The sequence below is a fragment of the Podarcis vaucheri genome (genome assembly GCF_965113315.1).
Source record: "Podarcis vaucheri genome assembly, chromosome: 1".
Classification (NCBI taxonomy): domain Eukaryota; kingdom Metazoa; phylum Chordata; class Lepidosauria; order Squamata; family Lacertidae; genus Podarcis; species Podarcis vaucheri.
In genome coordinates this window covers 118346250-118412539 of record NC_138759.1, presented here as the reverse complement: position 1 = coordinate 118412539, position 66290 = coordinate 118346250, and the positions used below count along the sequence as shown (strand labels likewise).

General features: G+C 43.4%; 2 protein-coding genes across 2 annotated transcripts in view; both read left to right on the top strand.

Annotated features, from left to right (window-relative positions):
- HOXD1 (homeobox D1) overlaps positions 1–1439 on the top strand; it is a 4782-nt gene extending 3343 nt beyond the window's left edge. Inside the window, exon 2 of the mRNA XM_082236317.1 lies at positions 1–1439. This exon is cut by the window's left edge and continues 1552 nt beyond it. The gene's annotated coding sequence lies outside the window, so the exon portion shown is untranslated.
- An 18601-nt stretch (positions 1440–20040) lies between these two features.
- MTX2 (metaxin 2) lies at positions 20041–59913 on the top strand. The gene is made up of 10 exons (XM_082209349.1): positions 20041–20259; positions 36115–36162; positions 37241–37287; positions 48172–48244; positions 51289–51365; positions 54413–54505; positions 54900–54938; positions 55290–55415; positions 57603–57679; positions 59394–59913. Exons 1-10 carry the CDS (start codon positions 20220–20222, stop codon positions 59602–59604), a joined length of 831 nt encoding a protein of 276 aa, XP_082065475.1. The 5' UTR covers positions 20041–20219; the 3' UTR covers positions 59605–59913.
- The last annotated feature ends 6377 nt before the right edge of the window (positions 59914–66290 follow it).

The following is a 66290-nucleotide window of genomic DNA, read 5'->3' as shown; positions in this document are numbered from 1 at the left end:
AAAAGAAGTGGAAAAGAAAGTTGTGGAATAACAACCAAAGTTGGCACGGGGAGCTGAGGAGTAAGGATTATAACTTCCAGGTAACTCCTAGACTAGGGTAATCTTAAACTGGTGTCCTGGTAAAGACCTTCTGGTTACGATATTGGCCACTTGATTTAGTACAAAGTCTTCGACATTGCCCCTTAGGAATTCGAAGATAAATCGCAGAGTAATCCTAACCATGTCTACTCAGAAGTAAGTCTTATTGGAGTCAATGGAGGTTACTACCAGGTAACGGGGTTAGGATCTGCAGCCTCTCCCCCCCCCACTTCTCTTTGTGTATGAATATAGGGCGGTGTCAGTTAAATAATGTATCCTGCCTTAATACTTTGGGGGAAGCAAACCCATGACTGATGAACGCGAATAAAACATTGTGTCTCAGGTAAACATGTAAAGTGGGGGTGGGGATCGGATCCTGTTGTAAACCCTTTTAAATGAAGACCATGACTTTAAGAAAAAGTGAAATCTAAGAATAAGGTTTGACTGGGAACCCATTTATATATGTCGTTTAGTTATACCGTTGTTGTTGTTGTTGATGATGATGATGATGATTTCTAAAGGCATCTGTGCATCAACAACTGAATGCTAGTCATTTTTTAAAAGAAGGAGCCATGCCAGACTCTCAGGTTTTCAAGGGGTCCCTGGGTTCCCATTCCAGGGCTTTGGGAGATGGCAATGTTCCTTTGGGGGGGCACTAAGGTCTGCCCCCCAAGGGAACGGATCTTACGACTCATGCCTCGTGTAAGGAAGTCCAAATTATTGGATATTAACGCTGGCTGTCACTAACCTGTTTCCAAACCATTAGAAAAAAAAACTCAAATCCAAGTATCTTGGCACAGGCTTGCAGTCGCAGCGGAAGTAGGTCCAAGCGGATCCGCTTGGCACTTACTTCCGAGTAAACTTGAGCAGACTCGGCCGCATCTGGGGCACCACAGTGGAATCCGTTGCTCCGCTGCTGCTGAAGGCATGGGCGCAGCCGGGGGGGGGCGGGCAGGGGGCTGCCGCCGCCCCTAAATCAATCAAAACCAATACAAATCTGAGGTTCTGCCCCCCAACAAAAATCCTGGGTACGCCCATGGCTGGAGGCCAGTCACACCTGGAAGCTCTTCGATCTTTCACACCCCATTGCCTTAGTTCCTTGGAACCTTTTCTATAGCAAGAAAAACTATAGCAAGAAAAAGCTGGCGCACAACCTTTTCTGGAAAGAGGTCGGATGATCTGACTGCTACTTATAGTCACACGCACAGCGCGATCCTAAGCAAATTATGGAGAAGTTTGTCTTACTGTGTTCGGAGAGGGCACCATCGAGTACGGCTGCAATCCTAAACGTACCCATTTAACTTAATTTTTAATGCTTGACGTTATATTATGTTTTTATACGTGTTGGGAGCCTCACAGAGTGTCTGGAGCGACCCAGCCAGATATTATTATTATTATTATTATTATTATTATTATTATTATTATTATTATTATTATTAAATAATTGCTTCTGAGAAACCTCGTTCAGGTTCGCGTTGCCTCTAGCTTAAGACTTCAGCTTCAAATTTGAAATTACAGACACCGTATACCGTTGCCTTTGTTTTAATTTAGGGAAAATCCTGGAGCACAACCTGATCATTCTGATCGCTGGGAGAGGCAAAGAGCAGACAAAGAGCCCGCGCGATGTCTGCCTAAATGCAGCAAGAAAAAGGGCTTTAATGTGCAGTGGAATATATTGTAAAATATACGGCTGCTTTCATGCCGTCTTAGGCCCTTGAAGGAAGAGGGGTCAAACAGAGTTCATGCGAGAGAAGGGAGGGGGTGGGCTCCCTCTCCTGCCTGTATTTCTGAATGCAAGCCTATGAGAGGAGCACAGGTGGAAAAAGCATTGGAGTATAAGCCCAATCGTGGAGCCTCGGGAGTAAAGGTGCTGGCTTGAGCTCAGATGTCAAGATAAGTGAAGTACTCTCCGCACGGGGATAGGGGCAGCAAACGGGCTAAGCCTGTTGCCCTCTCTATCTTGCCCCACATAAAATCATAGCACTGATAGGGGGCAGCAAGGCTCATCCAACCCCCTACAATGCAAGAATTGCTGGCAGGTGACCATCTACCTCTGTCTTCAAAAAAATAACCACCACTTAAGGAGCATCCACCACCTTCTGAGGTTGTCCGTTCCACCGTCAAAGAGGCCATCCTAAAGTTCTTCCTAATGTTTAGTCAAAATCTCATCCTGCCTTTCTCTCTGTCGTTGCTTCTGGTGTCTCCTGGCCAGTCCACAGTAAGATCTCACTTAGTTGCAAGATGACAGGGGGTTAAGGGGCCGATTTGGCTGCATTACAGAGACTTGGGTGGCCAACTTTTTTTGGGGGGGGGTGGACTTGACCCAGCTTTGCCCAGCTTGATATTCAGTACCCCATCTGTGCAGACTGGAGGGCTGGGAGGTGGGATATTGCAATCAATACATAGAGCTTCCATCTTCTTCATCAGGAAATCTGCCGACTTGGGAGCTGGGTGTGAGGGTCTGCATTTGGTGCTGGGTAAGAAAACAATGGTGCTGTTAGTGTACTCCCCCTCCCACTGCCCCCACAGGAGGTAGTTTACAATGTGGTTTTGGAGGATCCTATTGGGAGACTTCACTGTCCGTGTTGGGATGGCCTTGACTTGTCCAGGGCAGGACTTCATGGCCATGATGACAATGATGGGGTGTCTCTGACTCTCCCAGTAGGAGTGAAATCCGACTGTGCCCTGTACTAGCAGTATAGAGGTGTAATCTGAAAACTATTTTATTTGCTCAGGACTTTGGGATATAGTGGGTATTATTACTGACTCTGCTGCTTCTTGTCTTCGAACTGTGGATGATAATGCTGTTTGGTTTTGTTTTTAAAAAAGTTTTATGATTGTATTTACATTATGGGATATAAAACTGATGAAATAAAATAAAATTGCTACACAAATGAAGTGTCTTGTTCTACTTTAAAGGTTAACTCTTCCCACTCTACAAATATAGGATTTTGTGACATAGGCATAGCCAGGATTTATGTTGAGGGCAGAACCTGAGTTAGTTAAATATTGTACTGCTCAGAGTGGCTAGGGCAGCCCAGTAAGATGTGTGGGGTTTAAATAGTAAAATTATCATTATGGAATGGGATGTCCCTGTTTTCATCGCAGAAATGTTGGAGGGTATGTAACTGAAAGGGGTTCACCGTGTGACAGGCTGTACAGCCAGCACATTCCTCATTTTGTTTCTCTGCAACTGCTTAAAAGCCCAGTTACCACAATGCTACAGCAGACCTATTGAAAATGGTTTGGTAGGTACCTCACAATGGAACAATGACAAAGCAGGAGAGTGCTGAGATGTTTGGATTCACTTCAATACTCCTTGGCCAGGGCCTGCCTAACTGCATAAAGAGCTCAAGCAGTTGCTTAGGGGGGCAATATTGTTAGGAATGCTGATGCAGCACGATGCACTCTGAAGAACTGAGAGGGGTCTTGGGAGTTCATGGAGCTCAGGGTAGAATTCTTAGTATCACCAGGTGAGGCTGGGAAAGACCCCTTTCTGAAACCCCAGAAAGCTGCTTCCACTCAGCGTCAACAACACTGAACTATATGGACCAATGGCCTGACAGCTTCATATGTTCATACATGGCACATCTTTAAAGGTAAAGGGACCCCTGCCCATTAGGTCCAGTCGTGACCGACTCTGGGGTTGTGTGCTCATCTCGCTCTATAGGCCGAGGGAGCCGACGTTTGTCTGCAGACAGCTTCCAGGTCATGGGGACAGCATGATTAAGCCGCCTCTGGCGAACCAGAGCAGCACATGGAAACACCTACTTGCACTTTGAGGTGCTTTCAAACTGCTAGGTTGGCAGGAGCAGGGACCAAACAACGGGAGCTCACCCCGTCGCGGGGATTCGAACCGCCAACCTTCTGATCGGCAAGCCCAAGAGGCTCAGTGGTTTAACCCACAGCGCCACCCGCGCCCCTTATGGGCTGGCAAAATACCCTGGATTAGTCTTGGTTTGCTATTTGCCCAGTGGCTCAATGAATCCCTTGCTTGGTTTTTTCCCATTTGATTCACCTTACTGTTTTTTGCCTTTATGGTTCCCAAGTGGAAGACACATAGGCACAAAGAAGGTTATGAGAACGGGAGAACGGCATGCAGCACTGTAGCTCCCTACAAAATGCCCACCTGATCAGCTGCTCACAGTTGCCTACAGCCACTCTAGACTCTAGGCAATTTCCTATTACCCTGAGGGTATCTTTCTTCACTCTTTGACCTCAAGGCAGGATGGGAGAGCTGGTTCTCCAGAGTGCCCATTGAAGCACTCTGCTTCCAGAAGCTCTGAAGCACTTAACCCCCGCCCCACACTAAGGCTACAGTCATAAGCACACACTTTGGAACAAGTCCCAATGAAATAAGAGGAATTTCTTTATGCTCAGTGTTGTGGCCCACAGAGAAGTGCTTCATTAGTGCTTTGTAAATGTGTTTCAACTGGCTTAGTGTTAGGTTAGCTGGGAAATTTGACATCCCTCAAACAGAAGAGCTGTGTTGGATCAGATTAATGGACCGTGCAGCCCAGTGTCTTGTTTCCAGCAGTGGACAGGCTGTTGTGGAAGTTACAATCAGGTAACAATTGGCTTTCAGCCAGAGAATGGCTAGAAGTCATTGCAGGTTCTAGAGTCCAGGAGTCATTGACAGTTGCTGAGCACTTTGTTAGGTGACTTCCACACAGTAAGAAAATTATTATAATTGGAATCTGTGGAGTTTCTGTTGAATTGATTAATAGCTGAATAGACCTAAGGACAGAATGATGCTCTTCCTGCCTTCCTGGTATCTAGAGATAATGGTTGGGGAGCATTGGGAAATCTCTGTGTTGCTTCCTCTCTGCTTTTCTATAGACCAGTCTCAAGTCTCCAAAACCACTCAGAAATTCATGTATTATAAACATTCTAACAATATTCTTTGAAAATGATTGCTTTAAGCTTCGAAGATCCATTGGGATGCTCTTATCTTGCCACTTTTATGGCTCATATATACATCTTTTGCCAAATGATGATTTGTTTTGATTTTTGTGTGCTGTTCTTCCAAGAAGAAAGTTGAGTTCAAAGCAGGTCACAACAATAATAAAGCACAAGTAAGGTAAATGACAGGTTAGTCAATATATCCATATGAACATATCAAATGAACAAGAACATAGTGAAACAGCGACAGGCAATTTAAATACAAAAAAGGATGATCTCCAACATTAGTCATATTCAGAGTAAACCCAAGTTATTCAAGCTCATTGATTTCACTGGGTTTTACTCTGTGATTAATATCATCATCATCATCAATAATAATAGTAGTAATAATGAAAAAAGGATGCATCATGAAATCAATATTATAATTTCTAATCAAAGAAGCTTAAAAAATAAATAATTAACAGAACTGTAGAAATAATATTAATAATAAGTGGGGAAGCTAATGTGGTACCATTCAGATGCTGCTGGAGTCTAATAACTACAATTATCACCTACTAGCATGGCTATTGGGACACGGGTGGCCCTGTGGGTTAAACCACAGAGCCTAGGGCTTGCTGATTAGAAGGCTGGCGGTTCGAATCCCCGCAACAGGGTGAGCTCCCGTTGCTCAGTCCCTGCTCCTGCCAACCTAGCAGTTCGAAAGCATGTCAAAGTGCAAGTAGATAAATAGGTATCGCTCCGGCGGGAAGGTAAATGGCGTTTCTGTGCGCTGCTCTGGTTCGCCAGAAGCGGCTTAGTCATGCTGGCCACATGACCCGGAAGCTGTATGCCGGCTCCCTTGGCCAATAAAGTGAGATGAGTGCCACAACCCCAGAGTCGGCCACGACTGGACCTAATGGTCAGGGGTCCCTTTACCTTTACCTAGCATGGCTATTCTTTTGCACAAGCACCATTGAATGGAAATAGCGCAAGAACATAGTAGACACGTTATCAGTAGTGGGCTATCATGGGCCAGCTCTCAGACCAAGAGTGGAAACCCATTCATTTCTACACTGAAGGAAGTCCCTCCGTGGGACTCACTTCCAAGTAGATATGCATAGGACTGCAGCCTTCCACTCTCCCTTATGGTGAAATAAAATGGACAAAACTGAGAACTGATAGCCAGTAAAACTTGGCGAGCTCAGACAGTTCTTCCTTGGAGTTCCTGTTCATTTCAATTGTTTTGTGCAGAAGGGCCTATTTCTTGACTGTGACTATTATATACAGTGGTACCTCGGGTTAAGAACTTAATTCATTCTGGAGGTCTGTTCTTAACCTGAAACTGTTCTTAACCTGAGGTACCACTTTGGCTAATGGGGCCTCCTGCTGCCGCTGCGTGATTTCTGTTCTCATCCTGAAGCAAAGTTCTTAACCCAAGGTACTATTTCTGGGTTAGCGGAGTCTGTAACCTGAAGCGTCTGTACCACTGTACCACCTTTACTGAGACTGTTGCACAGACTTCATTTTGTACATCTTCGTAGAGTAAGGTTGCCATTATTCCCATTTTACGTTTCGGAGAAAGAAGGGAAAGCTATAATACAGGAATTTGCCAAAGGCCACCCAGTAAGCAGAGAAGGAAGCCTCAAACTGAGAAAGAGCCTTCTGACACGCTGCTCTCTCTCCCTCGTGCCATATATTTCCCCGAATAAACAGATACACATGTTGACCTTGTAGTGGGGACAGCTCTATATCCATCAAAATGACACAGCCCAAATATTGAGACTTGCCTGTAAATTATGACTGAGCCGCGCAACTTTTCTTACAGCAGCCGGTGAAGGGATAAGGGATGAGAGAGGCTTTCGATGCCAGGCACTCCTTAAGGATAATTTCTTGCTGTGTGATACAGGCAGTTTAATGAGGCCTTATTTCCTGATGAACAACCCAAAGAGTATAAGTGTTAGCTACGGCTCCTTTGCATTATTCTGTCAGTGAGGGGGACCCAGAGGAATGAGATAATGCAACTCATGTGCCAATTCCTGAATAATTAAATAAAAAATGTCTGTAATATATATGGGCATATACACATGAGACAAATAAATGATAGATAAGGGTCTAGCATTCAATTCATACAACATTAAGCCCAGCAGTTGGGTGCCGCATATGTTCTACCGATGCCAAACAATTGGAAGCAGGTTGTAGGTTATGCTGCAAGGAATGAAAGCCTGGCTCAGAATTCTCAATGGAATCGGAACTCACAGAAAAGGCTTCTGCCATCATCTCCGTGAGTTCTTAACACCTCTTGATTCTCATGTTTATAAGTCTATAACGTCTAGTTTTTTGGTCTTACTTCCCCTCCCCAGACGCTCTTTTTTAAAAAAGCTCTTTTATGTTACAGCTTTCTTATATCTTACCAGATCACTCTCCTATGTTATACAGAATCAAGGACACTCTAGATAAGAATAGACTCAAAATGATAATTAGGGATGCCTGAAGATTATAGATAATTTAGTAAAGCAATCTGGCCACTAGATGAAGTGAGAAATGCAGGCCAGGAGCATAGAAACAATAAGCATGCTCCTGCAAAAGTACGTTCCATTTGTATCACTAGATCTTACCTCCAAACATAATGTGTTTTAATAGCAAACTTGAGTGACTGAGTGCCTATTGTTATGGAAATGTAACAGGGCAAATAAGTAATGAGGTTGTGGTTTCTGAATACCAGGGGAACATTTTAGGTATGGAGAAGTGCATATATTTTCACATTAAAAGACAACAAAACATTTAGACCCTCCCCCCCCGAAACAACCCAATGATCTGTGAGCTTCCAGCCTTTAGGAAATATCAGTGGCAATTGAGCTTATAGAGATAAAGAAATAGGCCTTCCCTCCTAGATGTTTTGCCAGCACAAGAGGATTGAATTGTAGTACTAAGTACCTGTTCTAACTGCAACACTTTTCCAGTGATGGGAATATACTGTAAGTTTCCACTTGTATAAACACTGAAGCAGCCTTATATAAAACCACGTTTCACATCTGCACATGCAGAGAACGGCATTTCTTTTTAGTACAGAAGCAGAAGGTCCTTTCTACCACGACACCGGCTAGAGTGGGGACCATCCTCTGAGAGTTGTCATAATTTGCTTCAGCAATAAACCTATGAGCCAAACAATTGGAAGCAAAAAACAGGGAGAGATAGAACAAGCAAATGGATGGGCTGATGGGCAGCAGACAAAGAAAAAAGAAGGTTGAAATATACAGTGGTAGCTCGGGTTACAGATGCTTCAGGTTACAGACGCTTCAGGTTACAGACTCTGCTAACCCAGAAATAGAACCTCGGGTTAAGAACTTTGCTTCAGGATGAGAACAGAAATCGCGTGGTGGCGGGAGGCCCCATTAGCTAAAGTGGTACCTCAAGTTAAGAACAGTTTCGGGTTAAGAACGGACCTCCAGAACGAATTAAGTCCTAACCCGAGGTACCACGGTACTCAGAGGTGAGTGTGAATTTCATGCTCTTTATTCAGCTCATAGTAGCAATGAATGAAACTTTCCCCTAAACGTCTAGCTATATACATTATTTACACAACGGGCCCGGTATGATTGGCTAATTCCAGGCTGCTCCTGTAGGCCAATCAGGTTGCAGATTCACCTCCTCCAGAAGCCTGATTGGCTGCTCCTGCAGGCCAATCAGGTTGCTGATTCACTTCATCCAGGAGCCTGATTTGCTGCTCCTGCAGGCCAGTCAGGTCACTGATTCACTTCCACCTGGAGCTGGATTGGGTGGCTCCTGGGGACCAATCAGACTGCTGCATTATGGATCCTATTGTTCTAGAATTCAGCTCAGTATATAACAAAGGTAGAAGAAGAGAAAGATGAGAACAGAGAGATAGATGGGATGACCAGAACCTTGGGGTCTCCCATGACAGAGGTCTGAGCTTCTCCAGACACACTTGACCTACAAGTTGAGACTTGTTACTTAGTGCTACATTAGAGTACTCTATAATGTAACACTATATAAGTAACAAGATGACAAAGGTATATCTGCATCTACGCAGAGTAGACTCACTGTAAACAATGGATTTAAGTTAGTCATGACTTTAGCGGCTCTACTCTGAGTATCTTAGTAAGATGCAATCATTTACCTTCTCCACTGCCCTAATCAGTTGTTCCCTTCCTTACCTTAGTTTCTGCCTTTGTGAAATAGTTGTGAATAAAGAACTCAGTGACGCAGTGTGTACCTGGTGAGTTGTTGTGTCTGGCAACTCACCAACTAAAGAGATTCTTGCCTGGATGAGTCAAATCTGGATTCACAAGGACCAATCTCCAGCATGAGATTAACTGGAAATTATTTATTGGCCAAACAAATATAGTTTAAAGGTATACTGTGTACATAGTCATAGTCGTATGTTGAGGGTCACTAGGATAGCCGTTTCCAGACTGTTAATATTTTTGGGGTGGGATTCAATCTTATACTAGTAAATTCAGGTAACACAATTAAACCTGATTTGTAGCTTTTGTACAACAATTCCTCTTCCCTCCAGAATCAGACTTTTTGAGATAAGGAAAATGATGGGGAAACCACTGTGAAGTGTGGGATGACACTTGCTTTGACACAACGTTGTCTAACCTCCCTGCAAGTGAAACAAAGCGAATGCTCATTAAAACAACAACATTGTCTAACCTCCCTGCAAACAAATTGAAATGAATGCTCAATAAACAGGTCATCTGGAAGCACCCTAAAATAAATTTCTCTGCAGCAAACTAGACTTTCCAAGATTCTTTAAGCCATGATAGATTGGTGCAGAGTTATTAATGAAAAGGGCAGCCTGCTCTAAAGTCCAGTTAAACTAAAGCACTTGAATTTGTCCCATCTGGACACGTAATTGTTACAAATTTGTCATTTTAGCTGGGAAAATTAAGTGAAACATTCAAGTTCCTCAGCTGATTGGCTCAAATAGTTTCCAGGGCAAGTAATATCTGAACATTGATTGTGACATACATTGATTAAACCAGGAAACTGGATTATACACAGTGTGTGCACCTCAATTCAATGCACACTTATCCCCATTGACTTCAGTGGCGCTTACTAACAAGTAAGTGTGCCGCTATCAGGTGGTAACCCAAAATGGCTCGAAATACGTCAAGTTGCCTAGTGAAGAATATTTCATCATTGCTACTTTCACATATTAACAATTTAACATCCCTGCTGCAAGAAGCAAAGTTACAGGGAACCAGGCAGGGGGCCTTCTTGGTAGTGGCACCCACCCTGTGGAACGCCCTCCCATCAGATGTCAAAGAGATAAACAACTACAGTGGTACCTCGGGATGCGAACGGGATCCGTTCCTGAGCCCCGTTCGCATCCCAAACAGAATGTAAGATATGACAGCATGTCTGAGCATGCACGGGTTGCGTTTTGCCGCTTCCGCGCATGCGCGTGACGTCATTTTGACCATCTGTGCATGCGTGAGCGGTGAAACCCAGAAGTAATGCACTCCGTTACTTCCGGGTCGCCGCGGAGCGCAACCCGAAAGCGGCACAACCTGAAGCGTATTTATCTCGAGGTATGACGGTATCTGACTTTTAGAAGACATCTGAAGGCAGCCCTGTTTAGGGAAGTTTTAAATGTCTGATGTTTTATTGTGTTTTAATATTTCTGTTGGCAGCTGCCCAAAGTGACTGGGGAAACCCAGCTTGATGGGCGGGGTATAAACAAACAAACACATTATTATGATGATGATGATGATGATGATGATGATGGAATAAGGGGTCATTGACCCAACCCATAAAATATTTGAGGGCCCCACCCAAAAAGTTGATAGGCATTGCCATTCAAAAAGTGTGTGTGTACTGTGTCATGTGATAGATTATGCAGAGTGGGGCTAATCCGCCCCCCCCCATATTTATTCAAGTTGTCACCCCTGTTTGTAAGTGAAACCCATCACATTTATTTTTCCGCAAGAACACTTAGCAACGATTCCCCAACTGCCTGAAGCATCTTTGAGCAGTGAACACACAGTGAAATAATAGACAGCTGCTTCACATCATCCCTGTAAAAACACATGGTGACCCTATGGTAGTTTTACTCCTTCTGTAAAAGGGTGAGCTAGGTTTTATTGTGCAACTGCTTTTGAGATTGCAACGACTGAAGATGTGCCAGATAAAAGGTAGGGGGCTTAAAGGCATGTTTGTTTTCATACACACTCAGCTGATCCAGAATAATGACAATTTCTTGCACACATTCAGATATCCTTGGAGGAGGAGGAGGATAGACAAGCAATAAGCAGATTGCCAAACTATTAAATCATTTGTTGTTCCTTTGCATTGTTCCCATGCGGCAGTCAGACTTAAAAGACACATTTGACAGGCCAATGGTGGATAACTCAGTGGGGAGAAGTTCCATAGTGACAGCAAAGGGAATAAACACCCATAAGGCCAGCCAAATGGCCACACATCACAAACAAACACAAACAATTTAATCTTATTCAGAGTGGCTTTTTCTAAAAATATGCATTGCAAACAACTTTGTATATTATTGTGATGTAGCTTCAGATACATGCTGAACAGACGGTTGAAATTTTGGAGAACCGAAATAATCTAAGGGAGATTATGTGAAATCAGCCACCAGCAGCCCTGTAATGCTAAATCTACACATGCCATAGTCAGAATATGGATTGTTGCAACAATGTCTAAATTAACATATTATAGAAGAACAATTTATGATCAGCTAAATGGATTTTTAGAGCAATTGGCTTTATTTGTGATGTATTGGAGCAATACATTTCAGGATAACACAGCACTTTTGCATTACTACAATTATATATATGTAGGATGCTCTTTAATTATATTTATGTATAAATTATTTTTTAATTAAAATATTTTCTTCTTCTTCTAATCACAATCAAAATTCTTCTTCTTTAAAGGTACGACATGACTCCAGATTGCTTCCGTCTCCCAAACTCAAGCTATTATGAGTGAAAGTCAGTATAGCATAAAAGTTAGAGTGTCAGGCTGGGAAGATGGGGCGGGGGGGGGGGGTTAAAGCCCCACTCAGCTATGGTGACCCTGGGCTAATTGCCTTTTCTCAGCCTAGCCTACCACACAGAACGTAAGAAGACATGCTGGGCTCACCCTACCCTTTGGGCTATAATTTATTTTCACTGGTTTTAATATTGTATTTTTAAATAACCACAACGCATCCTGGGACCTCATGGCAAAGGGTGGGCAAGAAATCTAACAAGAACAAGAGCACCTGGGTGGCTCAGTTGGTTAGAGCGTGGTGCTGATAACGCCAAGGTTGCAGGTTCGATCCCCAAGTGGGGCAGCTGCATATTCCTGCATTGCAGGCGGTTGGACTATCAGCGGTTCTCAACCTGTGGGGTCCCCAGATGTTGTTGGACTACAACTCTCATCATCCCTGAGCTCTGGCCTTGCTAGCTAGGGGTGATGGGAGTTATAGTTCAACAACATCGGGGGACCCACAGGTTGAGAAAGGCTGGTCCAGACAATCCTCAGGGTTTCCTTCTAACTCTGTGATCCTATGCACATAATATGCCAGAGAAGGAGGAGATTCAGGTATTAGAGGATTGGCAGGATAATTAAATAATAAATGAAGTATTGCCAGTAACATTTCTGAGCACAATTCAAAGTGTTGGTGCTGACCTTCAAAGCCCTAAACGGCCTCGGTCCAGTATATCTGAAGGAGCGTCTCCACCCCCATCGTTCTACCCAGACACTGAGGTCCAACACCGAGGGCCTTCTGGCGGTTCCCTCACTGCGAGAAGCCAAGTTACAGGGAACCAGGCAGAGGGCCTTCTTGGTAGTGGCGCCCTCCCTGTGGAACGCCCTCCCACCAGATGTCAAAGAGAACAACAACTACCAGACTTTTAGAAGACATCTGAAGGCAGCCCTGTTTAGGGAAGCTTTTAATGCTTGATGTATCACAGTATTTTAATATTCTTTTGGAAGCCGCCCAGAGTGGCTGGGGAAACCCAGCCAGATGGGCGGTGTATAAATAATAATTTATTATTATTATTAAAGGAAATCTACTTACCACCAGCATTTTATTTACAGTATTTGGTTTATACTTCCTCTAAGGAGCTCAAAGTGGCATACAAAGCTCTTCCCTTCCCCATTTTGTCCTCACAAGAACCCTGAGAGGCAGTGGCGTAGCGTGGGTTGTCAGCACCCGGGGCAAGGCAAGTAATTTGCGCCCCCTAACCCGTGGATTTGCGCCCCTAACCCTAACCCCCAGATATTGCGCCCGGTGCGGCCAGCCCCCCCTGCACCCCCCACGCTACGCCACTGCTGAGAGGTAGGTTGGACTAAGAGACAGAAACTGGCCCAAGGCCCCCACCCTGAGCTTTATGACTGAGTCTCCCTGGTCTCGAACCACTGCATCACACTGGAACTTCAATTTAGTTACCCACTCCCATCTCTATTTGAGTGGCTCACCAGAACTTTTTCATATAATGTAATCTTGGCACAGCCCAACCTATACAGTGGTACCTCGGGTTATATACGCTTCAGGTTACATACGCTTCAGGTTACAGACTCTGCTAACCCAGAAATAGTGCTTCAGGTTAAGAACTTTGCTTCAGGGTGAGAACAGAAATCGTGCTCCGGCGGCGCGGCAGCAGCAGCAGGCCCCATTAGCTAAAGTGGTACCTCAGGTTAAGAACAGTTTCAGGTTAAGTACGCACCTCTGGAATGAATTAAGTACTTAACCCAAGGTACCACTGTACAGTTAAATGGCAGTGCGGGAATTGTTAGGAACCATGGTAGATTACTATGGATTTAACAGGTTAACTGTAATTATTGGCACAGCAGTGAATCCTGGGGCTCTGTAGTACTGGATTCAATGCATGTCATGATCAGATTCTGACTGCTGAATGTGCACTGCTTCACATGAAGTGGCATATTTCATTATTGCCAGAAATGCCTGAAAAAGAACTGAAATGAGGTAACGTGTCAGATTAATTTGATATTTCCAGTATAAACTATATCTACCATCTATGAGAAGTTATTGCAACTCCCCAGGGGCTCCCCTCACCATTGATCACAATCCAAGATTTAAATTAGAAGAGATGAGCAGTTGGCTGAAAAGGCAGATGCTGATGATGAAGATCTTGACACAAGATTCCTGTCACATGGACAATGCTAGGCCTTTTATTACGTCTTCTTTTTTGTGTCAGTTGCAGTAGGAAACTGGACACAAGATATTATCAGCTGGGGGGGAAGTCCTTTTTATTCATGCCTGATCTGAAAGGGCGAACATTTAATTTATGTGATTGAATTCTGAGTGCCAGTCTGGGATAGAGCTTGGTGTCAGGCACCCAGGCCTCGGGGCAAGTAGCAAACAGAGAGGCAGAAATCACACAGGCTGAAGTAAGCGCTGTCAATTGTTAGAAGTCAACAATTCTGTTATGGGTGGAAGGGTAAAGCCCAAAGAGGGTCCGGGAATACAGATAAAAACTAGTGCTTTTTGGTAAGTTGAGGAAAGGACAGAGCTCAGCGCAAAATATGTGGTGTGGTGTAGTGGCGAGAGGACTTCAGAGACCAGGGTTCAAATCCCCAAACAGTCATGAAGTTCACTCGGTGACCTTGAGCCAGCCATTGTATTTCAGCCTACAAGAAGCATGCATGACATCTTGAGCTCATTGGAGGAAAGGTAAGATATTAATGTAACAATAATATTCATCTATGTTGTGTGCAGACTTAAAAAGAGGGCAGGGAGGGGGGATCAGCCTTGCACCTTGCTTTTCTAGCCCTGTATACCTGAAGGAGCGTCTCCACCCCCATCGTTCAGCCCAGACACCGAGGTCCAGCTCCGAGGGCCTTCTGGCAGTTACCTCATGGCGAGAAGTGAGGTTATGGGGAACCAGGCAGAGGGCCTTCTCGGTAGTGGCACCCGCCCTGTGGAATGTCCTCCCTCCAGATATCAAAGAGAAAAACAACTATCTGACTTTCAGAAGACATCTGAAGGCAGCCCTGTATAGGGAAATTTTTAATGTTTGATATTTTACTGTGATTTTTTTTAAATTGTTGGAAGTCATGTTTAAATTGTTGGAAGGCAATCCAGTCAGATGGGCGGCAACTTCTTCCCCTTCCCCTTCCCCTTCCCCTTCTCCTAAACTGTAGTCTGATGGTGCACAGGCAAGACTTGTTGGTTCCTCTTTTCCAACAGATTGCCCAAGAGATGACAGCAGAGCTGGAAACTTTGTCAGCCAATAGCACCATGTTGGTTCTCTGCTATTGCCTGACTTAGTCCTGGCAGACCATGGACCCTGTTGAGGGTGGCCCAGATATTATTATTATTATTATTATATTATTATTATTATTATTATTATTATTATTATTATTATTATTATTATTATTATTATTATTACAGTAGTACCTCTGGTTAAGAACTTAATTCGTTCTGGAGTTCCGTTCTTAACGTGAAACGGTTCTTAACCAGAGGTACCACTTTAGCTAAGGGGGCCTCCCGCCGCCACCCAATTTCTGTTCTCATCCTGAAGTAAAGTTCTTAACCCAAGGTACTACTTTCGGGTTAGCGGAGTCTGTAACCTGAAGCGTTTGTAACCCAAAGCGTTTGTAACCCGAGGTACCGCTGTAATTGATTTATACCCCACCCATCTGGCTAGGTTTCCCCAGCCACTCTGGGCGGCTCCCAACAGAATATTAAAAACACAAAAAACCACCAGTCATTAAAAACTTCCCTAAACAGGGCTGTCTTCAGATGTCTTCTAAAAGTCAGATAGTTGTTTATTTCCTTGACATCTGATGGGAGAGCATTTCACAGGGCAGGTGCCACTACCGAGAAGGCCCTCTGCCTGGTTCCCTGTAACTTGGCTTCTCGCAATGAGGGAACTGTCTGAAGGCCCTCAGTGCTGGACCTCAGTGTCCGGGCTTAACGATGGGGGTGGAGACACTCCTTCAGGTATACTGGGTCAAGGCTGTTTAGGGTTGTAAAGGTTAGCACCAACACTTTGAATTGTGCTTGGAAACGTACTGGGAACCAGCGTAGGTCTTTCAGGACCGGTGTTATATGGTCACAGATAGAATTGCCTTCTGTGAAAAGCAGGCCTGTGGTGCAGGGAGAAGCAAGATAATTCCTGCTCCACAGAACTCCATAATTACACATTCAATGCTAAGCAATGTTGCGGCCGCTGCTGCTGCTACTATTACTACCCACATTTTATGTAATGCAATTAAGCAACAATAAATACTGTGTGCACAGAGCTTCCCTGAACATAGATGTGCATGGACCAGCCCCCGCTTTCACAGAAATGCAGAAGTGCCTTAGAGTTCCACTGTGCACCATGACATAAAAGCTTAAACAGAAATGGCATAATTTATACAGCCCACAGATTGCACTTTATTCCACCAAGTGACACCTTTGTCTTTAAAAGCTCAGATATAAATACTGAGTGGAGAACAAACCTTTATTTAATATATAAATAGCTACTCTCCATAAGGTCACATACCACTCTTCATGGTAGATACAACCTGAGGTGAAATCCCTATAAAAATCTCTCATTAAATTGCTTCCTCCCTCTCTCCTTCATTGAGAGCTGCAAGATTAGGCTGGAGATAATGACTAGCTCACTGTGAAAATATAGTGAGAAAGAGCCATGTTGAAATTAGATCTAGACAATGTAGTAATGAAAAGCACTGGCCAATATTGTAACGGATGGGGATATTTATCATAATTCTGTTCATTATGATGGATTGTTGGTTTGAGGATTAGCCACATAACTATCCAACAAATGGAGGCAAAGCATATGTTTGAAGGTGATGACATTTACAACATAAGTCATGACGGATGTAAAACCCGTTAGTAACATAAACAGTGTTGGCTTCTCGAATATTGCTGACAGTTTAATTCTGCTTCTGCTATTAAAATGAAATATGAAGTAAGAGGGATAGAAAGCCTGCGGACATTGGAATTATTGGGGTATACAGCGTCAGCCATGCCGTTAGTCAATGCTGGTCAAAGTCAGATGCATGAGAGGTACTCAGGAATCAAGGTGACCTGATGTATACAGCTAAATCATGCTGAATTGTAGGGCTCCAGTATTGTGGTTGTTCCGTAATGTGGAAGCAACCCATAAAATAATTATGCAGGAGCAGGTTTTCATAAAGATACAGAACAACAAACTGTATATTCTTAAAGTTCAGTCATGCATCAGTGGTCTCATCAGCGCAGGACTTTGGGTCAAAAGTCGCAGGGCCCCATCAGTTTTTTAAGGAACTGAAAATGACATTACCATCTAAAGAGCCTCACCCCATAAGACCACTAGGTCTTTAAGGCTTTCAACGCTCACCACGGAAATATTTTTGGAAAGGGGAATAATTTACCTCAGCCTTGACGATACAGCGTGTTCGTGCCTCCCCGACAGGGGCTACCCAATCTGCCCTTCAGCTGCCCGGAGCCCCAGGCAGAGCAGCAGGAGAAAGACCCCAACCATCAGTCTCCCAGTATCAGGGCCTTTGATCTGGGTAGAAGCTCTCTAAGACCACTAGGTTTCTCAAGGCAAATCTAAAAAAAAGTAGTATAAACACCGACAACTGGGAAACACTGGCCTATGAGCGCTCCAGCTGGAGAACAGCCTTTACCAAAGGTGCCATGGACTTTGAAGATGCTCAAACTCAGGACGCAAGGGAGAAACGTGCTAAGAGGAAGGCATGTTTGGCAAATCCTCACCGTGATCAACTCCCACCTGGAAACCTATGTGGAAGGACGTGTGGATCCAGAATTGGCCTCCACAGCGACTCACTGTTAAGACCATATTCATGGAAGCCGATCTTACTCAGCTACGAGTGATCGCCAAAGAAGAAAGAAGCCTAAAATTACTAAATTTTGTCATGATATGAATTTAATTTGAGTAAAAGCCTTTCCAGCACAAAATCAAGAAAGAATAGGTGTGTATGGCCTCTCACAGCTGAAGTCAATGGCTTTGGATGTCTCACAGTGCAAATGGGAACAGAAAAGTGGCTCACATTTATCTCTGGCCCTCATTGGCAGTGATCAAGTTCTCAATGCAGCAATGATTCAGACATTATAAAGATACGTGGGGGAGCAGAAAATGTGAGCCACTTTTCTGTTCCTGTTTGCACTGACTTCAGCCACTGACTTTAGCTGTGAGAGGGCACACAGACCTATTCTTTTTTTATCTACGTCAGTGAGTGTGTAGGGCATGAGCAGGACGATTATTTATTTTACAAATTTATGAACTGTTATACAGCCCAAGGAGACCAAGATAAAATTGAAAAAGAAACTTCAAAGAACAATTTAAATCATTTCTATAGACTCTAAAAAGAAAACCATTGCTACAGATGTACAATTGATATTTCATAAATGACATGATCACACCTCAGGAAAAGCCTTCTTAGGCAAAAGCATCTTCAGTAGGTGTCTAAACATCATGGCGCTGGGTGTCTAATTTTTGTTCATTCCAGAGGGCTGGAGTGACAACACTAAAAACCCTGTTTCTGCTACAAACTAAATGCACCTATGGAGCATGGGATACTCCTGGGGAGTGAAGTTGCTGAGCTGGGATATATATTGGAACTCATTACCTAAAACAGGGGTGGGCAATTTTTTTCACCCTGAGGGCAGCATTCCCTAGAGAACAGCTTTCCCAGTACAACATGTCCGTGGTGGGTGGGTCCAGACCCAAAAGCAGTGGGGCAATGTGATTCTTACCTTTGTACGGTAGGCTAAATTCTAGTCGCAAAAAACCCAGAGGTTGCTAACTCCCCCGCTCCCCACCCATTTCTCCATCTAGGCAAGCAAGTGGCATTATTACAGTTCCAAGGACAAAATCATGCCAGGCAAAAAGCACTTGAGAAGGGGATGTAGCAGTGCCAGTGAGGACTGCAACCTGGGGAAGGTGGCATGGACTGGGAAGACTCCTGAGAGGTCTTGAGGTCTGCAGTTGGCCTGTGGACTGTAGGTTCCCCACTCCTGACCTCAAGCATCAGCTTTCATATTTTTAAGAAGTAATATAAGGCCATCAAAGTTGTGATTCAATGTGGTGTTATTTCTTCAGTATCCCCTTTATTCTTGTTACAGATAGGTAGCCGTGTTGGTCTGCCATAGTCAAAATAAAAAAATTCCTTCCAGTAGCACCTTAGAGACCTTATCTGAAGAAGTGTGCATGCACACGAAAGCTCATACCAAGAACTAACTTGGTTGGTCTCTAAGGTGCTACTGGAAGGAATTTTTTTATTTTCCCTTTATTCTTGCTTTCCTTAACGGCAGTTACATGCTTCAGATCAATGCTATTTTGTTATGAAGTTTTTATTTCTGGGTTACATTCTTATGGAGTGCTCTGCATGCTGCTTTGAGCAGCATATCCAGGACTAGAATTCAACTCCAGGCTTGCCTTTCCATGCTTAATTTCCAAAAAAGTTTGTGTGAGAGAGAGAAAGAAAGAGAGAGAGAGAGAGAGAGAGAGAGAGAGGAGAGAAACCAGGATGCAAAACTTTGCTTTTCAGCCTGGAAGCTTGCTAATAATCACCGTCCTTCCCGGAGAGGTAGCTGAATTAGTCTATCACAGCAAAAACCAGCATCTCGTGGCATCTTAGCAACCTAAAAAAAAAAAAAAGACGTAAGATTTCATGGTCTTCATAGAATCATAAAATTGTAGAGTTGGAACGGGCTCCAAGGGTCATCCAACCCCCTGTTAATGCAGGTGTATTAATTGTTCTCAGCTGAGCAAATACTTGAATTCAAATTCATGAGCAAACACTTGGAACAGCTGAACAAATACTTGAGCGTACAGGGAAAACAGTGGGGATGTATTATTATTATTATTATTCCTAGGTTTCACTCTCAGCCTTGGGGTTCCAGAAATAATAGCTAATCATCATCATCCCGTGTTTCAGGCAGGTTTTGCGGGCAGAGCGGGCTCCAGCGCGGTGGCACAGAGGGGGCATTGCGCTTTACTGCTGAGGCGCCTGAAGTCTCCCCAGGCAGCCGTGCGCACGCTTGTCTCTCTCCCTCTCTCTTTCTCCAGGGCACCGACGCCGCCAGCCGGGCGAAGGGGTGGAGCAGGCCCCGGATGCACTTCCCTCGCAGGGTTGTCGGCGCAGCCGCAGTGCTCCGGTGGGTGCCCTTAACCTTGCGCGGTTTGCGGCGCGGCCCGAGGATCCGGCGCACGGCGTGTGCGCGCGCGAGAAAGAGAGGAGAAGCAGAAGGCGACGCTCGCGGGGGAGCTGCGCTCGCCCACCCGGCCGCCCGCCTCCCGCGTGGAAGCATGGCTCTGGTGGCGGAAGCTTTCGTTACGCAGATAGCAGGTGAGGAGGCGAAGAAGCGGCCGTAGCGGGGGCCGGAGTGGGGCAGCAGGGGCCGCGGAGCAGCGCCCGGGAAAAATTGATTTTGAGCACGGATAGAGGTGCGTTGCGCGCGCCCTTCCAAAAAGGCTCTTTGACCTGGTGGAGTGGCTGGGCTGTGAAAGGCAAAGTGGACCCCTGTTTTTCTTGGGGTCTTGCTTGCTCCCACCTGGTCGGGCTACTTTGAGGGATATTGCTTGAAAACCTGCCTGCCTCTCTAAAAAAGTAAATAAAGCAACCGTAGGGACTCGATAGGAAATCTAATAGGCCTTAAGAACTGTTTTGAGTTCTCATGGTTTGGTTGTCATAGCATCAGCAGGAGCCTCTGCTTTGGCTACTTTGTGGATGTTCCCTGGAGTGAAGTCATATCTGGAGTCCCAGTTTGTGGCTAGGGTCTCCTGTGACAGTGCTGGATTTACATACAGTATAAGCTAAACAAGCTATAGCTTAGGGCCCCACTCTCTTGGGGGCCCAAAATTCTTTTAAAGGAAAAACAACAACAACTGGATGTACATTTCCAAAATATAATTACAAACAAAATAAACCTACATACAGCAACAGTGTTTTGTGTTGTGTAGGCTCCTATGATGTAAGTAATGGGCCCCATCCGCTAGCTTGCCCCCTAAAATATCACTGGTTTGCTCATTTCTCTATATAGGGTGCCTACATTCTGCATGGACTGGTTGCATTGGCAACATGTGCAAATGACTTTAGATACCTATTAGGTCCATAAATTACCATATAGCATATATTCAACACACAAAAACAGTGACAATTTGTTGTTGACGAAGGACAGCTGGACATAGAAAGGGCCCCATTACCTTCAGTAGCTTAGGGCCTCATCAAACCTAAATCCAGCCCTGCCTGTGGCTTCTGGGACTAGGAGTGCTAAGGCCCAGTTTAGGCTGATTTGCCAGGTGTGGGATAGCCTGGCCACAGTGACCTCACGTCTGGACTACATAGTGTGCTGTATGTGGGACTGCCCTTGAAGACAATCTGGAGGCTGCAGCTAGTGTGGAATGTGACTGCTAGGCTGGTGAGCTCTGGCAGCCCGGTGGGGCCATCTGAAAGCCCTGCAGTTTTTGCCAGTGAGCTATTGGGCCCAATTCAGTACTGGAATAAGGTAAAGGTAAAGGGACCCCTGACCATTAGGTCCAGTCATGGCCGACTCTGGGGTTGCGGTGTTCATTTCGCTTTATTGGCTGAGGGAGCTGGCGTACAGCTTCTGGGTCATGTGGCCAGCATGACTAAGACGCTTCTGGTGAACCAGAGCAGCGCACGGAAACGGCGTTTACCTTCCCACTGGAGCAGTACCTATTTATCTACTTGCATTTTGACGTGCTTTCAAACTGCTAGGTTGGCAGGAGCAGGGACTGAGCAATGGGACCTCACCCTGTTGTGGGGATTCGAACCGCCGACCTTCTTATCGGCAAGCCCTAGGCTCTGTGGTTTAGACCACAGCGCCACCCGCATCCTTGGAATACAATGCCCTAAATGACTTAGGGCCCAAGTACCTAAAATAACGCCTTTCCCATCTTGAACTACGATCGGCAGGTGAGATCTTGCTTGTGCTGTTGCCACTTTTATCAGCCTGTGACAGGGCCTTTTCAGGGGTAGCTTCCTGTTTGTGAAATGCCCTCCCTGGTAAGGTACATCTGCCTCCTTCGTTTCTGGCTTTCAAGAGGAATCTAAAAAACGTTTCTTGTTTACCCATGTGTTTGATGGCTGAAAGGCACTGTTCTTGGCAACCTTGGTTGATAAAGTGTTTTTAAAATGCTTTTAATAATGTTTTTGGTCTTGGTGTGTTTTCTGCCCTGGGCTTCTTTGGGAGGAAGAGTAGAATATATTGTAAGATGAATGAATGAATGAATGAATGAATCCCAAAAGCTGGAACAAATGGCCTGCCTAAAACTTTTTTATTGCACTAGGCCTATACAGGCAATTAAGAAAGCATATTACCACAATGGTTAACTGATGTCTGTTTTTAACTTTTTTATATGCTCTTCATTGTATGTTTTAATTATTTTTTCCTGTAAATCTAACAAAGGGAAATTTTACAAGGCCAAACCTGTCCTCCAAGCTAACTAGCAAATACTGCTCCAGCAGCTGAGGAGTTAGGGTTTATGTCCTGATCTTCTGTAATATGTACCCAGAGCAACTATAAAAAAAGAATATTCAAGAATAAAAAAATTTATATGTGAATTTATGTACATAGCTAGATATTATTGTTTTGATAATGTTACGCTTAAATCCAGTTTTTTTTTGTTTTTTGTTTGTAAAAGAACCTAGCCAGAAATTACACCAAGGATATGTTACCCAGATCTCAGTTAATCATCAAGTATGTCGTGTTCTTGAATCTGGATATAACTCACCCTTTTTTTCATTTGAACTGTCTAAATGTTTCACCAAGTGTTTGTCAGTAGAGACATCATAGTTGACTACAGCATGTTGCTTGTTCACACTATGTGACTGCTGCATCAGCTCACAGCCACCTTTGCCATCAGAAATAATTTCTTGCGGCAGCCTATGACAGGTGTCTCTACCTCTCACCCAAAACCAGGATGTTAATCTCATTTTCTGCTTAGTTGATAAATCCTCGCAAGGCTCCGTCATTCATATTCTGCACAGTGAGGATGTGAAGAGGAGGAAGTCCCATTGAGTTCAGTGGGACTTTACTCCCAGGTGTAAGATTGCAGTTTGCTGTTTGGAAAATAAGGCTTCTTTACTCCTCTGAATTTGTGAAGAACATTATTTTGGGGTGTGTTGATATACTTCCAAAGGATTACAGTTTTTAATGAGGTATCCACACACGACTAGTTCACACATAACATGTGTACATGATTTGTTACCATGTGAATATCTGGCAAAATATATGAGACATTTCCTTTGGAAAGTGCTGAAGGAGCATCTCCACCCCCGTTGTTCAGCCTGGATACTGAGACATGAAGCTACAAGGAACCAGGCAGAGGGCCTTCTCGGTATTGGCACCTGCCCTGTGGAATGTCCTCCCATCAGATGTCAAGGAAATAAACATCTGACTTTTAGAAGACATCTGAAGGCAGCCCTGTTTAGGGAAGTTTTTTATGTTTTATGTTTTATCATGTTTTTAATATTCTGTTGGGGAAACCTAGCCAAATGGGTGGGGTATTAATAATAATAATAATAATAATAATAATAATAATAATAATAATGGATTATCACAACTTTCTTTTTAACCTAGGATTGCTAATTCACAGTTTGTAAGTGTGAGCCAGTTTACTAGTTGTTAACAGGGCTGGCCAACTCATGAGGCAAGGTGAGGGGACTGCCTCAGGCAGCAGGAACTACAAGAGCAGCAGATCCCAATGTATATTTTTATTCCGCCCTTGTTCCTGATCTAGATTGTCACTCACCCCTTCTTTCCTGGTGGGGCTGGTTGTGCAATTTTGTGGTTTGCCTCAGGTGCAAAAATGTCTTGGGCTGGCTCTGGTTGTTAATACATTCATAATCGGCCAATAGTTCCCTGGATTAATAAGACTCATTAAATACTAGCAACCATGTTCCTGGCTTTGCTCAATAATTTTAAGAATCCAAAAGTTCAGGGCAGTTTTGAAGGTTCAGTCCACCATCTTAATTCAAAATGGCATCCAACTGTATCCAAACATAGAAGTTCTCCTGTTCCTTGAGGTTGGGTCTCCAACTGTATACCATATAGCTGATTCCCTGTGAAATCCATGGATAAATAGTTTGGTTAGTTTTGTAATTTGCAATGTAGTGCAGTGATGTGAAGGGAACTTAATTGGGCCACTCAGGCCTCAGTGGTTGGCCAACCTGGCTGCTTTGGGTGGTGTTAGATATGAAATCAGTCCACTGGAAAACTATTGCCACAATGCTCAGGAAATTTCCTTACCTTAGAATATATGAATGTTTCTGTTGAAATGTTTGTAAATTCTTTTCTAGTAAGGTACTCAGCGCAATGCGAGGCAGTTGCTTTGCTTAGAAGCTGATAAATGTTTTGGATACTTTGGAAATACTGTACCAGCAAAATAATAATCCTTTTGCTGTTGATTCCTACTGTTAGAAGATTAAAATGGATCCCACCAAATCTTCCGGAAGACCATCTCCTGGATTGTTACATAAATCTGCAAAATCCTGTTGCACTGCAAGGACATGTTCACCATATGGCCCGTCATAATCTAGTGTTTCAGAAGTGAGTGGAATGAAAAATATAAGAGCCAATCTGTAATATTGGTTATGGATACAGTGGTTCAAACTTTTGCTGAGCCATAAGGCTCTCTGGATGGCCTTAGATAAGTCCCTTTTTCTTTGCTTGACCTTCCTCCAAAGGTGTGTCAGGATCATAGAATTGTACAGTTGGAAGTGACCACGAGGGTTGTTTAGTCTAGCTCCCTGCAATGCAGGAACATTTCCCCCAACGTGGGGCTCAAACCCACAACCCTTAAACTGAGAGTCTCATGCTCTACTGACTGAGCTGTCCTGGCGTAAGGTCTGTTGTTGTGAGAATATAATGGGGATGGATGAGAAGAACCTTGTATACACCACACTGTGCTCCTTTGAAGGAAAGGCAGGATACAAATGTAATAAAAGAATTGGATATCCAGTACAGTACTCCTTCATATATACTGCATTGAACATCTGAAGGCAGCCCTGTTTAGGGAAGTTTTTAATATTTGATGAATTATTGCATTTTAATCTTTTGTTGGAAGCCACCCAGAGTGGCTGGGGAAACCCAGCCAGATGGGTGGGGTATAAATTATTATTATTATTATTATTATTATTATTATTATTATTATTATTCATTTTATTATTTATTATTACAATAGTAGAAGTTCATGTATTCATCACTCTAACCCAATGGGGCTTTAGTGTTCACACAGATGTCATTCAGGAATAGAAATAAATGAGAATCTGAATAAGTACCTCTTAAAAGGATAATGGATTTATTTTCTGTTTCTCTGTTTTCTGTAATACCAGGTCCCTTATTTTGTATGCATGGTGGTGCAGTCATAATTGAGAAAGTTTTTATATCGGTAATAAAAATGAAATTTGATTGGCTAGTAATAGAAGGTCCTGTTCGTGAAAACAATCACTTTGTCATGCAGTTCCAATTAACTGAAACTGCTGTGATGATATAGCAGCTATAAAACATTGATCTTCACTGCAGTGCATTAAAACTGCTCTAGGGTGATTATATTATATTTTAATTTTTTGAAATGTATTTAGGAGATTTTTCTTGGCCCAACATTGGGTCATGACTTTTGTCTGGATGTTGACTCCCCGCCCCCCCCTTCTTTAATGGCCTTCATCGTCTCTGGAGAAAGTGTATACAGTCTCTCCTGGTCTTAATAGCTTTGCTTTTCATGCTTGTTCATCTGGACTCCTTTAAAAGCACAGAGAATGTTAGTTTTCTAAAACATTGCCCCCTCCACTTGGGAAGTTGCGTTTGTTTGAACATGCTGAGCAGAGTCTGTTGCTCTAATGCACTAATGATTAAATATAAAACGATGACCAAATCATTTATGAAGTGATAAGAGGCTTTTCGCGATTATGTTGACTGGGTAATGAAGAAATCATTTGCTTGCGTTTCTTTCTGCAAAATCTTGCGGGTTTTAGCTGCGGATCAGCACAACACTGCTTTCTCACACCAGGGAAGCAACGTATTTTCCTCTGTAATGTTATAAATGGTAATCGTATGCCTTTATTTCAAACTGGTTGTCACACAAGGCAGTGCCGTGTTCTGTTTTGTGGAGACGTCTAGTGTAACCTGTTCTCCCATAGACACGTGACGATTTATAGAGATTAATCGTATATGTATCACTCTCAGGATAAGAAAATGAATTTCCCATGCCACTTGGAAAGTGAACATCTTGGTTTTCAGATGGTATCAGACCTTAATCTTTCTTAAAGCGGCAACTTTGCTGAAATATCAACTCGATAGTGTTAGGCCAGGAAAAAACTGTTGCAGATGTGATAGATTAGTGGATGCAAAGAAGAGAGAATTTTCCTAAGCTCTCATTCGCTCTTTGTAAATGAAAAAGAAAATGAGGGGATTTTCTTTTCTGTGGTTGCTGCAGTGGGTGGGGAAGAGGGACATATTTATTTACCAAAGTTGAGAGATTTCCTTTCTAATCTTATACTGTGAGAAATGACTTAAAATGAAAACAAAAGCCAGACATTCACTGCATGCTGGCTGATCCCTTATATTTGCCAGACGTTCACCTTCCGAGCATCACAGAGTTGTTTAAAAATAAATCTCTTCCATGTAATTTTGATGTATGAGGTTGAACCCTGATTGCACTCATAATAAATATGTAGAATGCCACACAAAGTGCTTTTGTAGACAAAAAGCTACCTCTCTCCAATAAGGCTTCAAGTAACAAAGCAGACAGGATAACAAATGTGCCTATGTTAAACTAAAAAAACACAGTATTAAATTGACATATTGTACAATGTCTGCGACCAAAGTGTTGAGAAAATTTGGATATAAAAGGCAATCCCTCAAATACACAGATATGTTGGAAACCTTTTCATTTAACCAGTTATGTAAGCTCCATTTCCAACGTTTCTAATTTATATAACTTCTCCAAGGCTGAAATGGGTTTTCATTGATAAACCAATTCTTCAGATTCAGTAAAGGCAGCCTGCCTTGAACAAATCTTTGGCAAGTGTCTGTCACAAACCATACTCAAAATTTGAGAGTACCTCTGTGATATACGCTGCAGTACATACCCATCATTTGGTGGAGGTTTGCTATTAACTGTCTATTAACAGTCTGTTAACTGTACAATCCTATACATGCCTAAAAGGTAAAGGTAAAGGGACCCCTGACCATTAGGTCCAGTCGTGACCGACTCTGGGGTTGCGGCGCTCATCTCGCTTTATTGGCCGAGGGAGCCAGCATACAGCGTCCGGGTCATGTGGCCAGCATGACAAAGCCGCTTCTGGGGAACCAGAGCAGCGTGCAGAAACGCCGTTTACCTTTCCGCTGGAGTGGTACCTATTTATCTACTTGCACTTTGAGGTTCTTTTGAACTGCTAGGCTGGCAGGAGCAGGGACTGAGCAACGGGAGCTCACCCCGTCGCGGGGACTCGAACCGCCAACCTTCTGATCGGCAAGTCCTAGGCTCTGTGGTTGAACCCACAGCGCTACCCGCGTCCCTATACATGCCTACACAGAACTAAATCCTATGGAGTTTAGTGGGACTTCCTCTCTTGAACTTTTGTAGGATTGTAACCCAAATAGGGCTGAGTAATATCTGGTTTTCCACATCATGATATATCACCAGCTAAGCTTTGTGATATACTGATATACCATGATGTCTGAAATAAGGATGGAGCTGTGTAGAGGCACTGGCTGGCTTCACAGTTTTTCCTGCATTGTGATTTTTGCATAGCGCGCGCACACACACAAACACATACCGTATTTTTCGCCCTATAGGACGCACTTTTCCCCCTCCCAAAATGAAGGGGAAATGTGTGTGCGTCCTATGGGGCGAATGCAGGCTTACGCTGAAGCCTTGAGAGCGAGAGGGGTCGGTGCGCCCCCTCTCGCTCTCCAGGCTTCGCGGACCTCTCCGCAAGCAGCGGGAGCGCTCCCACTGCTTGCGGAGAGTTGCCGGCATGCCGAAGCCTGCGCGCACTGAGATCAGCGCGTCCAGGCTTCGCGGACCTCTCCGCAAGCAGTGGGAACCAGCGCTGGGCTCCCACGGCTTGCCGAGAGCTGCCTGTTTGGGGGCTGGGGTCGGGGGAAGCTCGGGCCTCCCCCGCCCCAGCCCCGCGCCTGGGGGAAAAATAATTTCCCCCTTTATTCCCCCCCAAAAAACTAGGTGTGCCTTATGGGACGGTGCGTCCTATAGGGCGAAAAATACGGTATATGTTGCCAGGTCAAAAATGAGAAACTGATATCACACTATATACTTCAAACTGGTTTTGAGTGATATATAGGCCAACCCTAACATGTGTCATGATTCATGATGTGTTACCAGGTTAAAAATTATGAAACCAACATCACAATATGGGGTTCAAACTGGTTTTATGTGGCATATTATATATCGCCCAACCCAAAGCCCGAGTTGCAGAATGATCAACAGCACAGCATAGGAAGGCAAGTAGAATTGCAAACCGGATTATAGCCTATAGAGCCAGGTACCCTCCCTGTATCTGTCCAAGAGGGCAACTGGCAGTATGAAGAGTACATCTTGAGCTGTATACTGGGCCATAATATCAGATACCTGACAGCAGCATATAAGCAAGTACAGTCGTACCTTGGATCCTGAATGCCTTGGTACTGGAATGTTTTGGCTCCTGAACGCCGCAAACCTGGAAGTGAGTGTTCTGGTTTGCGGACGTTCTTTGGAACTCAAACATCCGACAGGGCTTCCGCGGCTTCCGATTGGCTGCAGGAGCTTCCTGCAGCCAATCAGAAGCCGTGCTTGGGTTTCTGACCAATTTTGGAAGTCAAACGGACTTCCGAGGTACGACTGTACACTGCTTTTGGAATTATGTTATCAGACGTATATTAACAAACTGGCACTTGGGTTTATGAGGAGAAGGAAAAAGCAAAGAAAGCAAACTCATGCGAGCTAGTGGAATACTCTTAAGAACAACTGAACACTCATCTTGTCGAGTAGGCGACCAGGTTGTAACCCGTTATTTTTTTTAAAAGGCCATGTGTTGGATCCAGAATTCACTCCTGTCAGTGAGAGCACCCCCAAGGGCAGTTGCATTCAGAGGATGCCCCTGCTAGTGGGATGGGAGGTTACTTTTTGCTAGTTTTCCCCTACCCCTGCAGCCCCCAGTGTCATAGAGGGTGGAGTGACTTTCAGGCCTTTGGTGGCACTGGGGTTGCAGGTGGAGGGGGAACCTGCAAAAGTCGCATTGCCTCTGTCTGCTCACCTGTACAGTCCTCACCTGTATCAAAAGCCTTCCCATTCTATCTGCAGAAGGTGAACTCTGGATCCTGTGCCATGTTTTTTCTTGTACAGTGGCACCTCGGGTTACAGATGCTTCAGGTTACAGACACTTCAGGTTACAGACTCCGCTAACCCAGAAATAGTACCTCGGGTTAAGAACTTTGCTTCAGGATGAGAACAGAAATCGTGTGGCGGCGGCAGCAGGAGGCCCCATTAGCTAAAGTGGTAGCTGAGGTTAAGAACAGTTTCAGGTTAAGAACGGACCTCCAGAACGAATTAAATTCTTAACCCGAGGTACCACTGTACCATGATCCCAGTTGAGTTTTGGGCATGGGGTTGCATCCAGAGAACTGAGCAGGAGGGAAATTTCTGCTGCTTCCGTTTGCAAATTCTTGCACGAGAGGAGCACTCTAATAAATAGGTTCTGCAAGCAGAATAGCATTTTGGGATTTTGTTGAGTGAAAAATGTAAAAAAAAATGTTTGTGAAAGATGTACTTCCATGAGCTTAAGTTCTCCTTTCTTATGTGGGAAGCTACCTTTGGATCCAAACTATGGATTTTAACTGGAATTTGTCATTGGGCTAGCAACTGATTTACTGTGCTATTCTCGGTAATTACTCAGAAGTAAAGTTCAGTGGCACTTACTCTCTCTAAGTGTGTATAGGATTGCAGCCTCAGTTAGGGCGAGGAAAGATGATAGATGTGTTCACCTACTTCTGAACCCAGGAATATTTTTCATTTTCAAAATAAAGTGTATGTGTGGGGGAGGGGTTTGCTACATTTTTAAGAGCCTTTGAATCTCCATCTCAATGAACTTGTTTTCTTGACCCTTTCTGGCGAAAGGTCTGAGTACATCTTGAAATTGATCGTGCCTTCATATAGGTATTTACGTTGGATGACGATGATGAGGCAGCTAATTCATAAAGGGATGTATTTGTGCATTCTTTATTGATCTCTCCTAATGGATGAGAGTTCTTTTTGACTGTTGTTCCAAACTGACTGCAGGCTTATTGAAGTAATAAAGGCTAGTTTAAAATTATCAGCATTTTCATGTGCCTGTGAGGCAGTAGAAGTATGGTTTAAAATTAACTTTTCTATTTTTAAAGGATAGCAAACAGGTGGTAGATTTGCCTATACATCTTTCTAGGAAACAGGTCATTTTTTTAAAAAATCTCCTGCGGAATCCATAGCCTTCCAGATGTTGTTGGACTCGAACCTCCTTATTATTATTAATTATCATCATCATTTATTTCTTTATTTCATAAAATTTACACACTGTTTGATTGAAAAACCCTCACAGTTGTTGCAGATATGGCCATCTCTAATGGCCACAGGTGACGACAGTTGTGGTCTAGGAACATCTGGAGATGTTCCACAGGTTCCACATCCCTGCCAATGTAAGTCCTGCTGGTACAAGTTCCGCCTGCTGATCCAGCATGACCCCTGCTCAGTTGGGTTCTGAAAGTTATGCTGGGTGATCCCTGGCTGAGCCAGGATGAAGATGTATTGTTGGTGTGGTCCAGGCTGACTGAGGACAGCCCAATATCCATCCATTCCAAACTTGCTCATCCTGACTGATTTTGGGTATGGATTGTGCTGTAAGTCTTCCTAGCTGATGCTGAGCTACACAAGCGTATTGGCAAGGCAGCTACAGCAATGGCTTGCCTCGTTGAAAGGGTATGGGCAAACGTGATGCCAACGATCAATACCAAGACGAAGGTTTACCAGGCTTGTGCGTTGAGCATGTTGCCCTAAGTGAGTTGTGGGCAACTTACAACCGCCAGGAGCGACGCCTCAATGCCTTCCACATGCACTGTGTCTGGATGATTTGGGGCATCATATGGCAGGACAAAGATGTGCTCTCCCAAGCTCACATTCCCACGATGTCCACGCTGGTTCGGTCATGTCCGCAGAATGGAAGATGGCAGGTTCCCCAAGGATGTGCTCTATGGGGAGTTGCCTTCAGGCATCAGGCCTGTTGGCAGACCAGACCAGCACTATGTCTACATAGTGACATGAAGGCTGGCAACATCAGCCCTGCCATGTGGGAATTCCTTGCAGACAACTGCAATGCCTTGAGACAGACAATCTAAGTTGCGTTCCCATAGCAGTGACCAGAGAAGGAATGACTGGTGGGAGGAGTGTGGCGTTCGTATGGTGCCCCCGGTCGTCTCACGGACTATTGACCCGTACACCACTAAACCACTGCCACCAACCAGATTCCCCCTGGTAAAATCACTTCAGTCTCAGTCAGCTTCTCAATTAATAAAGAAGAGTGTATTTTATTTCAGACACAAACAAAACTTTTAAGGCATTCCAAATGTTGTTGCTCTTTACTTTCTTAGTCTTATATTCCTCTCTCTATCTCTTCTACCTCCCCACACTCAAGAACCCACTGGCTTAGCTATCTCTTTATTACCAACTGCCTTTCCCAACCAGCCAACCCACTAAATCCAACCAACTACCCACCCACAACTCCCAACCAACTCCTCCTCGAACTCCTTCCAGAACTGGTTTTATAGTTCCACTGACTCCACCCCGCTGGGTCCTGACTGGGCAACCTGGTTAACTATTTCCCCTCTCATATCTGTTAGCGTCACAAGGAGTGCAGAGAGAAGAAATGGCATGGTGCATCTGCAGCAGCACAACCAGATGCCTTCATCTGCCCCAGCTGCAACAAAGCATGTCTCCCCTATATTGGTCTCTAAAGCCACAGCAGGTGCTGTAACTCTCCAAAGGTTTGATTTCACCCAACAAACGTGCACTCCTCCATTGTCTCCTGAGACTGATGGATGCCAACCCAGACTTCCTAGCTGTGGAGAAAGATCACACAGATCAGTCCATAAAGTTCTCCTCTCTCCTGTGAATAAGGCATTGATATATTTTGCTAGCAAAGGACTTCTTTTCTCTCAAGTCTTAATTTCTACTAGCTAGGATGGCCGGAGGTCAAACTTTCATGTGTTGTCCACCTTCATGCTGCAAAGCAGGCAATCTGTACGGGCAAAATAACAAGAATATTGTGCTTGCATCAGGTATGCATGTTTGGGAAAAATAGACATGTTTTTGTGTTGGAAACAGGAAAAGGAAGGACCTTGGTGAAATGCTACAAAGCTTACAGAGGTGTCTCTGTGGAAATCTACGTTCAATCTTTACATTTGCGAATAAAACCAAATACTACAAAATGCTCTAAGTCTCCAGTCTTCCAAAAGAATCCATATCCAAGCCAGCACTACTCCTGAAGCTTCTCATTGCTTAGAGCAATGAGCATCATTGCAAGTCATTCTTGACGCTTCCCCCTTCAAACTAAAACCAGTTTTCATTTCTTGAGTCACCAGCCATGTGCTTGGCTTTCACCCTTCCCCTCCCTTCCCCTGGCATTAGTGTGATTTCGGCGAGATGGGCAAATAACAGCTAAAGACCGAAAGACTAGTTGCTGAAGGATAAACTTGGTTTGACTTCATTATTAGACAAATGATAAGTTTGTGTGGACTTATTATAACATTAATCAACCTGATGGATTGGAGATATGACAGAACTGAAGCAGCGTGTAATATTAGTGCCTATTATTCTACAAATTATGCCTTCACCTATTGTTCGCAAGGCAAGAGTCATGCTGTATATTAAAAAATGTTGTGTGCACATTTTCCCCTCTCTTGTTAAGATACCTCTCACCTCTTCACAGTTCTCATTGTTTTTCTTGCTGTCGCTAATTTGGAGGCTATTGCCTTAAATCCAAAGATCAGAAAAAGCATGAGTAATACTGGTGAGCTGTCCTTCATTTAAAATGAATTGATTGCTTTTATTTGGGTTTATAGCCAACCCCCCCATTCCAGAAGCTCAGAATGGGCAACAAAAGCAACCCCCTCCCAGAAGAAAAATAATAATGGAATTCGCTGAAGTTTCTCTATGCTTCTTCTGTTTAATCCTGACCCTCAGAGGCTATTCTAAAAACTGGTCATGAAAATCTTCTGAATGCATTAATACTTCCATCAGCTTTATGGGCTGGCAACTCAATTATGCTATCTATTTGTATGGGTGGAATCTAGAGTGGTCCTTCCATAGACAAGAGACATGGTCCTTCCGTTCATGGTGAAAACAGGGGTCCTCTATAGGCTTCCCAAGGAAGGGGGAAGGAAAAGATTTCAGTTGATTTTCCCTTCCATGACTCCCATGCTGTTCAGAAGGATCCCCCAACCTCTCCTCTTTCAAGGGGCACAGGAATTGTTTATATTATTATTAACTGTACTTATTAAAAACAAGCTTCTAAAACTAATTTTTCCTGTTCAGTACTCCGTAGAAATCTTTATACAATACATTTGTGTTGCCTCTCTCATCTCCAGAATTTATTTCTCCAGGGTGCAAGCTCTGGTGTTAAAGTAATAAATGTTGTAACGAAAGAAAGTTTCGCTATAACACTTGGATATGATTAGGTTTTTTTTCCAGGCGCATAGAGTTACAGATCTGTGTGAATGTATTTAATATTAAAGGTCAGGTTGCATTTGCGATACTAGATGCTTTACGGTCCCGTCCAACTTTTCTGAAAAGACAGGTTAGTATATTGCAAAAAGTGGAAGGGGCAAATAATTATACACTAGAGTGGTTTTGTTAGTATTCTGGTTTCTGGATCATGTAGAGAGTAATGTTTCTGACTGCAGCAAAAGCATTAGTTGTGGTGATTAAGTTGAGCCAATCATTTAAAGTTTATTTTATATATGAAAATGATTTGTATCCTGTGTATCCAGCCAAGTGGTATCTAAAGCAGCTAAATTGAACAGTATCTTAATTTTTACTCATAGACAACACATTTGAATGCGGATTAGTTCAGTGTGCAATTCGGGCATTCAGGCCACCGTGCCTTTTAACCACACACTGCAAAGTGTACGGCGGCTGGCAATGCTAGCATATCAGTACTGCTGATCAGTTGTTCAGTGATATGCATTCGTATGGTGCATGATGAATTGGTGAGACGCAAATTCTCAAGAGTAAAGACAATTTATACTTCCTTGTTTCCCCTTTTAATATAGCATAGTGAAGAAATGTTGTACGTAACTGCTTTTCACGGTGGGTTCTAAAAAGGCATCTTTCCCCACTCCCACAGTTTTCATTGGTTAAGTCATTTCAACATAATTTTATCTTTAAGTCGCCTTTCTGCATACACACAGACAAACAATAAACAAACAAACAAACGTGCTAAAAGTGGCTTACCAGAAAGAAAACAGCAACACATCTCAAATCAACAATCGGAGGAGCAATTTCATCATAACAGGGATAATGAGACAGCAGCTTAATAGCAAATATATCAACAGTGTACATTACACATCCCGGCAACAGCAGAAACAAGGGAGCTTGACAGTTTTAGTTTGGTCCTGTAAACGCACCTCCCGTGATGTTCCTCCCACATATACCGTATTTCATGTGAATCTTATCTTTATGAATGGCTCCATATGTGTTTAGCTTTCTGGACGACTTTTTAAAGTAAAGCTGGTTTAAAAAAACAACAACAAAGCAAAGCACACACTAAACTTTTCTTCCACTCCCAAGTTCTCAGTTGTTCTTCAAACGTTATTCTCCTCCTGCTTCACTTGAAAGGCGAGAGCCTGTTAAAAATATTTTGGCACCTTCTTCAGAAAGTGTACTCCCCTTGCGCATGAATGCATCCTCCTTAAGCATATTCTTCTGTTTCTTTAACGCTTGATGGTGTTTCATTCAAAAGTGTGTATTTTGACGCTCCCCCCCTTCATCCTTTTCTCAACCATGTCAATATCAATTTGATTAACTCTTCTAAAACATGTCATCTTCGGCAGTAACCTGTTTGCCATTTTATCTAGGCTTCATCTTTATATTATCTGGGTTTTAATTTTGCAGCGCTAGTTTGCCAGGCCTTTTCCACTTCATTGAGGTCGAAACTGAATTTGGCTTAAATGCGCCTAACTTTTGCAGGGTGGTGGTTGTTGTTGTTGTTTTTAAATGCAAATGGCTTCAGCTGGGTGGGGAGCTGGTAACTGACAGGGTCAGAGAAGGGTGGAATCTTAACCATTTTGTCCTGCTGGCATATTGGAAGTCAATCCCTCTTCTGAAGCTGTTTGTAGAAAGGTGTGGGGCAGGAAAGAGGAGAGGGAAAGTTGTCTTTCGCAAGCAGAAATCCTTGCACTTGTTTAGCTGGATACTGACTATTACAAGTATGTTAAACACAATAAATCAATCAAAACAATATAAAATAGCAAAACCACAAAATACCTACCAATCACGACAACATGTGGTCATGAGCTTCTCTACCCTCCGACTAGAGGTAAGCCCATCTACATCCAATTGCCCTAACCCCTTTATTCTCCTTTCCAAATCTGCTCTGGATGATTGGGGGAATCCCCAAAAGTGGTTGAGGATAGGGAGGAGAAGTTCTGTGGTGCAGATGGAAACCCTTGTGCTAACAGATCTTTTCAGCTGGATACCACCCATTGTATCTTTCTTCTTCTGTTCACTGCTTGGGCCCCAAAGTGGTATATAAATCTATTATAGCAGTAACATACTCTAATGGTTTGACAGATGTGCGATTTGATGTGTATCGTATAATGGGCATGTTATGGTGGTTATATTGGAAAATGTTTGTTAAGGTGCAGATCTTGACCCCTCACCTGTCTAGGACAGGGTTTCCCAGACTTGGGTCTCCTGCTGTTTTTGTACTACAACTCCCATCATCCCTAGCTAGCAGGACCAGTGGTCAGGGATGATGGGAATTGTAGTCTCAAAAACGTCTGGAGGGCCGAGGTTGAGGAAGCCTGATCTAAACAGAGAGGGTTCTGGTGTTTTTTGTTTTTGTTTTTAATAATAAAAACCCCTAATGACTAATGCTCATTTTGGCTTCTTTAAATTCTGAATGAATCCAATTGTTTTCTTTCTCCTTCTGCAGCTGCAGAACCTTGGCCTCAGAACGCAGCATTGTATCAGCCACTGAAAGGTGAGTACTTTATTTATTGCACTTAACTGGGGGGGGGGCTTCATTAAATATGCAGCGATGTAATTAACTGGAGCCTGGCGGGTGAGAAGGGGGGGGGTAAGTGGGGAGAAAGAACCTTGTTAAAACGAGCATCCTTTGTGGTGGTCGTCCGGCCATAGGTTTTTGCTAAACTTGTACCTGCCAATATAAGCCAGCTATTCATGGCCTTATAAGGTCCTTGGTTTATTATTGACTCATTATATTGGCTGCTGTAGGCAGTGTAAAATGATGTGGTTTGCAGGCCCAGTTGGCAGATTTACTGCGCCAATAGCTGAGGCAGCAGATTTTTGAAGTCTTGTGGTAAAGTGGGCTCCCGGTAAAAAGGAACTGTTAAAATGTATAGGCTAGGATGGTTCAGGCTCCCTTTAGCAGCTCTTCATATATCATCAGATCACATTATGGCCCCCATTTGGGGCTCAGCAGCCTGCTACAGTTGTCAGAAGACTGCAAAGTAATGAAGACTAATAGGTAGCAGCCCTAGTCTTCTAAGCATGGGATTTTTATTGCTGTGTACTTGTCATCTTTCTTTTGTGTGACAGACCTAGACACAGTGCGCAATATTAACTGCAAGCTGGTTTTTTAATATATATATATATAGATTTCTGTATGCTTTTACTTTTTAGCAAGAGGAATTATGAAGTTGTTTGTTTTTATTTCTATTAGGAAATGAATAATTGCCCATTTATTTTATTTTTTAAGAAGAAAAAGCCCAAGGCATGCGCACACACAAGAACTTACACACACACTCTCTCTCTCTCTCTCACACACACACACACACACACATGCATATCGGTTAGGGATTTAACTGTTGGGACCATACGATAAATTGCAGGGCAGAGCTAAAGAAAATATTTCTGAGACCACAGGCTTCCTAAAGCTACATTAATGTAATGGGGCATGTGATTCGTGTTAAATCAGTTTGTCTCCTTATGTTTGTACACCATTTATTTTTGCACCCCCAAATGATCTGCAATTATCCATTGGGGAAGGAGTCATTATTTCCAATAATTGTCCTGCACTTTATTTATTTATTTTACAGACGAACAAGTTTTGCTTTCTGATAATGCTGCTTGTCTTGCTGTTCAGGTAAAAGCACCGTTCTACTTTCCTACTTGGCACGTGTTAATGTATCCGAGAACAACTGGCCCCATCCACTGAACATTTCATTAATGCATGCCCTACTGAAATGAAAAGGACTTTTGCACCGTTGTGTTGTACAGTGATTACCTCAGGTAACATATGCTTCAGGTTACATATGCTTCAGGTTACAGACTCCGCTAACCCAGAAATAGTGCTTCAGGTTAAGAACTTTGCTTCAGGATGAGAACAGAAATTGTGCTCCGGCGGCGCGGCAGCAGCAGGAGGCCCCATTAGCTAAAGTGGTGCTTCAGGTTAAGAACGGTTTCAGGTTAAGAACGGACCTCCAGAAGTACTTAACCTGAGGTAGCACTGTATTGTGTTCCCGTTGGATGTACACAGGCAATGCTCTTTTCTCTCTGGAGGCATAGCAAAAATGTGAAGCAAAATATTTTATCGCACTTCAGCTGCGTCTAGACAACGTGGTAAGCCACAAACCAGGGCTTACTGTGAAAGAGTAGCATGCCAATACATGCTTCCGAATTGTTCCCACCGTGATTGTGTAGCATGAGTAGAAATAACAAACCACAAGCCTTGGCGTTCCATGAGGTCCGAACCAGCCCTTGTGGTTTGTTTCTCTCCAAGTGTGCTATGACCTGGAAGCCAAGAACAAACCTTGGATTCAGATTGCGGCTTCTTTGAAAAGAAATGTCACAGTCACTGTGTATCGCATTAAGTCCTGGCTCATGGTTTGCTGCTTCCTCTTGCATTAGGGGAGGAACGCGCTGATGGATGATTGGGTAGCATGAACTCAGATGCCATTCTGTCATGGCAAGCCATGGTTTAGGGCTCGTCACGGCATCCAAACGGGACCGCTGTCCCCACCTTAGGCGTTGTCAGTGACATTTGGGCCAATGATCCATGACAAGACGTACTTTTTGAGAGAGGAGCAGCAGGACACAAGGTAGCAAGCGGCAATATTGTCCCTGACACAGGATGAGCTCATGTATTTTATCCAGAACCGTACGAGTACAGCATTAGATGTCTTGCAATCTGCTCTGACTCAATGCAGGGCCTTAAGTGTAGCTGCCCCTCATAGACTCATAGAATTGTAGCGTTGGAAAGGGACCCCAAGGATCATCTAGTCCAGGGTCAGCAACCTTTTTCAGCCGTGGGCCAGTCCACCGTCCCTCAGACCATGTGGGTGGCCGGACTATATTTTTTGGGGGGAAATTAACGAATTCCTATGCCCCACAAATAACTCAGAGATGCATTTTAAATAGAAGCACACATTCTACTCATGTAAAAACACGCTGATTCCCGGACCGTCCGCGGGCCGGATTGAGAAGGCGATTGGGCTGCATCCGGCCCACAGGCCTTAGGTTGCGTACCTCTGATCTAGTCCAACCGTCTGCAATGCAGGAATCTTTCGCCCCACCTTGTTTTGTGGAACATTTCTGCCAAAATACAACAGGCACCCACTAACCCCAGCCTTCCTAGCTGGATGAACAGGTCTCTGCTATGAGTGCCTGTTTACTATTGGTGTGTGTGTTTTTAAAATCTGCTGCTATTTTGCGTATAGTTTAAAACTATTTTTAGCTGTTTTTATTGCCCTCTGTCCATTGCTTTGGGATGTGTGTGCAAGGAGATAAATAGACAATAATCTCCAGTGGTGCCTCGCAAGACGAAATTAATCCCTTCCGCGAGTCTCTTCGTCTTGCGGTTTTTTCGTCTTGCGAAGCACGGCTATTAGCGGCTATTAGCGGCTTAGCGGCTATTAACGGCTTAGCGGCTTTAAGAAAAAGGAAACAAACTCGCAAGAACTCGCAAGACGTTTCGTCTTGCGAAGCAAGCCCATAGGGAAATTCGTCTTGCGGAACGACTCAAAAACGGAAAACTCTTTCGTCTTGCGCATTTTTCGTCTTGCGAGGCATTCGTCTTGCGAGGTACCACTGTATCCATATACAGTGGTAAAGGTAAAGGTACCCCTGCCCGAACGGGCCAGTCTTGACAGACTCTGGGGTTTGTGCGCCCATCTCACTCAAGAGGCCGGGGGCCAGCGCTGTCCGGAGACACTTCCGGGTCACGTGGCCAGCGTGACAAAGCGGCATCTGGCGAGCCAGCGCAGCACACGGAACGCCGTTTACCTTCCCGCTGGTAAGCGGTACCTATTTATCTACTTGCACCCGGGGGTGCTTTCGAACTGCTAGGTTGGCAGGCGCTGGGACCGAGCAGCGGGAGCGCACCCCGCCGCGGGGATTCGAACCGCCGACCTTTCGATCGGCAAGCCCTAGGCGCTGAGGCTTTTACCCACAGCGCCACCCGCGTCCCATATACAGTGGTACCTCGGGTTAAATACTGAATTCGTTCCAGAGGTCCGTTCTTAACCTGAAACCGTTCTTAACCTGAAGCACCACTTTAGCTAATGGGGCCTCCCGCTGCTGCCACGCCGCCGGAGCATGATTTCTGTTCTCATCCTGAAGCAAAGTTCTTAAAACGAGGTATTATTTCTGGGTTAGCGGAGTCTGTAACCTGAAGTGTATGTAACCTGAAGCGTATGTAACCTGAAGCGTATGTAACCCGAGGTACCACTGTACACCCCCCTTCCATATCTGTAGGCTTCCCACTGATTTTGCAGCTTTCACGGCTTCCGATTGGCTGCAGGAGCTTCAATCAATTGGCTGCAGCCAATCGGAAGCCTCGCCTTGGCTTCCGAACATTTTGGAAGTTGAACGGACTTCCAGAACGGATTCCATTTGACTTCCGAGGTACCACTGTACTTGGAATTTGAAACAAACAGATGTGAACCACCCTGAAACCTCTGTGTATAGGGTGGTATATAAGTTCAATAAATAATAATAATAGTAATGTCTTCGGAGCTGAACAGCGCTGTTAAAAAGGTGTTTCGTTTTCTATTTTCTCATTTATAAATGGGGGGGGGGGCGGGAACAGTGACGTAACTGTTTGCAGTGTTGAAAAAGCAAAGTTCATAATCGTTTTGAAATGTTTCAATGTTCTGTATCAAAATGACACTCTTAAAACGTAAGCAAACTACGTGAAATGTAAAAAAGACCAAAAACCGAGGGTGATAGCCAGCCTTAGTCTTACTCAAGAGTAGACTTCATGAAGTCAATGGACTTGAAAGTCTATTTATTGATTTTAATAGGTCCACTCACTGGACATTGATCTAGGACAATTAAATAAGAACTAAGTGAGATTTACAGCACAATCCTATACATGACTACTCAGAAGTAAGTCCCACAGAGGCAGGAATCCTAGGCACATGTACTTGGGAATATGACCTACTGTGTCTGAACGGGAGTTACTTCTGAGTAAACATGTACAGGATTGTGCTTATCAGAAAGCATACAAAGATGTAAAGGTTTATTAAAAGTAATACATAACAATAAAGCCCAAAATGTAAAAAGTCACATTCAGAGAAATGTTTGAAAAAAGCAAGAAATTTACATGTTAGTAAAACTATGCTGCAATCTTTTTAAAAAGTGTTTTTCAACTTTTAATTCAAAAAGGGGTGTTAGATGGGGGAAGTGAATAAAGTACATAAATAATACTAATTTTGATGGGTGACACTGATCACAAGCACCCCCAGTTATGGGGTGCAATTGTCGTTAATAATATTGATTTCCACTAATGTGGAAAGTGCTGTTATTTTTATAAGCAAATATTAGTGTAATATATAATCATTTTAGCTAATCCTTGGATAAAGAAGTAGATTACACCATTAAAAGTTTTAAACCCTATATTATAGTTTTTGGAATACACATGTGTATATAGAGCAAGTGTTAATAATTACCTTCATCAGCATAATAATCTTTTTAAAACAAGGTCCCCCCTCCTGAAGGAGTATATTGTTTGATTATTTCCATTTTGTTGTTCTACACATGTCACTTAGATGATAAATTAACCATAATATATTAAAAGAACTTCTTTATCTTCAATATTCTTTGGTCTGACAGCTGATAGTAGCCATGACTATAAATATGATTTCAACAGATATCTGATTTTAAACTTTATGGAACAATTTTATTTGATGTAAGGGGATGGTATCTGTTTTAAGAATCTGTATTAAGAATACACTGCTGATTCCTTTTTTTTTAAAAACATACTTATTTTTTTCTAAATACTAATATTGCTCCAATCTGTTAAAGTTAGTTTACTAGCTATTTTTAAGCAATGACTAATGAAAATATCAGTCTGGTTATCTCTTTCTGATGTTCAGACTTGCATGTTGTGGTGGAGACAATGGTAATTATTGTTTACTGAATTTATATACCACCCTATATATCAGGGCGGGTCACAGCACAAAACATTCTTCTTACATCTTGGTTAGATTGATGTGAAACTTAGTTGCGGTAAAAAGGTAAAGGTAAAGGTTCAGTTGTGGCCGACTCTGGGGTTGCGGCGCTCATCTCGTTTTATTGGCTGAGGGAGCCGGCATACAGCTTCCGGGTCATGTGGCCAGCATGACTAAGCCGCTTCTGGCGAACCAGAGCAGCGCACGGAAACGCCGCTTACCTTCCCGCAGGAGCGGTACCTATTTATCTATTTGCACTTTGACGTGCTTTCGAACTGCTAGGTTGGCAGGAGCAGGGACTGAGCAACGGGAGCTCACCCCATCGCAGGGATTTGAACCGCCGGCCTTCTGATCGGCAAGTCCTAGGCTCTGTGGTTTAACCCACAGCGCCACCTGCGTACCACCCATAATGTGGAATGTGTTTCTTGTGGAGCTGCTTGATATATGGCCAGGCCATGCAAAAATTGCCAGGTGCCAAGGCGCATTTCGCACCTGGCTATCAGACACTTGTGATCAAGTTAAGATGCTTGGACACCGGAATGGCTCCTGATGTCTCCTGGGTATCCATGGATCCCCAGCAAGGAGGATCAGTTGTCAGGGATTCTGGGAGCTGCGGTCCAATAACATCTGGAGGCCACTGGTTGGGAAGGTCATCATTTGCAACAAGAGCCCCTTTGGAACATTTGGAAGGAGGGAGTTTCTGAAAGTATTTAGGAAGAGAGTGGCAGGCTTTGTCTCCCCACCCCTGGACATGTTTTGTCATACATCTGCAAGGCACCTATACAGTGGTACCTCGGGTTACATACACTTCAGGTTACATACGCTTCAGGTTACAGACTCCGCTAACCCAGAAATATTACCTCGGGTTAAGAACTTTGCTTCAGGAGGAGAACAGAAATTGTGCTCCGGCGGCGCGGCAGCAGCATGAGGCCCCATTAGCTAAAGTGGTGCTTCAGGTTAAGAACAGTTTAGACCTCTGGAACGAATTAAGTACTTAACCCAAGGTACCACTGTACGCCTGAGCATCTGAAAGGGTCTCAGGATGTTGATTAATCTGTGGTGTTTTAACCCTTGTCTCTTTCTCTGAGTGCGTGTGTCTGTTAATTTGTGAGTTTCACTACAAAGGTAAATAAGTTCTGTTGCACTTTAGAGTGAGTGGCGGCAGGGGCGGGGGCAGAAATGCTGTACGTTCAAATACTGGGACGCAGGTGACGCTGTGGTCTAAACCATTGAGCTTCTTGGGCTTGCCAATCAGAAGGTCGTGGTTCGAATCTCTGCAACGGGGTGATCTCCCGTTGTTTGGTCCCTGCTCCTGCCAACCTAGCAGTTCAAAAGCATGCAAGTGCAAGTAGATAAATAGGTACCACTGTGGCAGGAAAGTAAATGGCATTTCCGTGCACTCTGGTTTCCATCACTGTGTTCCGTTGCGACAGAAGCGGTTTAGTCATGCTGGTCACATGACCCAGAAAGCTGTCTGTGGACAAATGCCAGCTTCCTTGGCCTGAAAGTGAGATGAGTGCCACAACGCCATAGTCACCTTTGACAGGACTTAACTGTCCAGGAGTCCTCTACCTTTTACCTTTACCTTACATCCAAATACTGGAGTTTAAATGATCCAGGATTGCAAAAGCTCATATTCTACCCATAACTCTATTGCAGGCATATTAGTCCTTGTGGTCCAAACTTTGAGCTAGCTCAATAGCAAAAGCCACAGCCATTTCATACTGTCCAAAGTTACCCAAAGTTAACCATTCCACTCTGTTTTTTTATTCCTACCCGCCAGAAGATTTAAGTTGAAAGTCAGCTTCAGTAGAATTCACAATAGTGGTTTGATATAGGCCCCAGATACCATTCATTTGCTACCAAAGTTCAGTTTTATCACTATTGACTATGAGAAATGGCAAAAAAGGGGGGTGACACCAATTAAATGTGTTGAATTTTGAATAGCTTCCATTTAGAAGCTGTTTCTTTGTATGTGAGGGTGAATATATTTAGTACCAATTCAATATGATCCACTTCTACCTTACTATGTGAATAGCTAACAGTTAAGGAAGGCTGCATGAGTCTACTTTAGGTGGTTTTTTTCCTCATTCTGATTTCTTGCTGTTTAAAAAATGGGATATGCTTGATAGTGTGAAAGTTTTAGGCTGCAATCCTAATCAGCTGGGCTGGCTTCTGAGTAGACATTGCACTGTTAGTATTGTTTCAGCTGTTCTTTTTCCATATGTTCTTCATGCTTGAAATCAAGGGTAGAGGAGCATCTTGAAAAATAATTCCCAGCCTCTCTTTTTCTTGCCAAAGTGCAGGGGTTTTTAAACACTGGAGAAGTCAGGCTCTTGTCACTTCGCTTTCTGTGGGTTGTATCCAATGTTAGTCGTACTCAGAGTAGAAGCACTGAAATTAATGGACGTGGCTAACTTACACGATTAAAATTATTGGACCTGTTTCTGAGTAGAATTTAATTGGATACAACCTTTTGTCTTTTTTTGCTCCATGAACTAGGAACACTCTGTAATAACATTGTTGGCACCTACAGTGGTACCTCGGGTTAAATACGCTTCAGGTTACATACACTTGAGGTTACAGATTCCGCTAACCCAGAAATAGTCCCTTGGGTTAAGACCTTTGCTTCAGGATGAGAACAGAAATCATGCAGCGGCGACGCAGCAGGAGGCCCCATTAGCTAAAGTTGTGCTTCAGGTTAAGAATAGTTTCAGGTTAAGAACAGACCTCCGGAACGAATTAAGTACTTAACCTGAGGTACCACTGCATCTGCCAAACCTCCATTGAGAGACAATGGAGTGCACCCCCGCGGGTGAAGACAAACTGCTGTGTTAGCAGCACCGAAGTGACTTCCCTGGGGTGCAAGCCTGGGCAGTGTGTGTGGATTTGAAGGGAGCGATCTCTTCTCAGGGGCTTCCTTATAGTGAGTCTCACCTAGCACAGGCAGTCACATCCCACAGGCCTGGACAGAAGTCCCTTGTAGCCCCTTCTACCTGAGATAATTTGCAACTGGCCGTGCAGCAAATAGAGATGTTTCCGAGTACAGTGGCACCTCCGGTTATTAACTTAATTTGTTCTGGAGGTCCGTTCTTAAGCTGAAACCGCTCGTAACATGAGGCATGCTTTTGCTAATGGTGCCTCCCGCTTCTGCGATGTCGGTGCGCGACTTCCGCTCGCATCCCGGGGCAATGTTCGCAACAAGGGGCATCTACTTCCGGGTCAGCAAAGCTTGTAACCTGCAGCGTTTGCAAGGAGGATGGTGCGTAACATGAGGTTCCACTGTCTGCCACCCTGCCACTAGCCAGCTGAGAGGCCCTTTTAATCAGCTGTGTAAGTCACCTGCCACCCCAGTCCTCTCAAATATGGGCCATAACATCACTAAGTCATTGCAACAGGATGGCATGGGCACTAGCCAATAGGAGACCATGATATTGGCACAACCGTATTCTATGCAGTGTTCCAAACTGCATTGTTTCCCAGAGTTGAGGGAGTAGGCATGGATGCCCCTGTTCCCCTGAAACAGAAACATGATTGAGGAAAATGTTGCCGTGTAAGAGGAAGTCTCAGGACGCATTTGAAGGTCGGCAGCTTGCTTTTTGTTAACAATGAAAAAGAAGACTGTTTTATATATTACTATGCAGGATAAAAGACAACTCTGCAGGCAACCTGGTCTTGATTTTACTGATTTGTGACTTGTAATGTGAATTTATAATTTCAACTTTGTGACCTGAAACTGTGCTTGTTGCTCTTCACTATGGAGAGAGAGAGAGAGAGAGAAGGAGAGAGGGTCTGAGCAGTATAATGAAAGCCTGACAATCTATTCTTTAACCAGAATAATAGCTGGAATTCTTCATGATTAGAAATACAGTATCAACATAATCGATTTAACAACATTACATTGTAGCTGAAAATAGACTGAAATCCCTAGCCAGGCATCCACTGTGTCTGAGCGAAACATCTTTCATATGGTTCTAAGATGAAATTACCCCTGAATGAATAGCATCTTCATTTATCTTCAAACCCTCCTCTGTGTTACCAGTGAGTCTACCCTTCTCACATTCTGCAGCAGGAATTACATTATACCATTATAGCAGCATTCCAGTGCAGTGTAAAATAGATTGTTTTGGAAAATGAACCTGGCTTTGCAATAAATTACATTTACAGGTACAAAGGAATTTGTTACTTTGTTTAAAGTAGTCACAAATACAATTAAACTCTTAATTTATGTTAAACTACAAATGTGGCTATTACCATAACTGGATTAGGAATATAATCTGTCACTCCAAGTACGATACTGAACAGTTTTCATTTATAATTGCAGACAAATTTTTCACTTTACAGTGTCTGCTACTGCTTGATAGGAAAGCTGGAATATTTCGTACATTTGTCCAGGGTTTTTTTTTTTTTAATTTTCAGACACGCTTTTCCACACCAGATAAACTGGAGAATAATCCCTCAGTTGTCATTACCCAGCTCCCCCTTTGTCATGCTTTTCATGGAGGAGAACAAGAGGAAAAAGCAAATCCCCTTTTTTTCTCCCCTGTCACGCTGGCATATTCTGGAGCCGCGTTTAAAATATTACTCATTGTGATTTAACTTGAATCTGTTTCAATATATTTGTAAGATCAATAATGTGCATCTTAAAAAACCCAAAACAGTTTGGTACATGGGCGTCCCATGTACCCTTGTTCCTTTAGGGCAGTGATGGCCAAACTCTGCCCTCCAGCTGTTTTGGGACTACAATTCCCGTCATCCCTGACCACTGGTCCGGTTAGCTAGGGATGATGGGAGTTGTAGTCCAAAAACAGCTGGAGGGCCGAGTTTGACCATCACTGCTTTAGGGGCACATTCTCTCCTATTATTGCCCAATGCATGTTTGAATGTTTGTGGAGATCCTTATGCTTTGCTAATGTGCATGAATCTGTGGACCAGGGCACAAAGGGTGGTTTAGCCAAAGTGCTTCACTGCCACCTTTCTCTTCATTTGTGTCTCCCTAACACAGGTGGCGCTGTCGGTTAAATCACAGAGCCTAGAACTTGCCGATCAGAAGGTCAGCGGTTCGAATCCCTGTGATGGGGTGAGCTCCCATTGCTCAGTCCCTGCTCCTGCCAACCTAGCAGTTCGAAAGCACGTCAAAGTGCAAGTAGATAAATAGGTACCTTCCGGCGGGAAGGTAAACGGCGTTTCCGTGTGCTGCTCTGGTTTGCCAGAAGTGGCTTAGTCATGTTGGCCACATGACCTGGAAGCTGTACACCGGCTCCCTCGGCCAATAAAGTGAGATGAGCGCCGCAACCCCAGAGTTGGCCACAACTGGACCTAATGGTCAGGGGTCCCTTTACCTTTACCTTTAATTTTCTATTGTGGCAAAAGAGCCCTCTCTGGGATTTGATCCACATGGCATAACCTAGACAGGACTTTGCTTGAAGAGGCCAAACAGATGTCTCACAGTCCAGGGTTCCCCAATCCACAGTTTCAGATCTTAATGATTCTAATCCATTTGTGGAGCCAGGATCTAACCTTTAGGCAGCTCAGCTGAGTAATGTTAGGGGACACAGGTGCATGTCACCTTCTTATTCTATAGGCTGAGCATTCTTCATGCTTGACCACTGGTGTTGGTGGTGGGGAAAGAGCACATTTCTCCGTGCTTCATACGTTTAAATGCATAGTGGGCTGCCATTTAGTTTGTGGGTAGAGTTGGATGGAAAATAAAATCACAATTGTTTGCAAATAGATTTAAGCCTGGAAGGATAGCTAAAAGTAGCAGTGTTTGCACTGGTTGTGTTCTCATTCATTCATTTTAAAGCTGCAGGAATCATTACTTCTGAACCAGGAAATAAAACATAGTATGAAACAATAAATGAAAGACAGTAAGCGAAAACACACTTCATGTAAAAATATTCTCATTTTCAGTATGGTATAGAGAAAGGGAATATAATTGTCGCCAACAATTTATTTGCATGCTGCTCCTCCGGATTATGCTCAAAGCAGATGACCAAAACAGTATATACAAGTGTTAAAAAAGAGCTCAAGTATGTAAACAAGTATGTAAAATATATTTCATTATATCGAAATCCCTACTTGCAAGCTAGCAGAAGCGTAATAATTACAAAATTTCTTAAACATATGAAAAGTACTCCTGTCGAAAATGAGAACAGTCACCGATATCTGCATTTAGCTACCAAATTTATTGACAAATTCATCCAAATCACTAAGGTATTAGCAATAAAAAAATGCATTAATTTTGAAGCGTTACAATTTAAACCAGTTAAACTTACTCAAAGGCCATTATAACAGCAGGCTGTCTTGGTTATGCAAAAGTAATTGAATAAAGAATACAGACCATCTTCGATACTAACGTATTTGCTGTAACAGCAACAAGAGTAGTAAAAATGGGGATTTTGGTATGCAAAATGTTGGAACCTTATACTGACAAGTCCCATATTTACCTGCTTTGGCAACCAGCGTTTAGAAAAACCTATATTCTAGGTTAAAACTCCTGACAATTTTAATTTTTAAAAAATATTGCCTTCAGATAACCAGTGCAATCTTTTCATTTGCTCTGCTTTTATTTCCAGGCCTTTTTGCAAATGTGCAACCTGCCAGTCCAGGTGGTTTGTAGGGCAAATGCTGAATATATGTCCCCATCTGGTAAGTGCAACACTCATTTACATCACACCTGTGGTTGGAAACTATGGCAACAGTATCTCATCACGCAGACCATGAATGCATGTGAGCTTGCATCTTGTTCTGCTCGAAAGGAATGAAAATAATGTGTTTCTACCTTTTTATTTGCTTGCAGTAGGCATAGGGCCAAGGCAGACAGTTCCATGTGTTTAAGTAGGGAATGATTCAAATCATAGTGAATGGGGTTGTGAGAGTCTGATTTTTAACTTCAAAAGGACCCCATTGAGAGCTAGATATTAGAAGGGGCCTCTCTGACAAACCAGTACAAGAAGTTATGGCAGCTAGAATTTGATGAAAAACAGGCCAGCCTCTGAGGCTGCCTTGAGAATTGACATGCATGGACCCTTTTGTGGTGGTTTGGTGCAGTTTTTTTACATTCACGGCTCCAAATTACTGCTAAGGACTTCACTCTTCCTACCAGCTTTTCTGACTTGTCTGAATATCATTTGCTTCATCCTTCATAGACAACCAGAGCTTTGACAACTGATTGGAAATTGACCCTGATTCCAGACGCAGACTGCATCTCTTGTAGAGGGCAATATAATGATAAAAATTTATTTATGGATGGAGGACCCATGCGTGATATTGTTTATTATCAGAGAGGAGTTTCTCATATTGCTGGAGTTTTATTACAGAGCTAGCAGCATGGAAGTGCCCAGCCCGAGGCAAACATAGTTGCACACTTGTGCGCATCGATTGTAGTGAACCAGCTATGCCAACAGCAACGTCTGAGTTGGGTCTTTATCAGTTGAGTTGATTAGTATTGTAAGAGTGGACTCGATGAAACAGTGTGCCCAACCCCCTAAATTTATCACCTGGGGGTTTCCTTTCCTTAGGACCTGAAACCAAGAGGGGAGTCTCTGTTGCTAAACAGACTTAACTCAGTAATGTTCATTCCTTTCAGTGGGTCTACACTGAGTAAAAATTACTTGAATTATCACCTTTTGGCTGTGAAAGCCTCTTCCCTTTTATGGGATTCTGTTCCTGAGGGTTTCATGGTTGGCTCTGCTTTTGTTCTGTCCATCTGTTAAGAGCCTTCTGAGAGCACTGAAACGCTGACTCCTGCCGCAGAAACACCAAAAGACCATTCTTTATATAGTAGCTTTGTGGAAGTAAAGTCTGGATCGATAAAACCATTGAGAGATCTGTAAGCTCAAAAAGACCCTGCATTCTTTTTGCAATGGATGCCATAGTGCAGATGCAGCGATTCTTGTGACTGCTACTTCGAACCTGAGTAAAGCTCTATAGACAGCTAGACAGTATTAACTATTCAGGGGCTGTGTTTGCATGTCATGCAAAACCATATTTTCAAGTTGGTTTGTTTCAAACAAGCCATAGTTTAACATTGGCTACAGTGTTTCTGCTGGGACTGAAAGACAAACTGTGGCTAAGCAAAACCAGAAACCAAAAGCTTACTAACTCCTCCGCCTGGGAGGAGCAGACAAGTCCAAGAATTGCCTGTGTTCATTCATGTTGCACCAAACGAGGAGTGGGGAACATGAATAGCACTGGACTCCAATTCCCATGAGCCCTAGCCAACAAGGCCAGTGGTTAGGGATGATGGGAGTTGTGGTCTAGCATTGTTTGGAGGGCACGACTACCCTTGGTTTAGTATGATGTGCAAGTGTGACAATTATGCCTTTAAAACATTAAATCTTCTTTCTCGGCAGCAATAAAAAAATAGAACAAGGAACAAAGTCCTTCACCAAATAGACTGATAACTGCAGGAGTGTCAGGATTACATACTATCTCAACCTCAGATATCTATGAGGTTCCTTTCAGTGCTCAGTTTTCTGCAGTTGAGCAGCACCAAAGGTTGTACATGAAACTAAAGCCAAGCCCTTGTTGGTACAGGAGGGCCATTTCTGTTTTACAGCTCTCATAGTCAGACCAGGGTTTGAATCCTCCCTCAGGCCTGAAGCTCAGCCCTTGGGCCAGTCACCATCTTTTCGCCAGCCTACCTCACAGGGCTGTTGTGAGGCTGAAATGTGGAGCAGGAGAAGCATGTACACTACCTTGAGATCCTTGGAAGATAAAGGTGGTCTATAAATGCAATAAACAAAATTAAACAGTATATAATACACACACGTAATGGGTGTAGTTCACCTGATTAAGTGGTGATACCACACAACAATATTAAAGGCTAGAATATTCAATTTAACCTGCAAGTAACAGGAGTTAACAAATGAGCAGAAGATTAGAGACAAAATGGGTGGAATATCAAGATACGTAGCAGATCAAGGTTGGCATTGAATGCCATGGAGAGATCGCAAACCTGTGTCAAACCTGTGTCCTAGCAGTCTTTGATCAATTGTTACTCTACTGAGTCTAATCGGTTTTGAAATGCCTTGAAGAATACACTGACAACTAGTTGACGGAGTCGAAGGGTGGCAGTCAGTTGTCACTGCAGGCTTACAGCACAAAAATGAGGCAGATATATTGGAAGATGGGCAGCTCTCGGGTTCAGCTGTGTGCTATATCTGAAGACTCTTTTAAGGTGCGCTGTAGCAACCCCCCCCCCCCATTTCTCTGCTGTGATTTTGGCACCTAACCAGAAGTAAGCATGGGAATCTTTTGCAAGGAGATGCCAATCTACTTCTTGGGTATGTGGCCGAGGGTGTTCAGTCCAGAGTTCCTTGATTCTGCTTGTCGGGTATGCACAGGGTGGGCTGTGCAGATCACAGAACGATTGCGATGGAGAGCATCTCATTGCAAAAGGACACAAAGGGATTCAGATATCCAACACTGATCCACATGTTTTAATTGCTTCCAGGCGTTTGCATTTCACGGGGCTTTGTATTTAGGATGGGATCAACAATCACTACATGGAACAAATGCCAGAAGTATAATTTCCATACTAGCTATGAAGGCGCAGAAGTTTTGGCACATCCCCCCCCCCCCCTTAACATGGCATTTGTTGAATTCTTGCTGATTTCATCTAGCAACCTCTCAGATTTAATTAGATCAATGAGTTAAAAGTGTGCTGTTTTTTCTTTTTTCCCTCGCAGGGAAAGTGCCCTTTATTCACGTAGGAAATCAAGTTGTTTCTGAACTTGGCCCCATTGTCCAGTTTGTAAAAGCCAAGGTAAGGTGCATATACGAAACCTATTTTTCCTCAGCAAATTCTTGTTTTAGCAGTTGGGCTAATTAAGTTTGTGTTGATAAAATTATCCTGAGAACCAGAGCTCTAGAAGACGGGATAGCATCATTTATTTTGCATAGTAAGGCTTCTTCTAATGGCTCATAACAAAAATAATTTATTAACAAGCTTTAGGAAAGGTTCCAGTTTAGCAGAGAGAGGAGGGGAAAGGAGGGAGAGCTTTGCAGGCTCACATCTGCAGAAGGATGTTTTTGTAGCTGTTCATTTAAACTTTTAAACTCTTGAGGGCAAGATTTGACTCCTCTGTCATGTCCCTAATTCTTTTCTCGTCAGCTGAGTAAATCTGGTGCCCTTCAAAACCAGGACAGAATCTTTTCTTGGTGTGAAATACTGCCTGTGCGAGAGAGACAGAAACAGGGAGAGATTGTATGTGCGTGTGTGAGAGAATGAATACAAAATAGGTAACATGAAATGCTTTTGTTTTTGTCCTTTCTGTGAACCAGAGGGGCATGGATATATCATTCACGTGTGCATCTGTATTTTTCTGAGCGCTTCCTTCTCAGAAAGAGGTGCCCACAGGTGGTACAGCTTCAGGCATGCTTTGTTGTTGTTTAGTCGGTTAGTCGTGTCCGACTCTTCGTGACCCCATGGACCAGAGCACGCCAGGCACTCCTGTCTTCCACTGCCTCCCGTAGTTTGGTCAAACTCATGCTGGGAGCTTCAAGAACACTGTCCAACCATCTCGTCCTCTGTCATCCCCTTCTCCTTGTGCCCTCAGTCTTTCCCAACATCAGGGACTTTTCCAGGGAGTCTTCTCTTCTCATGAGGTGGCCAAAGTATTGGAGCCTCAGCTTCAGGATCTGTCCTTCCAGTGAGCACTCAGGGCTGATTTCCTTCAGAATGGATAGGTTTGATCTTCTTGCAGTCCATGGGACTCTCAAGAGTCTCCTCAGCCCTGCTTAGAGGAAGCTGATCACTTGGACTCATCCCAGTCTTTCTCCAGACCTGGTCATGGCACTGAAACCATCTTGGTTAACCCTGGTTAATAACATTAGTTAGGGCAGGTATGCGGGGAGTGTCACCCTGTTTGTTCTCCATGAGCTCTTGGAGCCTGTCGATACTGTAGAGAGAGAGAGAGAGAGAAGGGACTGGGGGTACCATGTTTCAGTGACTCTTCTTCTACTTCCATTTCCAGAAAGTCATTACGGGGGACTGCTGTTTGGCACCATGGTAGTTGTCTTGTGGTGTCCTACAGAGTTCCACCTTGTCCCGAATGCTATATAACATCTGTATCCTGGCTTCTTACCTATGGTCCATTGATCCCTAGAGGGTCCCTGGACGGGCATCAGGGGTCCGTGAGCCAGATGCAAGAAACAATAAAATAAAATGTTTGATTTCCTTCCTGTTACTTTGAAGTGCTTTTATTTCAACTAATCACAGAGTCATTTAAGCGTCTAGTAGACGAGCATATGTCTTTGATGTCTCATGTCCTTTTTCTGGAGCCTTCTGGCTAATTCTGTCCCTGTGGCCAAATTTCATCATGGTTTATTCCAATAGTTACTTGTCTGTCTTTTTAGTTGAGATACTATAGGTTGACAATTCTATATATAAAAAAGCTTGAACGCTTCTGCTTTTATCAAAAGAATGTGTTGGAATGTTGTCTGAATGGGGAAATTCCTTGAACAATGCCTGTCTTCCTGTATGTGTCTGCACATATACCAGGCCTTCCACAGTCTCCACCTAAAAATATTAATTGGTTTAGGTGGGGTTTTAGCTCTTCCACATATTTATTAATTATTCTTCCAACTATAGCTGCATTTTGAAGCTCTCCCCCCACCCCAATTTTTTTTTGCAAGGTATTCATTAGACAACCTGGGTCCCTTCCAGTTCTGCAGTTATTTGAAGATGGGGGCCTTTGAAGTTCCAGTAGCCCTTCTGATCCTGCGCTCTTGTCTAGAAGATTGCTGCATGTGGGTTCCTGCCATTTTGGCAGGCCTGGAACTTGCACTTACTCCTTGGCGTCCATACACACTAGTTCTTGCGGAACAGAGATTCACTTTGTTTGAATCTTAAAATTCCACGTAATCAATGTTCACGTTGATTCCTGCTTTCTTTCTTTAGCCCTGTGGATCAATGCCGGTGCATTTTTATAAGGCATCTGCATCATCGTAATTTACTTAGGTTTATTTACAAGGAGGCTGTGGTATTTAGAAAGGCTACTTGGCTTGAAAGCAGAAGCAAAACAGGCGGATAGTTGGAAATCCTGCATACTGGTGTACCTGGCGCTTTTCAGCTTTAAAATATTGCATTTCAAACTATAGGAATCCAACATTGCACTAGCAGATGTGACAGGATTTCATTTTGCTTCCCTCTTGTCTTCAACCTCAACTCCCCAACTCCCTGGATCAGATTTTTGGGGTGCATGGGGTTTTCAAGGTGGGTGGAGAGAGGTGGGAAGACCCCTTTGAGTAACCAGAAGTCCATTGCACAAGCAGGACACAATAATTGAGTATTGCCCAGTACTTTTTGTAAATATATAAGGTTTATTATAGAGCTGTATATATACAGTTGTACCTTGGATCCTGAACGCCTTGCAAGGTAAACGTTTTGGCTCACGAACGCTGCAAACCCGGAAGTGAGTGTTCCGGTTTGCAAACGTTCTTTGGAACCCGAATGTCCGACATGGCTTCTGATTGGCTGCAGGAGCTTCCTGCAGCCAATTGGAAGCCGTGCCTTGGTTTCCAAACGTTTTGGAAGTCGAACGAACTTCCGGAACAGATTCCGTTCGACTTCCAAGGTACCACTGTATTAGGAACTTTGCAGTATTTGTTTCATTTCTCTGTGAAACTTCAATTGCCTTTATGATCTACAAAGCAGCATTTTAACGTGTAATGTTGCAATGCAGGGAGCTTTTGGAGTGAGCCAGAGCCCTCAACTTGAGTGGGCTTTGGAAGGGACCCAAACGGATCGTTTTCCCTGCCCTTCCTTTTCTCACCCCCCCTCTTTTTTCTCTCTCTCTCCCCTTGCCTAAGGGCCATTCACTTAGTGATGGGTTGGATGAAGTCCAAAAAGCTGAGATGAAAGCCTACATGGAATTAGTCAATAATATGCTTTTGACAGCAGAGGTATGGCAAAACACTAGTAATTTGTCAGTCTTGTGAAATGAATGATATTGGGGATTGGAGGGTGGGGTGGGGGGAAATAGAATGCTGTTTTCTTTGTGATGCAAGCGAGTTCCTACCTACTTTATTTTTTAATAAAACACAAGGGTGGGCTTAGGGTTCCAGCTAGGTTCAAAAAGCAGCACGCCGCTAATTTACATATTGCAATCTCAATTCCGTTTTCTCTGTCAAATGGGATTTTGTGCCTGCTCCATGACAGAACTGGCAACCACCTTTCTGTGTTCTAAATATGATTATTAATGGCTTGCTTGGTAGGGAGGGAAGACAAAGCTGCAAGGAATAAGCTGTCTGTGTAACCTTACATGTTATGAAATTTTAGTATTCCTTGGTTTCCTAGCTGTATCTTCAGTGGTGTGATGATGCTACAGTCCAGGAGGTGAGTGATTCTGCAACATTTATCTTAATTAAATTTTAATGAGAAAACACTTTTGCTCACAATTGCAAGTCCCTACTCATAAATGAAACATAGAGGTTTATACCACTAATGATAGCATATTTTTTTCACTTTAATTTTGCTTGCATACACATTTTGGGGGGAGCTCTATGTCATTACTGGATACACTGGTTTCAAAGTGAAAATGTTTTTAATATAATTTTAAAAGCTTTTTTTTTTAGCTGCAAGTTATAAATAATTGCATAAAATGGTGTATGAAAGCAGTGCCGTGGCAATAAAAGCCGCAGCATCTTTTTTTCTTTGTAAAAGTGACATTTTTTTTCCACTTTAAAGATTACCCATCCAAGATATGGATCTCCTTATCCTTGGCCCTTGAATCGTATTCTGGCCTATCAGAAACAATGGGAGGTCCGACGTAAAATGAAAGCTATTGGCTGGGGCAGCAAGTCGCTTGATCAGGTCAGTCGGTTATGCGCCAAACCTGAATGGTTCCTATAGTAATGAAATATTAAAAAACAAGGCTTCAAGGACATGTTGGTTTCTTAGTACATGTGCACACATGTGCACACAGATACACATATGTAATCCATAATCTTAGAACAGTTGCCACATGATTAAAGAAATTTTGTCAATACATCGTATGAGTTTCAGGCTGCAACCCTAAACAGAATTCTTCCGAAATAATCCGCATTTGAGCACAGTGGGTCTTAACCTCCGAGAGACCTACATTGGCTCCCAGTACTTTTCCAAGCACAATTCAAAGTGTTGGTGCTGACCTTTAAAGCCCTAAATGGCCTCGGCCCAGTAGACCTGAAGGAGCATCTCCACCCCCATCGTTCAGCCCAGACACTGAGGTCCATCTCTGAGGGCCTTCTGGCGGTTCCCTTGCTGCGAGAAGTGAGGTTACAGAGAACCAGGCAGAGGGCCTTCTCGGGAGTGGCGTCTGCCCTGTGGAATGCCCTCCCACCAGATGTCAAGGAAATAAACAACTATCTGACTTTTAGAAGACATCTGAAGGCAGCCCTCTTTAGGGAAGTTTTTAATGTTTGATATTTTATTCTGTTTTTTATATTCTGTTGGGAGTTGCTCAGAGTGGCTGGGGAAACCCAGCCAGATGGACGGGGTATAAATAAATAAATAATTTATTAAGCATGCGTAGGATTGCGCTGCTTAGTCAGCTGATTTACATCTGCATGTATATGAAATGGTTGGGTTGAATCCAGAGGCGCTTCCTCTTCCAGATCCATCCTAATTATTCTCAAGAAGGAAGCTTCTTCTGTGCTAGCAAAAAGGGGAAAAAAAGAAAAGAAAGGGCACTCATTGGAAATAGAGGTCCCATCCACACCATATGTTGAAAGCACATTTGAAGCACATTTGTTGTTGTTTAGTCTGATTCTTCGTGACCCCATGAACCAGAGCACGCCAGGCACTCCTGTCTTCCACTGCCTCCTGCAGTTTGATCAAACTCATGCTGGTAGCTTCGAGAACACTGTCCAACCATCTCGTCCTCTGTCATCCCCTTCTCCTTGTGCCCTCCATCTTTCCCAACATCAGGGTCTTTTCCAGGGAGTCTTCTCATGAGGTGGCCAAAGTATTGGAGCCTCAGCTTCAGGATCTGTCCTTCCAGAGAGCACTCAGGGCTGATTTCCTTAAGAATGGATGCGTTTGATCTTCTTGCAGTCCATGGGACTCTCAAGAGTCTCCTCCAGCACCATAATTCAAAAGCATCAATTCTTCGGCGATCAGCCTTCTTTATGGTCCAGCTCTCACTTCCATACATCACTACTGGGAAAACCATAGCTTTAACTATACGGACCTTTGTTAGCAAGGTGATGCTGTCTAGGTTTGCCATCGCCTTTCTCCCAAGGAGCAGGCGTCTTTTAATTTTGTGACTGCTGGGAAGAAGCACATGGCTTCTCCCAAAGAATCCTGCAAAGGAAATGGGATTGCCCATGGGGATTCCCATGGTGATGTCCTCAGTATCCTCCCCACAGCGTGTTTCAGCTGAATTAGGAATTTTGCTTGTTTCCCCTATTTTAATAATTAAAAGCCATCTAAAGAGCTAGCATAAAAATGTGGTTGGGGAGAGACCTGCTCATGAAGTTCTTCCGTGTGTGCAACTGGGATCTTTTCTTTCTGGTGGCAGAAGTTGATCAACTGCCGCTCCCCTCTGGAGTGAACAGGTTTGGAGAGGGGAGGGCATTAAAGGGGGAACTGGAAAGTCCCAGTACGCACAGAGATGTGACCCTACGTATTCTGGTTAAAGACTAGCTACAGCTATAGAAACGTGCCAATTGTATTAGTCGTTCCTGTTCGTTCTATTGTTTCTTTGGTTTTTTATTTTATTTTACAAAAACAGTGTATTCTGAGAAATCCCCAAGAGCTGCTTCATGCAGTGTTTGTACCAGAATAAAGAGCGATTCCCTTCCCCGAACCACATTGGGCACAAAAACGAATCTCTGCATACCTGAAGCTGTTTTGCATTTCACTTCAGCTTCCACCTGCAACACTCTTCTATTTGAAGTCCAAATTTCTCCGGTATCTACAATCTGTTCTAAACATGCAGCTAGTTTTGTATGGTCCTGTGGCCACCTGGCAAAAAAATAAAAAATGCATTCTGCTTTCTTTTTCTGTTTGCCATTTTAGGTGCTAGAAGACGTAGATCAGTGTTGCCAAGCCCTTTCTCAAAGGCTTGGAACGCAGCAGTATTTCTTCAATAAGAAGTAAGTTGCTTTCATATTTATATTAAGGAGTTTTTAGTCGTTGATGGTTGTGGAGTGCTTATTGAGCCAAGGAAGGCAATCCCTCTCCCCTCCCCAAAAAAACCTGCACCTCCTTTCCCAAGTGAATGGGTGTGTGGAGTCTGTTCTGCCACGTCCTTCCCATCTTTTCCCCCACCCCACCCTCTCTTATCTGAACCACATCCAAGGGCAAGCCAGGCGTTGTTTGCACTGCTGGAACTAGGACTGTGCCTAGGCTGGGGAAAATACTTTCTTACCCTATAGCTCTGTGGCAACCAATATGGCGACCCTTCAGATGTACAGCTCTGATCATCTCTGTTTGCTCTTCTGACTGGGGCTGAGGGGAGCTGGTAGTCCAACAACATCTAAAGCAGGCTTCCTCAACCTCGGCCCTCCAGATGTTTTGAGACTACAATTCCCATCACCCCTGACTATTGGTCCTGCTAGCTAGGGATCAAGGGAGTTGTAGACCAAAAACATCTGAAGGGCTGAGGTTGAGGAAGCCTGATCTAAAGGGTGCCATAGTTTATCAGCCCAACACTGGCAGTGTTTACTGCAGATAGCCCCTGCAAGCCACAAAAGGAAGCTCTGCTGTATAGCTCTGCGGTATGTTCGGATAGTTTAATTTGAGCCCTGCAACTCCCTGGCTTTAGGGACACGGGTGGTGCTGTGGGTTAAACCACATAACCTAGGACTTGCTGATCAGAGGGTCAGCGGTACGAATCCCTGCGATGGGGTGAGCTCCCGTCGCTCGGTCCCTGCTCCTGCCAACCTAGCAGTTCGAAAGCACGTCAAAGTGGAAGTAGATAAATAGGTACCACTCTGGCGGGAAGGTAAACGGTGTTTCCGTGCACTGCTCTGGTTCGCCAGAAGCCGCTTAGTCATGTTGGCCACATGACCCGGAAGCTGTACGCTGGCTTCCTCGGCCAATAAAGCGAAATGAGTGCCGCAACCCCAGAGTCAACCATGACTGGACCTAATTGTCAGAGGTCCCTTTACCTTTACCTTTACTCCCTGGCTGGGCTTAGGATTGCTCTGCCCATACATTGGTAGGTTTGAAGTTCAAATATTGCTTTCGAGAATAGTACAGCCGCCTTTTAAAATGCAAAAACGATTCCAGTACTAGGAAGCCCAAGTTACATTGATGATAAAATGTGACGTGTGTGGAGTAATCCCGGAGTGGATGTGCTGTTGCCACTGCTTCCGTTATTTCCTACGCTGTGGAATTGCTTTGACAACCAAATTTGAAGCAAAGAGTTGAAATGGGTTCATATTTTTATTTTGTGGATGCCAGAGGAACCAGGAGAGGTAGTAGACAACATAGGAAGATGTCTTCTACCAAGTCAGATCACTGGTCCATAGAGCTCAGGACTGATGACACTGATTGCTAGTGGTTCTCCATGGTTTGGGGCAGGAGAAATTTTCACCCCTACCTTGAAACACCAAGCGCTGGACGTGAGGATCTTTGAATGCAAAGTATATACACTACTACTGAGCAATCACCCTTCCCTGAGGGTTGTTGTTGTTGTTGTTGTTATGAATCCCCTCCCTGATGGTGTCTGGTAGAATTTTGTCCTTTAATATGACAGTTCAGCACACTCTGTGGTCTATATGTGGCGCTTCTACTGACGCTTAGTATGAAATGCAATGGTTTATTTGTCTCTTTTCAGAATATTGTTTTCCCCTTTACTCCTAGGCCAACTGAATTAGATGCTTTGGTGTTTGGGCACCTGTTTACAATCCTTACTACCCAGCTGATCAGTGACGAACTATCGGAGAAAGTGAAAGGCTATAGCAACCTCATTGCATTTTGCAGAAGAATAGAGCAGCACTACTTTGAGGGGCGTGACAAAGACAGCTTGGCAACTGTTCCATCTCCGACGTTGAGGCGGTCATTGATGACCTGAATGTTCTTTGGTGGCAGAAATTTGGCAAACGGATCTTTGATTTGTGCATTGTTTAAAAGAGGCTAGTAACGACTTTGGAAAATTGGATGCACTGCACACTTTCTGTTTGAAAACTGCCAAAACTGTTGTAGCCCAAGAGTATGTCCTTGTGACTAATTCTACAAACACACATTACAATGAAATAATTAAGAGTGGGCTTTGTTGTAATATTAGCCTGCATGCTGTTTTAACATAACTCTAAAGTGTCCTTGAAAAACAACGTTGTATCAGAATTCAACAACAATAAAATTTATGACAACTCTGCAAAAACCTTTCTGTAATCTTTCCTTTTGCATTCTCTTGGGGTCTTCAGATTCTTACTGCAATATTCATTTTATTCTGTAGAGTTAAAAGTTGAATACATGATTCAGATTCGCCCAGAATAAAATATTTGGGCTTCTATATCTAACCAGTCATCATTAAGAAGGATAAAGAAGAAATTTCTTACAGGCCAGATTTAATAAACACCCTAGCCTCATCTCCTCTCCTCCATGGCTTGAAGTACCATGAAAGTTTCTGCTCTGCCTTAATTTTTGTATATTTCTGTAAATAAGCACAGTATGCAAAAAAGAGTTTGCTAACCTTTCCTCTAAATCTTGTTTATTACATGCTGAGTTTAGCTGATCATTTAGGCTTTGCCCAGCTTCAGGATTATTAGATTAAAAACAAACAAACTCTCAAAAACTTAATCAAAATAGAACCATCAAATCCCATTCAGAGCACTCCCTTCCTTGCCTCATTTTTGCCCTTCTCAGATTGATAAACCCAGCTAGCTCAGCTTTGTCACTCAAAATCAAAGGTGTTTTCTGTGTGTGTGTTTTTTAAAGTGCTCAGATTTGAGCTCTTCATAGAAAAATAATTATTCAAATATGGAACAACCATCATAGGTTCTTGCCTATGCTTCCCATGTCCAGTTGATTATATTCTTTGTAACGTGGTGGCTCTCTTTGTTGTTATTTTTCTTGTGTTGGTGTTGTTCAGATATGTTTCTTGTTTGAATCAACAGTAATCTCTTGGATGCCAATTTGCAGCAGAAAATGACTGCATGTCTTGTTCAGCAGCATCCCATCAACCTTTTAACTTCTTCTTAAAGTCTGACACTATGCATTAACTCAGTTTGGAAGTGTCTTTCAGATTAGAAATCCCAGCTATCTAGAAACGATTTAGCAAGAGAATACTGATCTATTATAAGCAAATAAAGCATGCACAAATCTATTTGAGCCACTCAGACTGCACTTAAGGATATGGAGATGAGTGAATTATGTTGCAAACTCAATAACTAAAGGAAGATGAGCTGCAAGGCTGTAAGACTATTGCAGATAAATATTTTTTTGTAAACTAAGCTGTCTTCTTCTCCCATCACCCCATTTTCCGTTGCTCTAATTGAGTTATCAGAACACTCCATTTGAATTAGGTTAAGAATCAGGAACGCTTGTTCAAAGGATATAGGACTAAGTACTTCCTACGCTCTTTTAATTCGGAGGAAGTGGCATTCCAATAACTAATGCAATCATGTTGCCTTGAGTGTATGCCTTGTTTAAAAAGCTTAGCGTTTCAAAGTTTGGAAAATTAATTTTGAAAGCTAATCAAACTGCCGTATAACGAAGTTTGGAAGTGCCATTGAATTGCAATGTATTCTTACAGCAGCAAGGAATGGAAGCTGTGCACACTTCATACCACTGATAGTTAGAATTGTAATATTTAATCAGTGTAATTAATCCATTAAAGGTTTAGGCTGCAGTTTAGACCAACAATTGATTACTCAGGTTGTTACTTGCACTGCAGGAAAGGCTTCCCATACTCTGCTGCCCAACCCCCCGGAACTTGCGAATACCCCTTCCCCATCCCCGGCTTGTCCATGTTCCTGTGAACATTGGGGAAGAGGCCTGCATGGACATCATTTCTTTCCTTGAAGACTTGCCTGACTGCTCACCTCACTTGAGGACAATACTTGTACTCCTTCCTGGTTCCCTTGGCAGCTTAAATTGTGCTGAGGAAGGGGTGGAAGTAGGCTACCGGACGGTGTCATGGGCTGGTTGGATGTAGATGAATGATGAGAGGAACTAGCAGGGGAACCAGTAAGGGAAGAAGGCTCAGGGAGCCCAGGGAACAGTGGTGGGGCGACAAGTGGTCAGAGGGAGAAGATGGGGAAGAGGAGCTATTGGAAGCTGAAGTTGGGACAGAGTGTGGAGGAGAGTCGTCCAGAATCAGAAACTGAAGCAGGTGAGCAGGAGGAAGGAGGCCAGTAGGTAGAGATGAGTTAGGCTGGTGAAGAGTCACAGGCGTCTCCCCCTCCTGTTGCGACAAGCTTCCCTCCCTACATTTCCCAGAATCAGAAGAGGGCTGAATAGGGTGGAGCAGTGTCAGGCTACACACAGGTACAGTCTCTGATTGCTTGGGGAAAAGCCCTGGAGTGGACTTAGATGAGGAGGCGGGGCAATTGCAAACCAGAGCGATGGTCAGTGATCTACCCTGCTGAAAGTCAATGTTCTGCACCAGTTGCATACTTCTTGAAAATACCTCCAGAAGTAACCCTATACAGAACCAATTCACTTATCTGGTGTGAGCATATACAATGTCCATGAGTGATATTCAACTAAGATTTACTTGGAGTAAAATTGAAGAAATTAGTGTGCATGAGTAAGTTAGGTCCATTAATTTCATCAATACTATCTATTATCTCATTGCATAAAATTTCTACAACACTTGATTGTTTTTTTTTAAAAAAAAAACACCACAGTTTACAGAAATAATAAAACAATAGAATTATTGGTAAAAATAGTTATAAACAACAGTTTTAAACACCCCAAAAATTAAAATCAGCAATAAACTAAAAATAGATTGAAAGATACACCAACATTCTAGATATCTGGATAGACCTGTGTAAACAAAAATATTTTTAGCAGGCACCGAATAGAATGATGATGATGATGATGATGATGATGATGATGATAATAATTTAATTTATACCACGCCCATCTGGCTGGGTTTCCCCAGCCACTCTGGGCAGCTTCCAACAAAATATTAAAATACAGTGTACAGAGTACAGTGAAGGAAGCCGTCTGATGTCAACCGACGGAGTTCTAAGAGGTAATATCAAAAACATGCCTACATTACAATATATGAATTTATATTTTGTGGTACAGCAGAACAGCTTAATTTAAAGGCTTTCTTAGGCTCCCTTTGGGTCTATTCCTCGGATTTAGCTGAAACATTCTTCTTTGAACTAGCATTTGGCGACCAGCCTGGAGATAATGGGGATCTCATTTCAGATACTCTGAAAAGGTTTCTGTACTGGTAGAAGGCGCTGGAATCATTCTTGCCTCTTGCCTCCTTCAGTTTGACCCTTTTGTGTCCTTCTGCATGGATATTGCTGGAGCATGTCAAGTGGAGCTCTTTGATCCATGCTGACTTCGTAGTTCGTAGACTGCTTAGAGGTTCATTTACAATCAACCGGTGTGTGCGTTTGATTTTGATAAGTTTTTAGCATTTTAATTTTTGTATGTTTTAAAGCAGGCATAGCCAAACTTGGCCCCCCAGATGTTTTGGGACCACAACTCCCATCATCCCTAGCTAACAGGACCAGCGTTCAGGGGAATTGTAGTCTCAAAACATCTGGAGGGCCGAGTTTGCCTATGCCTATTTTAAAGTATGGTTGCGAATTTTTCTTACTGAAAAATTCAATAAGAAAGCTTTGAGGTTTTCTACAACCCAACAACATGTAGATTTTTTGAAAAAAATTAACATGCATAGATAGAGTAAAATAAATGTTACAGTCATCACATGGAGAAAAAATCCTGTTGTTTAGGGGTTGTTCTGAAGCAGGCTTCCTCAACCTCAGTCCTCCAGATGTTTTTGGCCTACAACTCCCATGATCCCTAGCTATGCCTGACCTAGATCCTTTTTCTCCTACTGCAGCTTTGAGGCCTAAGGCAAAACCTTTAAGCTGGAAAAAAGCATTTTTTGCTGGGGTGAGGTGGGGTGGGGGGAGGGAGGAAGAGAGAACAGGCATTGTTTTCCCCCTTTCTGTCCATCCTCTGCTTTATAGGGATTGGGCATGGTCCTCATTCTAGCCCATGGGATGTGTCTCCATCATGGCTAATTTGCTGCATAGACATCACCTAAAGGAAACATTTGCATGGGTACCAGTTCCCTTGGTAGCAAATTGCATCATGATTAATAGTTAATTAGGGGGCATCTGAGCAACTTGCCTTGAATAGATGGATGTTGTCTTGAAAGCAATGAATGGGCCTCTAAGCATGTTAATGATAATTAAGCATTTGCATATTACTTATTCCAAAGGGCTTCATAACCATTCTGCAAGAAAGTACCGGTAACTATGTTTAGGGCCCAAGACATAACCTATGTCAGCATCAGAGTCAACTTCTGCTGCAGTTTGGGCTTTATTCACCTTTATTGCTCTGATGCTGTTCTATTTACATATGTATTTATCCATCTTTACAGGATGCATGCACAAAGAAAAATCCTGATAGATGTGTACCAGTATTCCTGTTCACAGGCAAATATACTTGGGAGCAGTGCACTGCTAAAGCAACACTCTTGCACCTTCCTGAGTGTTATGTATTCAGTGGTCTGTGTTTGCCTGAGCTTGAGTCTGGACTAAGGATTCTGAGCCCCTGTGCTCTGATTTGATACATGATATCCAATCACAGAACATTTCAGGATTTGGGCCTCTACCATTGGCCCTTAAACTTGTGAGTTATGATTCGCAGCTTGGAAGTTTAGACAGCCAATCACGTTGGGAGTGGGAGTGGCCCAGGCCTTCAGAAATGTATATAAGCAGTTGCTTTGCCCCTGTTATCCAGTTCTGTTAGTTCAATAAAGGTTATTGTTGTTATCACTGTGTCTTGCCTCATGGGAACCCACCTACACTTCACTGAGTACATCTCCGCTGCCACTATGGCTTAAATGGCAGACCCATCTACTTTCTAGAGGAAGGGGAGAAATGTGTCACTTGCATTCCAGAGGCAAGTTTGGGTGGGAAATTCTCCGGTAAAGAATGGGGTTTTGTTTTTTTGAACAGATGCCTTGAGACACATGGCCTCTATATGTGTGGAGAAACAAAATGTCCTTACAGGGTTTAGGTTACCTAAGCTAAATAAAAGGTTGTGGGCCTGTGATAGAACAGATCATCTTATTATGACACACAAAAGAGCAGTTTTGCTAAGAGCCGAAATATTTTAGAATTTCTAGGTGGTTATCAAAAATACCCTGCCTGTCTGTCCCAACAACGTGACCCCTCAAGTGGATGGTGCAAAACTTAAGATAAAATGCTATAAAATCAAAATACATAATATTAAAAGGAGTTTAGTAGAAGCTGCTACAAGTGGCAAGAGCGCATACAAAACTCAGGTTTCGAAGCCCAAATTCATGATGCAACTCTACTGCTTGTGGGCATCCGGTGTTAACCACTGTTAGAACAGAATGGTGGACAAGATGGGCTTTTGGCCTGATGGGAATTGGAGTCCAACAATCTCTGAAGGGCCATAGGTTTTCCACCAGTTGGTAGGGAAACTACTGCAGCACTACAGCTGGATTTGCTTGGTGGGTTACATCTGTGCAATACAGCTGGGTTTTTGAACCTGATTCCAAAGATTCAAAGAACATTATTTTATTCATTCCTCCTTACTTCCCAATGTGACTTGCTTCAAATTTCAATGTCCCAGTTCCTGAAATCAATTACAAATGGAAAATTCTCAGATTCTTAAATTTAATATTTGGAAACTTAACGCAAAATTTTCATTTCACTATCACTGAAGAGTTGCTTAAAAAGTTGACCTGCCAACCCATACCAACACGCTACTGGAATGTCTTAAGTCAGCAATGAATAAAGGTAAAGGTAAAGGGACCCCTGACCATTAGGTCCAGTCATGGCCAACTCTGAGGTTGCGGTGCTCATCTCGCTTTATTGGCGAGGGAGCCGGTGTACAGCTTCTGGGTCATGTGGCCAGCATGACTAAGCCGCTTCTGGCGAACCAGAGCAGCACACGGAAATGCCGTTTACCTTTCCGCCAGAGTGGTACCTATGAATAAATAGCGTTTATTAAACTAACCCACAGTTGCCAGACAGTCTTCGCTTACTGTTGAGTTTTGGCCAACATTCAAGCTACAGTAAGGAAACCTACAAAAAGGAAGTTTATGCAGGTGTCAGAACACAACATCTAATAAGACATAAAAAAAACAAAAAACGTTTTTGTGTTTGGAAAGCCAGTAGGTAAATCACTTGATCGGAACCAGATTGATTTCCCCCCCATCTCCCCTTGGTTGTCCTTCCACTTTAAAAAGTTGTGCATCACACTGGATTAATCTTCCTTTTCTCCTTATAGCGTTAAGGGTGTTTTAAGAGGCGCCAGACAACCCCTGGTGCCCTTTGCTACCCTTCCCTTCAAATTCATTCATCCTGGGTTTCAAATTGCTGTTTTGCTGCACTAAATCTCATCTCGCTGCCAATCCACCCACATACACACGCAGGCCGCATGCACACACATGCGCAGCCGCACACTAATTCCAGCGGGTCAAAATCTGACCTTGATTGGAAGAAAATCTATCGAGTCAAATATTCACAGCAGAACGCTTCTGCCTGGCTACATGTCAGAAGCCATCTTGCTACAAATGCTTCACACACC

Coding starts and splice junctions, on each gene's coding strand:
- MTX2 (XM_082209349.1), top strand. CDS start 20,220: ATGGCTCTGGTGGCGGAAGCTTTCGTTACGCAGATAGCAG. Junction 55,416..57,602: donor GCAGCAAGTCGCTTGATCAG/GTCAGTCGGTTA, acceptor TTGCCATTTTAG/GTGCTAGAAGACGTAGATCA. Junction 57,680..59,393: donor CAGTATTTCTTCAATAAGAA/GTAAGTTGCTTT, acceptor CTTTACTCCTAG/GCCAACTGAATTAGATGCTT.